Genomic DNA, 72,089 nt, shown 5'->3' with positions numbered 1-72,089 from the left:
CAGGGCCTCCACCCTCCCTGTGATTTTCCCAATCACACGCATTATTTGCTTTTACATTGATTCCTATGGGAAAAATTGATTCTTCTTACAAACTTTTCTACTTAAGAACCTGGTCACAGAATTAATTACGTTTGCAAGTAGAGGTGCCACAGTATTTGTTTAGCAGAGTGATGGCATTCAGGGAAAAACGGTTCTTGTGTCTAGTTGTCATGGTGTACAGTGCTCTATAGCAACATTTTGAGGGTAGGCATTGAAACAATTTATGTACAGAATGTGAGTGGTCCATAAATATTTTCATAGTCGTCTTTTTGACTCGTGCAGTATAAAGGTCCTCAATGGATGGCAGGTTGGCAATAATTGTTTTTTCTGCAGTTCTGATCCTTTGCGATCTGTGTCTATCTATATAATTACGCTAAAACAGTAAATAAATAATGACTATTTCATTGGGAAATATTAGGATAATGGCATTCTGGGAGTATAGAATCTAGATACCTTTTTACTTTTGAATTTAATTGACATTTGCTCTCTACATTCAGGTTTTGTTTTTTGTTTCTAAAAAAAATGATGCCTCCATTGGTTTTGTAATGGACTATTAATAGATTATTATTTCCTTCCATGCTCAGTTGTATTGCTCAATGATAGACAGATTCCATAGGAAAAAAGTGGTCTTTTAAATATTCTGATCTCAATCCACAATGACTTTTAGGTGAAAGCCATCATCTTGTATTGTGCCTTGAAACAGAACCCAGAGTATTTGATGTAATGCAATCTTCCTTAGCCAGAGCAATCTCAGAGGTGTAGTCTTCAGCTCACAGAATGCCTCAGCTACCATTGTCCTAGCTTAATATTATGAGAGTTGAAGTGTACTTTCATGCATCCAAGCAATGTCTTCACTTTAGGAAGCCAATGTCAACATCACCAAACTGAGGCTGAGCCCATCAAAATTCTTTCCACTGGCCAATAAAGATATGTGGCCCCTTCCTTCTGACTTAGTTATTGCCTCTGCTGTATTTATTTTCATGAAAGAAAAGGGTGGTGGTGTTTTTTTTAAAGGCCACTGCTAGCTGCAAATCTGTCCTTATTTATTTATTTATTTATTACTTAGATTTGTATGCCGCCCCTCTCCGAAGACTCGGGGCGGCTCACAACATGTAAAAAACAAATCATAAGCAATCAGACAGATTTAAAATATTTAAATATTTTAAAAAAACCCCATATGCTAACAGTCACACACACAGACATACCATGCATAAATTAAACGTGCCCGGGGGAGATGTTTCAGTTCCCCCATGCCTGCCGACAAAGGTGGGTTTTAAGGAGTTTACGGAAGGCAGGAAGAGTAGGGGCAGTTCTAATCTCCGGGGGGAGTTGGTTCCAGAGGGCCGGGGCCGCCACAGAGAAGGCTCTTCCCCTGGGGCCCGCCAACCGACATTGTTTAGTTGACGGGACCCGGAGAAGGCCCACTCTGTGGGACCTAATCGGTCGCTGGGATTCGTGCGGCAGGAGGCGGTCTCGGAGATATTCTGGTCCGATGCCATGAAGGGCTTTAAAGGTCATAACCAACACTTTGAATTGTGACCGGAAATTGATCGGCAACCAATGCAGACTGCGGAGTGATGGTGAAACATGGGCATACCTGGGGAAGCCCATGACTGCTCTCGCAGCTGCATTTTGCACGATCTGAAGTTTCCGAACACTTTTCAAAGGTAGCCCTTACTGATAAAGGATCTAAGGGTTTTATATCAGCTGTGAGGATATGGTAGATATAAGATCTAGGAGGTGGAGATTGGTAGGAGTTTCTACCTACAGGAAGCTGGTCCTCCTCTAAGCCACAATGGAATTGCAGTGTTGCAATTATTACAATATAAAGTTAGAGAAAGATGAATTGAGCTGCTCTCTACATGGAGCTACCTTTAAAGAGTGTTTGGAAACTCCAGATCGTGCACAATGTGGCCACAAAAGCTATCATGGGGCTCCCTAGCTTCGCCCACATCTCGTCAACACTCCGCGGCCTGCATGGGTTGCCAATTAGTTTCCAGTCACAATTTAAAGTGTTGGTAATGACCTATAAAGCCCTACATGGCATCGGACCAGAATACCTTCGGAATCATCTTCTGCCGCATGAATCCCAGCGACCGATTAGATTGCACAGAGTTGACCTTCTCCAGATCCCATCGACTAAACAATGTCATCTGGCGAGCCCCAGGGAAAGAGCCTTCTCTGTGGTGGCCCTGGCCCTCTGGAATCAGCTCTCCCCAGAGATCAGAACTGCCCCCACCCTCCTCGCCTTTCGTATGTCATCAGGCATGGTGGAATTGAGCCCCTGGGTTTATATTATTTATGTATGGTATGCATTGTATGGTTTTAATAATGGGTTTTTAGATGTTTTTTTAAAATGTATTAGATTTGTTTACATTGTTGTTATTGTTGTGAGCCGCTCTGAGTCTCTGGAGAAGGGCAGCATACAAATCTAATAAATTAAATTAAATTAAATTAAATTAAATTAGTGCTCATAATATGTTCTCAAAGAGACACAGGGTCCATCTATTAACAATATATGGCCCCACCTCAACCCATCTTCATGGATTTACGACCAGCTGGAATTTTTAAGTGCTTTTCATGGGTACCCCATGTATAGTCGGACAAACAATAGTAATCTAATCAAATGGGTCAGCAGAATTAAAACTAGTATTCTGAACCATCCTGTGATTTCTACTTAGCTAATGAGAAAAAAAGATTTCTACTCCTCAAATGCCCCTTTCTTTGACAATATCCTGGAGTGGCTTTGTTTGGGGATAGGAGAGGTTGCTGGTCTGTCGTAGTAATAAAATAAAAATCTGTTTTATCCCTGTTTATCTTAGGAAATCTAATGAGACCTCAGCACATTAAATATGACTACAGAGTAACAGCTGTTTAAAAGTAAGAACTGTCCAACGTCATGATCTATGCACCAACTCCACCACATATGTTAAACAGTTATTGTGTACGACGGAATGAGCTTAATTGTATTTAGCCGTGCTGTAATTTGCAAAAGGATTGTTCAACATGCTGCAAGATGTCAAACTCGTATTTTTAATACGCCGGGCAAGTCATCAAATAGTCAGTGTTCCTTGTTTCATCCTTTTTTGATTAGTAGCCTTGCAGACAGATTTGGAAAGGTATATGGAAACAATGTGGAGTTGAACAAAGAATTCAAAGGAGTGATAATCTGAGAGAAAAGCTGGGAATTGGTTAACTGGGTGTGGAGGGGGAAGGATTGTGACATGGGACGTGGTGTGTTTTAAGAAAAGTATTTGTTGGTCTATATCAGTGTTCCCAGGTTTGACAGCTTGAAGATGTGTGGACTTCAACGCCCAGAATTCCCCAGCCCAGTATGCTCTCGAGTCTGGAATAGAATCTACAATTCTACTTCAATGGAAGGGCATTTCATGGCAAATGTTAAAATGGGCATTTATTTCAAATGATAAGGAACATTTCACACATTGAAAGAAGCTGGTTGCCATTTCATAATTAGTGGCAATCATTCTTAGTTTTTTTAAATAAGATCCATGACATATCTGTTATATTAGCATAGCTTTTTAATGTGAATGGACAGTAAATGTGATACAAGTTTAATACACAACTGAAACCAGTGCTTTTCCTCTTGTGACTGATGGATAAACAATTGGAAAAAAGTTATGAAAAATGTATTTATATATGACAATCATGGCAAAATTATTGCACACATAAAAATGGAAAGATTTGGCAACACATTATATATATATATATATATATATATATATATATATATATATGTCTCACATGTTTAAGCTGAATTTTGAAAATTAAGGGATATATATATATATATATATATACATACATACATACATACATACATACATACATACATATATATATATATATATATATATATATATATATATGTGAATGATGAGGCAGCAGCCATCTCGATCACCGGAACATAGAAACTTTAATAAAATCACTTAGCTTTCGTTAGCGTGCTGCTAACTTCGTCAGAGTATTAAAAATGCCATGGGAGACAATCACCTTTATAAAGCATTATTCAGTCTGCTCATTGCTCGCGTCATAGGGCCACACCCTTCCCTCCCCTCTGCGGCAAGCCTAATTGTGGGCTTGCTCATGCTGGCTAAAGGGGGATCTACCGCTTTTACTCGTGTCTGTTGCCTCTTTCCCTCCCCAAGGGAGGAGGTGGAGTTACGAGGCCTAATTGTGGGATTGCTCATGCTGGCTAAAGGGGGATCTACCGCTTTTACTCGTGTCTGTTGCCTCTTTTCCTCCCCAAGGGACGAGGTGGAGTTACGAGGCAATACTTCGGAGGTATTTGGTATTACTTTTCCCCCCCCATTATCGTTGTTACTTTCCATAGTGGTACATGTCTGCTCTTGCAATTTTTTTGCCCATGCCCTCGTCTTAGGTCTGCACTGTTCTAATACTCCCTTGTCCCCTGTGTTGGAACTGCATTGTGCCCCTCCCCCTCTACCTCCATGTTGCTCCAGAATGTTCCCTTGCTCCCCGTTGGGGGTTGCTCTACCCTCATTTAGCTGGTTTCTATGCCCGGCCTGGGGAATTCTGTTAGGGGCTGCTGCCTCATCATTCACACACGTACCTGGAACTCGCATTTTTAGGACTATTCTTGATATATATATATATATATACCGGTATATATATATATATATATATATATATATATATATATATATATATATATATATACACCAGACTGGTTCACCTGAACCAGTAGCGACCCACTGGTGATGTCACAATAACATCACCAAACTGGATCGGTCAGTGCCAGCTTGTGGGCACTGCCATCTTTTTTTAATTTTTTAATTTATTTTTGAATATTTTGAAATTTTTTCCTGGTTTTTCTTCTTCTGTGCGTGTGCAGAAGCGGAGTTTCTGGCACTGCGCATGTGTCACCATCTTGTTTTCAACTTTTTTTCTTTTAGATTTTCCCCCACTGCGCATGCCCCGCCCACCTGAAGCTCACTCACCCCGCCCAGCCCCTACTTGCAGAATCTAGCTGCCTACTATGCCGCTCTGAGTACCAGTGGGATTAGGCAACATAGAAGTCTAAATAATAAACAAACAAAAATAACTAAATACTTTTGCTCACCACTGCTGGCAAAGTTAAGGCAGAAGGTCATGGGCTGATGGGTGAGCAGGGGAGGGAGAGCTGGCAGAGGGGTGACACCAGCAGCGGGTGGATCGATGTGTGTGGGGAAGGAGGTGGGGAGGGTGGAGTGCGTGGGAGATCGACATAAGTAAATGCAGCTAAGATCTCTGGCATGCTTCCCTGCCAGGCCAGGTGGGGGAAACCCATGGAAAGTGTTGTGTCCAGAGGGCAGTTAGACCTTGTACCCGCCCCATATTCCTTGGGCGGGAAAATACTACAAGGTGATTGGTTGGCTGAGCCTGGCAGCCCGGGGTATATATAGCTGCCAGGCACGGCCATGTTTTGTTGTTGTCTTGTTTCGTTCCGTAAACCGTTACCTTCTGCTCTAATAAAAAGAACTGTTACTTACTCTAAGTATGCAGTCCTTCATTCTTGCAAGGATCTAACAGAAAGTGTTCCGGGACTCCGGGAGGGAGAGCTGGTAGAGGGAGGGGAGAGGCAAGGGAAAGGAGGGAGTTTCACTACATTTTACTCAATCCATGACATTTCCTGGCTCTAACAGTGATGTGAATGCTAGAGAAGAACATTTGAAGGCCTGTGTGATGTTTTAATGTACAGAGGTTATGGTTGAATGTGTGGCAAAAAGTGGACTCTGGGTGTGTCTTTCCAAATGCAGTAAGTGAGGTTGAATGTGTAATTTTAGAAGAGCTCTCTCTCTCTCTCTGTGTGTACATACACATATAGTATATATATATTAGATAATGTATTTTTTGTGTGCCTGGGTAAAATGTATGTATACTACTCAAAAAAAATAAAGGGAACACTCAAATAACACATCCTAGATCTGAATGAATGAAATATACTCACGGAATACTTTTCTTCTGTACAAAATTTAATGTGCACAACAGTATGTGAAATTGATTGTCAATCACTGTTGCTTCCTAAGTGGACAGTTTGATTTCACAGAAGTTTGATTTACTTGGAGTTATATTGTGTTGTTTAAGTGTTCCCTTTATTTTTTTGAGCAGTGTATATATAAGGCATATATACTGTACATAGGATTAAATAGTATATTTTGAATGTTCAGTGGTAGTAAATAGGGGAATTGTATCTCACTGAGGCCTTTGAAATGAGGAGAGGTCAGGCACCCTATCCCTACCCCTTGACATGAGTAATGTCAAGTTGGCCATGCCTACCCCAGTCACATGATCACCTAGCAACGCCTCACCCAATCACATGACCACCAAGCCACTCCCACCCAGTCACATGACAACCAAGCCATGCCCACCATCATGTGACCATCAAGCCACGTCTACAAAATAAGCCATGCCACAGAGTGGCAGTAAACAATTTTGGAACTCACCCTGCTATAAACACACACACACACACACACACACACACACACATACAAAATGGAGGGATGGTTGATCTAGATCAGAGGTCTTCAAACTTGGCAACTTTAAGACTTGTGGACTTCAACTCCCAGAATTCCCAATGCTGGCTGGAGAATTCTGGGAGTTGAAGTCCACAAGTCTTAAAGTTGCCAAGTTTGAAGACCTCTGATCTAGATGATTCAATTTGTTGAGATAGACAAACTGACTAATTTGATTACAGAAAAGGTAGTATCTACAGTTATTGCTAACTGGAAACCTATAAGGGACTTTTTTTTTACTGTTTTTTATAAAACAGTAAAATGAATTTATGATCTATGGTTTTGATGGCTAGATAGGATAGATTATAGGTAGAAGGGAGTCACCTTGAAAAAATAAATCTACAATTAAACTCATAACTGCTCTAAAAAGATTGAAAACTATTTCTTTATATATTTTTTTCTGCTTTTCTATCATTTTTCTTTTCTTTTTTTCTCTTTACACTTTAGCTTTTGTCTATTTCTTCCTTCTTCCTTCTACTCCAGTACATTAATTTTATTTGTTTTTAAAGTTTTCAATAATGTTTATATTAAAAACACAATATATTTTGCATATTAAATTAAAAGATTTATCTATTCACTAGTCTTTCTATGATATCAGCATAAATTAGAACTACCAAGTCTGATTTGTAAAAAATTTGGGTGCCCAATAGGTGGTAACAAGGAGATGCAATCAATTTTCATTCTTTGCTACCTTCTAGTGACTTTATATTTTTTGCAGCCTCGTTTGAACCTATCGAAAAGCCTGTATGTAGATTTTAATTTGGACGCAGCAGTTTTCCAAAAACTTTTCCTTTTCTGTTGAAATTGAGTTCCTATTCCTTGTCTCCCATTCAGCAGAGCACAAACCAGGTTTTAAATAAGTGCGACATTTAAACCAATCTCCTTTTCTAAGGTTTGTAAGGAAGATATTGTAACACAAAAATTGAGATTTCTCTAAATTGAGATTTCTGTAAATATTTCCTTCCTTCCTTCCTCCCTCTCCCCTCCCCTCCCCTCTGCTCTCCCCCCCTTCCTTTTCCATTTCTAACAAATACAACAGCAAGCAAAGAGACTAAAAGGACTACAAAGCTGCACCAGCTAAAAGCTGAATCTTTCACAACTGATAGGTTAATTAAAACCTTGATGCCACCCGCAACCACAGCAATAGCAGTTTGCCCTTTGCTGACATTTTTTTATAGCCTTTTCAAGAAACAACCTTTAAGGATGGTAGGAAAGAGAAATAATGGTTGAGGGGAAGACGGCTGGCCCTTCATCACAGAAAGAGAAGAGGTCTTATATATGTGGCTGCATTCAATTTGCCACATGGAAATAAACCGGTGGCCTAAAAATAAAATTCAATGAGCATTTATTATACTTGAAAGCCACAGGAAAAACAAAATGCAAAGCACTGAGGACAAGACTAGATTGACTACAGAAAGACACTCTTGGAGATAAGTGAAGACAGCTTAACAGTACATGGCTGGAGCCCGTGAACTGAGTGAATGAATGCTGCTTTATTACAATGATCTCATGGAATGAGCTGTCTATATATCAGATTTCCCCAATCTTGAGCTATCCAGATATGTTCTAGGTATTGATCACAAGTCATCCAGAGGATGTTAAGGAGGGGAAGGTTGAGGCATACATGTGGCTAAAACCATAAAGGTGATAATTTAATACGATGTTGGTCTGAGTACAGAATATCTCACCCATGTGGTGAAGGAAACTTCAGAATGGCAATTTTAGGAAACAAATTATTTATGCATGACTTTGAGAACTCCCCCCCCCACAGATCAATAGGCATCTGAGATGGCATTTTTCTTTGCTGTGTTGACCTAGATTTGGAATAAGAGAACTCCTGCTGGCTTTTATCATGTTCCATGGTTTACACACACACACACACTCACACATTCATTACAGAAACTAAAATGGTTGGTTATGACCTATAAAGCCCTACATGGCATTGGGCCAGATTACTTACTGCCGCGTGAATCCCAGCGACCGGTCAGGTCCCACAGAATCGGCCTTCTCCAGGTTCTGTCAGGAGAGCCTTCTCTGTGGTGGGCCCGGCTCTCTGGAATCAACTCCCCCCCAAAGAGCCATACTGCCCCTACCCTCCTTGCCTTCTTCAAGGGTCTCAAGATTCACTTATGTCGCCAGGCCTGGAGTCATTAGATTCCTGCCCCCTGGCCAATGAATGTGTTTAAAGAATGTTGAGCAAATGGAATGATTGCTTTTTTTATTTTGGTTTTTTTTAGATTTTTAATTAATTAATTGGATCCAAGATATTGTATATTGTTTATTATATGTTGTGAGCCACCCCAAGTCCTCGGAGAGGGCAGCATAGAAATCCAATAAATAATAAATAAATATAAATATACTTTGCACTATAGTGGCTAGTTTGGAAAACTGAAGGGATTATTAGAGTGGGCAACACAGAGCCCTTCTGATATTGCTAAACTTCAGTATCCAGGATCTCACTGGCTGAACAGATAGGGGAGTCTGGGAATCTGCTACGTGATGATCTCTCAGGTGAACATCACCTGGAACAAGAAATTTGGTAGTTTTTTTTCTTAGCGAAAGGGTAACTTGAGATATCAGTATCAATTTTTTTTTAAAAATGAAATAAAATTCACTTCCAGGGTTTGTGTTCCTGGTTTCATAGACTCTTAATAATAGCAACTGCTCCTATTGTATGACCTGCAACTTTGCCATTGAAAAGAAATTCTAGCATTCTGTCGATGAAAAATCTCAATCATCCAGGCACAGGTGTCTGAAGGTTGAATTGTGGCAACTGGATAAATTTCGGTAAGTTTGAGAGGTTTCACTGCTTATCCAAGCAGCTTCATCATTCAGAGCAAATCAGTTAGGCAGAGAGTCATTGGAATGTACCAACTTGTGCCACACCAACCTCAGGGGTTTCCTTCCCAAAGTGTCCAGTTGCAATATTTTTAGCATTCTCTTTAGCACAATAGCTTTCCATGTGTGGCGCTTTTGTTGTATCAAAGAATAAGACATTGAAATTTATTTATCTCTCCTTGCTTATTATTCTAAGATATAAATTACTCACAATTTGGATAAATTAGAAACTTGTGTCAATCACTGTTCTGTCTGGGTCACTCCGGCAGCCAATACCAACCCAAAAAGAGAATTCAGACACACCGGTAAAAGGCAAAGGCAGTTTATAAAATTCAAGAAAAACACAGGTAACAGAAAATGTCCTTACAAACAGGAAAACGCTGTATCTTCAAATGTATCCACGAAGGCAAAAGTCCATGCAGCAATACAGGATTCTTGCTGCCAAGACGAGGCTGTAGATAGCAGACCTACACCTCCCATGGGTCTTCCAAACTGCTGGGCCACAAGCCAGGAACAGAGATGCCGAGAACAAAGCAGGACACCATAACTCCAACTGATAACACTCCACATGGCTTCAAGGGCTTGCCTGCCTTTTAAACCCTGCTAAGGAGGACCACACCCAAGCCCAGCTGTTCCTAATTCAGTACTGATAATACTTCTTTAATTGCTCCTCTGTCGCATGTCAATGACGGCTTGAGCTTCATCACCTAATGACTCCAAGCTACTGGCTGGGGAGAGCCCCCCCCCCCGGGGCTCTCATGCTGTTCTCCTTCGTCCCATTCCTGACTTTCCTCTCCCCCATCCGACTGTTCAGCCCCCTCCTCTTCGCTGTCATCCTCCTCCGGGCATGGAGCCAGCAGAGACACAGCCAGTCCCTGAGCAGCCTCAGGCTGAACCACAACAATCACCATCCAGCCTAGTATTGTCTTAGCTGACAACAGCAATGCAACGAAGCTCATCACATCCAAAAATGATGGCCATAACCACCGCCACCGCCCCCTTCATGAAACTGAAACTGAATTGAAAATGGGATTTTTAAAATGATGATTACAGGAATATTCAGTGAGCGAACAATAAAAAGGTGCTTTAAGAAAGATGTCTGGACTGTGTGGGATTAAAAATGATGCTGCGAAGCTGAGCAAAACGGGATGCCAGAACGAAACGAAAATAAATCAGCCTTAGGCTACTCATGCTTTAAAGTGATGGTGCATGTGTGGTCCTCCAGATGTTGTTGAGGACAGCTATCAAAGTCAACATGGAAAATGCAAAAAAAAAAAAGATGGACATGAGACCTTCTGCATTGGCTTTGAAAGAAATTTGACTGCTCTTTGACTCATATGTTCATGTTTCCTTATGGTTTACTTCAGGTTCCAAGTTAACACAATCTGGGGGAAGAATGCAATCTCTCTCTATATATATAAAAGCCAAATACCACTCACTCATCACGAAATCTCCAGAACTGTAAAGCCTACAAACTTGAAACTTGGCATGTATGTTCCTCTTGCCTTCTAGGTGCTCGCTAAGAAGCGGTTTTTCAAAATGAACATCAGATTATTAGTATTTCTTATACAGCATTATATTAACATGCTCTGATGCAAAAGAGTTAGATAGTCTACTCCCTCTCCCCACCTGAAAAGCACACTGTTCCACCTGCCAGTTGCCTTATATTAACATGCTCTGGTGTTACCCCTCGGGTAAACCGGGCTTGGATGTGGCCAGCATGTGACTCATTTGGCCAGTGGGCTGGGAGTTTAGATATTCTACTCCCCCTCCCCACCTGAAAATAAAATACATTTTCAATCTACCAAAGTACATCCACCCATCCATTCTATTCACACCATTCATATCCTACCTTATCATACAACATATATCATAAAAACCATCAAAAAATTAGTATATATCATAAAACTAATTATCCAAACTGTCCCCCAATTAAATATGTTAAACAGAATTGCCCCCACACCAGTAGATAGCCTCTCTCTCCTATGTAGTCTGTTAAAAAGAGAAAAGGACTTTGTTGAATGGGTGCATAATAGTGTAAGTCTGACATATATCATAAGTTCTTCATTAATCGTTGTTTCAAGAGATTCTAAATTCATTTGAGCAGCAAGAGTAAAGAAACTAGAATCACTAATAAGGAAAAATTCTGAGGTGTTAAAAGTGTGCATGATCAATGTTTGTTAAAATGGGTAATGATGGTCAAACAAGCAATGCTCTCCAGTCAACTGCAGCAACAATGTTAGTCAGTGCAAATTCGGGTGTGGGGTGGCGGGGAGGTGAGCCTTTCCACAGTGACAGAAAATTTCTCCAGGGTCTTTTTTCACAGGCAATTCTGTTGGTTTCATTGAAACGTTGACACTCACAAATCTATGCTATTTTTAGTTCTTACATACATGTTAATTGTGAGGTATTGCTTAAAATTTTTCGGTTCTCAACAAGTATTAAAATGGAAAATTAGGCAAAAGCCGGATCCCAAGAAAATGACATGAATTCGAGCTCCATTCCACATGGAAAATTGGGGCGAAGCATGCATGCATTATGGAAATGTGTCTGCTAATGATCTCACTGTTTATTGTTTCCATATGCCTATTTCTAAACAGCATAATTCAAGGAATATGGATAGTTGACCTTTTTGCAGATGGGAATGAAATATAATGGGATACACCTAAAGTTCTAATTTTGTTTATTCTGTTGTTTTAAAATTATTTGCGAGGATCCTATAGAGAGAGAGAAAAAAAGTCAGTTCCTGGGTTCTCCTTTTTCATCTTTGTACAGGTCTATGGAGATTCTTGGTCATCCAGGTCACAGTTGTCCCAAAGGTACTTTTTTCAAGAGGCAACTGGACTTTCTGTTTTTTCTTTGCTTCTCATCCAAGAAGTTTCTTCAGCTCTGAAAAAAACCAGAAATTCCAGCTAAAAAAATTACTTTTGGGACATCTTTATGCATGTTCTAAACCTGGAAGCATGGGTGAAGTTAGGAAGATGAAGAGTTTTATAAATAAGATTGGACTTTCAGTTGTGGAAACATATAAATTGAGAACATACAGGTAGTCCTCAACGTACAACAGTTTGTTTAGTAGCTGTTCAAAGTTACAATGGCATGGGAAAAAGTGATTTATGACAATTTTCACACTTACCATCGTTGTAGCATCCCTATGGCCACATGATCAAAATCTCGACACTTGGCAATTGACTCATATTTATGATGGTTGTAGTGTCACGGGGTCATGTGATCACCTTTTGTGACCTCCTGACAAGCAAAGTTATCGGGGAAACCAGATTCACTTTACAACTGGGTTACTAACTTAACAACTGCAGTCATTCACTTAACAACTGGGGCAAGAAAGGTCATAAAATGGGGCAAAATCCAGTTAACAAATGTCTCGCTTAGTAACAAAAAATTTGAGCTAATTTGGGTCATAAATTGAGGACGATTTGTACTGGTTTGTAGTTCATTGTCATAACCCACTATAACTTTATTAAGATTTTATTAGTTGGGCATCCAGCAATGAATGCTCCCAAATCATCTTCTACTGTATATACACTGCTCAAAAATAATAATAAACGGAACACTTAAACAACACAATATAACTCCAAGTAAATCAAACTTCTGTGAAATCAAACTGTCCACTTAGGAAGCAACACTAATTGACAATCAATTTCACGTGCTGTTGTGCACATTCAACTTTGTACAGAACAAAGCATTCAGTGAGAATGTTTCATTCATTCAGAACTAGGAGGTGTTATTTGAGTGTTCCTTTTATTTTTTGAGCAATATATATAAAAGCCAAATCCACTCACTCATCATGAAATCTCCAGAAACATAAAGCCTACAAACTTGAAATTTGTCACATATGTTCTTCTTTGATTTCTAGGTGTTTGCTAAGAAAGGATTTTCCAAAATGACCATTAGTAATTCTTATACAGCAATTAACAGGTTCTGGTGCTAAGGAGTAGCATTCTACTTCCCCTCCCCACCTGAAAAGAATTATTCTCCAACTGCCAGTGGGCGTGGCCAGCACGTGACTCATCTGGCCTATGGACTGGGAGTTTAGACATGTTACTCCATGCTAAGGAGTTAGACATTCTACTCCCCTGAAAGGGAGAGAAGTGGATATGATAGGAAAGGCTTCTGTGGGGCAAGCCTAAGGGGGAGAAAGGGATAGGAGAGAATCAATGGGGCCAGCCTGATGGAGAGAAGGGTTGAGGACAGGCCTCTGTGGGGCAAGTCTGGGGGAGAGAATTAGAGAGGAGAGATTATTAATCATACATTCAGCAATGAATGTTTCCAAATCCTACATGTGCCATTTTAAAATCTAGCAGGTTCCACATTATGCATCTCTCTCTCCCCCTCCTACTCTCTCTCTCTCTCCATCTGTCTGTATATAAAACTATTTGCAATAACAATTACCTAATAAATTTTTCAGTTATTAAATGCTAGTCATTCCTGGCTTTTGAAGACATTCTTTCAAGAGAAATTACATAAATTTCACGTAATTTATGCCTTTCTCCCATTGGCTTTGAAAGACTGTTGAAATCTCTGGCAGAACATTTTTTTAAAAAATTGTGCCAAAGCATTTTTAGAAAACCTTGTCTCTGTTAAAAGAACCAAATATGACATTTGGTTTCTAAATGTTCCAGAGAATGATTGTCCAGGAAGATAATGCAAGGGTGACTTCAAACAGAATGTAAGACTGGGAAGGCATTGGGTGGTAAAATGCAAGAATGGTGAAGGGACATGAGGAAACAATGAGAAACTCTTCGCAGAATCTGGTTCTAAAGGAGGCAGGGCTCATTTTCAGAAAAAAATCTCTTCTTGTTGTTTACTCATCCTCAGGAGAAACATTAGTGGTTACTATATGCTTAATTACTCTTCCTTTTACAATCCTAACAAATTGTTTTGGCTGAGCCTAAGAAATTTGAAGAACAAACTGCACAATAAAAATAATTAGGATAGATGCAGAGATCAAACTGATAGAAAGCTTTAGGCCCGAGTGTAAAGCTTTCCTCTCAGAACTTGCGGTTTGGACACTGTGACTTCATCTATCATGTCTTTAAAAATAAATGCAGGAATGTATTTATTTGCTTGGCAAGAAGATGGTGCGGTGGTGAGTTTAAATCACTGCATTTCACATGCACTTCAAGACAGAGGAAATGTGTAATTCGCCCTATTTTTTTTTAATGAGCTGTTGGCACCTTGGAAGGTAGATTTCCCCAAGGCTCAGTGCAAAACCCATGCTGGAATATATTCTTAGATCCCACTTTACTCTAGCTCATAGACATCAATCTCCCTGAAGCTAAATGGTCCATGACATGCCTTGGATGCAGATGGCCAAACATTCCAGCCTTGGAATCAGAATTTTGAATTGTAGACAGCGAGAAGATTCTGTATTGGGTATATGAGCCACAATGGCACAGTGGTTAGAGTGCAGTACTTCAGGTTATATCTGCTGGCTGCCGGCTGCCTGCAATTTGATAGTTCAAATCTCTCCAGGCTCAAGGTTGACTCAGCCTTCCATCCTTCCCAGATCAGTAGTTGTTGGGGCAATATGCTGACTCTGTACTGCTTAGAGAGAGCTGTAAAGCACTTAAAAGTAGTATATACGTCTAAGGGCTATTTAGTAGTATATAAGTCTAACGGCTATTTATCCATGCAGAACCAACATTATGGCCTTCAGCCCACATTAGAATTAAAAGCAGCTCACGAACTCAGTAGCTGATTGAACTAACTCGATCGGCTTTCCAGCATTTCTCTTCATAATTATTATGGTTGGGAATGTTGAGAGCTGAAACTGTGCTACACCAAGACCACAAGTTTCCCATTAGTCAACCAGATAAAATTATTTGATCCAGTGAAGGGAAGCTCTTATGTGAAAGGCAACTTGCTGGGTGCATCCTTGCCAGGACGGACTTTCTGACTACATGTCTATCTCCTTTCCTTGTGTTTCACAACACTACTCTTGTCCCATCATACTTACAATGTTCTACTTTCAATGTTCCCCTGTCCTCTGCACATGTAAAAACCTTAGGTGGTGAATTTGAGAAAGTTATTTAAAATTCACCCGTGCATACCCAGAGGCCAATCTGCTGAAGCTGCTCCTATCCTATGCTCATGCCAACTTAATTCTACACAGGTTTATAAAATCTGGACAGCATTGAAACAGGTTGGCCACTCCCAGTAATGTTTTCAGTCTGGATTAGATTAGAATTCTTTATTGGTCAAGTGTGATTGGACATACAAGGAATTTGTCTTTAGTGCATATGCTCTCAGAGCAGATAAAAAGAAAAGATACATTTGTCAAGAATGATAAGGTACAACACTTAATGATAGTCATAAACAATAAACAAATAAACAATCAAATCGTACTAGGAAACAATATAAATCGTAAAGATACAAGCAACAAGTTACAGTCATACAGCCATAAGTAGAAGGAGATGAGTGATAGGAATGATGAGAAGGTTAACAGTAATATTAATGCAGACTTAGTGAATGGTTTGACAATGTTTTGCCTCCTGATAAGACGGAGTGGCTGTGGGTTTTGCTTCCCAAGGACAATCCCACCTGTCCGTCCATCACCCTGGGGGGGAATTATTGACCCCCTCGGAGAGGGTCCGCAACTTGGGCGTCCTCCTCGATCCACAGCTCACATTAGAGAACCATCTTTCAGCTGTGGCGAGGGGGGCGTTTGCCCAGGTTCGCCTGGTGCACCAGTTGCGGCCCTATTTGAACCGGGACTCACTGCTCACAGTCACTCATGCCCTCAGCACCTCGAGGTTCGACTACTGTAATGCTCTCTACATGGGGCTACCTTTGAAAAGTGTTCGGAAACTTCAGATTGTGCAGAATGCAGCTGCGAGAGCAGTCATGGGCTTCCCTAGGTATGCCCATGTCACACCAACACTCCGCAATCTGCATTGGTTGCCGATCAATTTCTGGTCACAATTCAAAGTGTTGGTTATGACCTTTAAAGCCCTTCATGGCATCGGATCAGAATATCTCCGAGACTGCCTTCTGCCGCACGAATCCCAGCGACCGATTAGGTCCCACAGAGTGGGCCTTCTCCGGGTCCCATCAACTAAACAATGTCGGTTGGCCCCGGGAGGGGGGCCTCTCCCCAGCCAGTAGCTTAGAGTCATTAGGTGATGAAGCACAAGCCGTCATTGACATTTATTTATTTATTATTTAGATTTGTATGCTGCCCCTCTCCGCCACAGAGACGTTCAGATCAAAGAAAGGAGCAATTAAAGAAGTATTATCAGCACTGAATTAGGAACAGCTGGGCTTGGGTGTGGTCCTCCTTAGCAGGGTTTAAAAGGCAGGCAAGCCCTTGAAGCCATGTGGAGTGTTATCAGTTGGAGTTACGGTGTCCTGCTTTGTTCTCGGCATCTCTGTTCCTGGCTTGTGGCCCAGCAGTTTGGAAGACCCGTGGGGGGTGTAGGTCTGCTATCTACAGCCTCGTCTTGGCAGCAAGAATCCTGTATTGCTGCATGGACTTTTGCCTTCGTGGATCTATTTGAAGATACAGCGTTTTCCTGTTTGTAAGGACATTTTCTGTTACCTGTGTTTTTCTTGAATTTTATAAACTGCCTTTGCCTTTTACCGGTGTGTCTGGCTTCTCTTTTTGGGTTGGTCTTGGCTTCCGGAGTGACCCAGACAGAACAGGGTGTGGCCAGGATAAAATTGCCTTGAGGCAAGGATGTAGGAATCATCAGTTCCCAGGGGCAAAATATAATCATTATGTAAAAAAAAAAAGGTTGGCTTCAAGGCCCCTTGATTGACATACCAAGCACCCCTTAATTTCAAAAGGCAAGAGGAAGAAACTTTGAAAAGATAATATACCTCTTTACACTAGCAGAAGGCAATCAGCTGTTGTCTATGCCCTAATTCTTGAATACAGAAAACATTTTTAAGTACCTGAACTACATCTGAAAGTTTTCAATCAAACCAAATCGAGAAGTTGTACTAAACCATTAAGTATCTGAGATCTGTGACTTACTGCTGTACCCAGTTAAAAAAATACCAAACAAAAACCTCTGAGCAGTATTCCCAGAACCAATTTTGGCATTAGAAAAATATTCCCATAGCACAAAGCACCTTTTAACTAAAATAAAAGATAAGTTCTCATATACGTTAAGTTGTGTGAGATGTATGTAATATGCTACACAGTGTTCTAAACATTCAGATTCTTGAAAATGGTCTGGAAATATCAATCAGTATAAACTATTACTGGAAGTTACATTCATTTCATTAGCAGTTTAGCTGATCTTTGATGGCTCCCGGATTGTTTCCTGTCTTATTTCAAAAAGCTGGTATTAGGCACGTTTAATTTGGGATCTCAGTAATGCCTTCTCATACATTCCTGTCATATCCCAAGATAAACTTTCAAAGCCCATAAGCATCTTTGTATCCTGAAAAATAGTGAACAGCTTACTGGGAATTATCCTTTTCAATGAAAGCTCTTCAATTCCAAATGATGACCCCAGCGACATACATTTATTTGTTTGTTTGTTTGTCAATCAAGTATAGGATAGTAGTTTATATAAACATAATATAGAAAGTAATGATAAAAGAAGACAACAGGACAGTAGGATAGGGACGGTAGGCACAATGATGTTGTTTGGCGGGCCTTCTCTGTGGCGGCCCCAGCCCTCTGGAATCAACTTCCCCTGGAGATTAGAACATCCCCCACCCTCCTTGTCTTTCGCAAATTTATTTATTTATTTATTCATTTATTCATTCATTCATTCATTCATTCATTCATTCATTCATTCATTTATTTATTGGATTTGTATACCGCCCCTCTCCAGAGACTCGGGGCGGCTTAAGACCCACCTATATCGCCAGGCATGGGGGAACTAAGATATCTCCCCCAGGCTTATTATATTTCATGTTTGATGTGTATGTGCTGTATGGTTTTTAATTGTTGAGGTTTTTATATATTTTATTATTAGATTTGTTCCATTGTTATACTGTTTTTATTACTGTTGTGAGCCGCCCTGAGGCTTCGGAGAGGGGCGGCATACAAATCTAATAAATTGAATTGAATTGAATTATGCACGCCCCTTACAGACCTCTTAGAAAAAGGGAGAGGTCAACTGTAGACAATCTAAGGTTGAAGATTATGAGGTTTATTTATTTTATTGATTGATTGATTTTGTCCAATACACAATGAGGGTTTTAGTGGGTATACATATAGTAAAATACATAATGAAGGTTATAGAGGATATACTCAGTAAAATATATCTAAGAAAGAAGAGAAGAGAAGATATAGGAATAAAACATATCAATGAAAGAATAGAAGAAGAGATATAGGAATAGAAGAAAGGTATAGGAGATATAGGAGAGCAATAGGACAGGGGACGGAAGGCACTCTAGTGCACTTGTACTCACCACTTACTGACCTCTTAGGAATTTGGATAGGTCAACCGTGGATAATCTAAGGGTTTGGGGAAGAAACAACAGAGGCAAATAGTGAATTCCAAGCGTCAATCACTCTATTGCTGAAGCCGTATTTTCTGCAGTCTAGTTTGGAGTGGTTTGTACCCGGCATCAGTCATTTGCTACTAGTGCTAACAGTTATCTATTCTATGGAATCAAGACCAGGATGTCTTTTATTACCCGTGTTTAAGATCAGGAGTACAAAGATGCCACAGCATTCTCATGTCCCCCTTCTGGTCTTCCATGGCCATCTTGTGGTCACTGTGGGAACAGAATTGTAAACTAGATGGTTCCATGAGGGGGGTCTTCTGTTTCTTTAAAAAGCTGTCTCTAGATAGTCCCTTCCAAATAACCCTTTTCAGATCTAACTATTCCTTCAAGCCCCAATGGCCTCTTTTTCTTTTCAAAATGATTCCAATAGATAAAAGGTAAGAGAAAGTTATTATTTCCATGTTTATTCATTGTAGCACTATGTTATGTTGCCAGATATCTGCCAACATAACATTTACTTCAGGAGAAATGGAGTTTGGAACCTGGATAATGAAACACAAGCTAGAACACAGCTGCGATCACGTTACCCGAACTTCCTGGTTTAGCTGAAGCATAAGAAGAAATTGATTGTAGGGTATGTTTTAACAGTTCCAGCATCGTTTGAGCTCTTTGAGTTCAGAACTGTCACACCTTCATTCAAACTTTATAAACAATCTTATTTTCATTAAAAGAAAAAGATGCCGGGAAGGCAAACTTAACCAAATGCTGTTTCTGCTCCACCGGCCATTGGGTAGTTTGTTTGATGTTTCATTTGCTAATGAAATATTTATGAAGATATTTGTTTAGAACTTTAATTGGGACTGAAAATGACTTTCATATGTTTACAGTGATTTACAGCCCATCGTAAATGCCACATGATGCTCTATCATTCTGTGGAGAATAGTCACTATACTGTACATTTCACCATCACAACTGTTACATAACAATAAGCAGAAAGGACAAAAGCAGAAGTTAATCTAAAACAGGCCCTATACATATTTATTTTGTTGGTAATACAGATCCTATCTGAAGTGAAATGTGCTTCCAATCAGGTAAACGTGGACAGTTATCTTAATATTTTCCATATTTAAAGTTTTGGTGAATATACATCGTGATAAAATGCAGTAAGGCATCCAAACCTGTGGGCTGAGGAGGTTAGAGCTTAATTTAAGGTGGGTTTTATTTAGGATGCCATGGAGAGGGGCGGCATACAAATCCAATAGATAGATAGATAGATAGGTAGGTAGGTAGGTAGGTAAGTAAGTAAGTAAGTAAGTAAGAAAGAAAGAAAGAAAGAAAGAAAGAAAGAAAGAAAGAAAGAAAGAAAGAAAGAAAGAAAAAGGCCCAGGTCTCCTTTGCTAGCTGTGCAAATTAAACATTCTCACTCTAGCAATACTACCAAAGTATGTTTGAAGGCAGATCCATAAAAATGAGTAACTGTATGGAATGGGGATCAATTGGATCTCTGTATTTATGACTGAATGACATATGGATCTGATTGAACCCAAAAAAAATCTTATTACCATTATTAACACAGATCTGACCAAATCAACATACTGATTAAAGTTCCAATCCTAGGCATATCAGGGAGAAGGATTATTAAATCCAACACGAACTTTTACAGCGAATACAGATGTTCTTATGATATTTCTTCTTTTTACAGCCATTGTATATAGTAGGTATAAGTTTTTACATTGTCCTATCTTGTATTATATAGGTCAATGATGGCGAGCCTATGGCATGCATGCCACATATCTGCCGGCACATGAGCCATTTCCCTAGCTCATCTCCAGTGCGCATGTTTGTGCCAGCCAGCTAATTTTCACTTTGCATGGAGGCTCTGTGAGGGTGTTTTCAGCCTCTCTGGGGGCCTCGGGGGGGGGGGGGGAGAAGCTCTGGAACCTGGGGAGGGTGAAAAACAGCCAAACCAGGCCCACCAGAAGGCAGGAAATGGGCTGTTTCTAGCCTTCAGAGGGCCTCTGTGGGGGCAGGGGAGGCTGTTTTTGCCCTCCCCAGGAATTGAATGATGGGTGTTGTTATGTATACTCCTGTTCAGTTTGGAGGCTTCTCCCCACCTATTCCAGTTCTCTTTCCTCCCAGGAGATTCCTAGAGAGGCCCCACGGAGGCTTTCCCCTGCCTTTTCCGGATACAGTTTCGGGGGCTCGGGTTTGTGAGTGGAAAATGGTTCTTGAGAAGAGGAAAAAAAATCTTGAACACCCAGTTCTTATCTAGAAAAGTTCATAAGTAGAGGCGTTCTTAGGTAGAGGTACCACTGTACTGCTTTACCATCCTTTCTAAGCAGTTTACAAAGTCAGCCTATTGTCCCCAATAATCTGCGTCCTCATTTCACCCACCTTGGAAGGATGGAAGGCTGAGTCAACCTTGAGCCTGGTGAGAGTTGAACTGCCAAATTGCATGCAGCCGACAGCCAGCAGAAGTAGTCTGCAGTACTGCACTCTAACCACTGCGCCACCACAGCTCATTCTTGAAACCAAACAGTCTTTCCCTGTGTTGTATTGCAGGTGGGAAGAACAGCTAAGCAACCCTGGGGCAAGACGCAAATGCTTTAACTAAACAAAAAAAAATCATTCTTAAACCGGGCTTAATCTTATGATTAACATTACAGAGCCATGTGCTCTTTTCTCTGTTAGAACAAGTATGTATTCTCTCTCTGGGTATTCCCAGCTAGACAACTATTCAGAAATGTGCTTTTTTAAAACTCTTATCTTCCAGCAATATGCATCCCCAAGGTGTTAAAACCTCTTTGTTTTCTAGCAGAATTGCTGTGCTTTGACATTTCACATGTTGGTATTTCCACCCTGGGTTGTTATCTCAAGGAACCTAGGATATTCTCTTGGGTAATCTACATTTGAAAGTATTAACTTAAGAGTCACTCCTGAGGCTGGGTTCATCAAGCAGAGCTTCCCCTACTATTTCTGGAGCCGCCAAGCAATGCATACAACTTTGCAATATCAGTTTCCTCTTCTCACTCTCTCCTCCCCTTCCACTGTTTTTCAATGTCCCATTAATACAGCTGACATCACCCCAGCTGGAATTTTGGCAGGGTGGGAATTGAAATGTTGGTTGCACCTGTATCAAGTGAGTTCTTTGATGGTTGCTGTGTTTTGAGGTTTTTTTCCCCCCTTCCCTGAGCCCCGGCCCTTGAAGTGATTCTGCACAGCTCTGTTCAATTTGTTTTTAAAACAAATTGTGGTTACATTTGCTTTTCAAAGTTGACTTTTTAATGGTGTGTGAGTGCAGTGCTGTTGAAGCTTCCCTTTTTGCAATTGACTTGGACCCAAATTTCAAGCCACCAAAACCAAAACTGCAAGGCCTGACCGAGCTCAGAGGAAATTGATGGGGAAAGATCTGTGACTTAGGGAGAACATTGTTTCTAATGGAAATGAAAGCATTTGGAAATGGAGCCCACAGAGCCAAAGATTTAAATGGATTATGTTTTATATAACAAGAATCTGAAGAAAACAAAATCTCTCAATTCCCCCTTTCCAGAATCTTAAGAGAACTGCAGCAAATACAGAGTTTTCTATTTTATTTTTCTGAAAATGCAGAAAGTTTTCTATTCTATTGTTGCCACCTGCAATCAGCACCCTTCTGGTCCATGTCCCAGAGCTCCTTAGACTGAATGTGAAACTCTATGTTGAGGTTCTGATTTCCACATTTTTCTATTTTTGTTGTTGTTGTTTTTGTTGATCCTGGTATAAGAAAGTATTGATTGTTCTCAGGTGATTAGTGTTGCACTTTTACAAAGTTATCAGAAATACTTTTATGGCATTATGGACAATGAATGGCTAACTCCTACAGACACATTGTCTTACAATTACCCTTTCCCATGGAAAACGTTATTATTGGAATAGAATGGAGTGGAGTGGAGTGGAGTGAAATGGAATGGAATGGAATGGAAAGGAAAAGAAAAGAAAAACGGAAACGGAAACACACTTTATTGGTCAAGTGTGATTGGACACACAAGGAATTTGTCTTTGGTGCATATGTTCTCGGTGTACATAACAAATACATTCATCAAGAATAATAAGATACAACATTTAGTGATAGTCATAGGATACTAAATAAGCAATCAAATCATACTAGGAAACCGAATAAAACAATATAAATTTTAAAGATACAGGCAACAAAGTTATAGTCATAAATGGAAAGAGATAGGTAATAGAAAGGGTGAGACGAATAATAGTAATATAGACTTAGTAAATAGTTTTTGACAGTGTTGTGGGAATTAGTTGTTTAGCAGAGTAATGGCATTTGGAAAAAACTGTCATTGTGTCTAGTTGTTCTGGTGTGCAGTGCCAAATAGTGCCATTTTGAGGATAGAAGTTGAAACAATTTATGTTCAGGATGTGAGGGCTCTGTAGATATTTTCACAGCCCTCTTTTTGACTTGTCTTCAACAGAAGGCAGATTGGTAGCAATTATTATGTTTGGTTGTACAATCTGTCAGATGTTTGGACTGAGTTTGGCATTTATATCCACTTACCAAGTCCTTCCCAAGCACCTAGGATAGGCAAATGTTGTTCCTTGATGGTGTAAAGATATCATCTTAGGATGTAAGCTGTTCCAAGTAAAGCTGCCTTTTGCAACTGTCTGATTGAATGGAGATTTTTGTCAATGCCAATGATTTTTAAGGGATACTCCAGATAGAAACATAGAAACGTAGAAGTCTGACGGCAGAAAAAGACCTCCTGGTCCATCTAGTCTGCCCTTATATTATTTTCTGTATTTTATCTTAGGATGGATATATGTTTATCCCAGGCATGTTTAAATTCAGTTACTGTGGATTTATCTACCACGTCTGCTGGAAGTTTGTTCCAAGGATCTACTACTCTTTCAGTAAAATAATGATGTTTTGGGATTTAAACCCAAAGGCTTCTAATACTACCTCTACTGTCACTGCTAATCTATTCAAGCAAGAACTTTCAAGAGGAAAATGTGGAAAGGAGATGAGAAGTCAGACCATACACATTCACGTAGAGACTGGCAGTTTGGCCTTATCCCAACAAATCAGAACAGTCTTTGGAGAGGGGCGGCATACAAATCTAATAAATAATAATAATAAATAATAATTCCCTATATTTTCATCTGATAAATAAAGATTATCCTTTGGAACCATGTATTTTTTATATAAACCCCCCCCCACTTACAATGGTTTTGAGTCAAATGATTAGAACGTAATCTCGATTAATGATTTCTGTGTCATTTGTTCAACATGGTTTTGCAGTTGGAAGCATGTTACTCCATTTCAGCAAAAGCTGTTTGCATTACTTTGGTTCTGTACAGATTTCTCATTGAATTTCAATATTCTCAAATTACATGAAAAGGTTGTCTCTCTTATGAGAAAAATTGCTTTGAGGACCAATGCATATACCATATTTTTCGCTCCATAAGACGCAGTTTTTTTCCTCCCAAAGTAGGATGAAAAATCAGCCGCGTCTTATGGAGCGAAGATGCAGGCAGGGAGGGGGGGCGCTGGAGCAGAGGGGGGGTGATATACTCATCTGGAGACCGCCGCCTCTGTCGCCGCCTCTCCTCTTCCCAACCCCGAAGAGAGCCGTGCCTTTCGGCCTCCGGAAGTGCTGGGCCGGGGGATGCCTCCACCGCGCAGGTTTAGGAGGCGGAGCGGCACCGGAGGAGCGTTGGCGGCTCCGAGCCTTTGGGAAGGCTACAGGAATCGCTTCAGGAGGCGGGGAGGTCTCGAAGACCCAAAACCCAGCCAGTCGCTCGCAGCCGACCGCCACCTGTGCAAAGTTTGGCTGCGAACTCGGAAGCGCCATCCCGCCGGCTGGCTGGCTAGCTGCTGCCTGGCCCCCTCCCTCCCGGAGGAGGGTCTCCCTCCGCACCACCAGCGGCGCTCCCCCCGCCAGCCAGCCAAGCCCTGCGCCCGCCGGAGCCGGCTCCTTGCTCTCCCCCCGCCGCCCGCCGTGTTTGCAGGAGGTGGGGAGGGTCAGGTGGCCCGCCAAGGCCAGGAGGGATGCCGCTGCCCCCCCTTCCCTCTCTCCGCCCGCCGCTGTGCCTCCTGATGAGCCCCCTCGGCCCCACGCGGCGCCTGAGTTTTGAAACCCCCTCGGCCCTGCGCGGCACCTGTCAGAGGAAGCTGCCCTGTCCTGGCCAGGATCCGGGGGCGGAGGGCCCCGGGGGCGAGGTCGTCGGGGTTTGAGGGGCCCTAAAGCACCTGGCAGATTGCCCAGCGGGTTTCGGATGCCACTCGGGAGCCACGGAGGCCCCTTTCTGCTCAGGGTCTGGGCCGCACGCTCTCCGCCCACAGCAGAAAAACAGAAAAAATAAGGGAGAGAGAAAGAGAAAGAAAGAGAGAGAAAGGAAGAGGAGAGATAGAAAGGGGGAGAAAGAAAGAGGGAGAGATAGAGAAGGAGAGAGAGAAAGAGAGAGATACAACGAGAGTGAGTGAGAGGAGAGATAAGAGAGAGAAAGAAAGAGGGACAGAGAGAAAGAAAGAGAGGGACAGAGAGAAAGAAAGAGAGGGACAGAGAGAAAGAGGGACAGAGAGAAAGAAAGAGAGGGACAGAGAGAAAGAAAGAGGGACAGAGAGAAAGAAAGAAAGAGAAGAACAGAGAGAAAGAAAGAGAGGGACAGAGAAAGGGAGAGGAGAGATAGAAAGGGGGAGAGAGAAAGAGGGAGAGATAGAGAAGGAGAGAGAGAAAGAGAGAGATACAAAGAGAGTGAGTGAGAGAAGGAGAGATAAGAGAGAGAAAGAAAGAGGGACAGAGAGAAAGAAAGAGAGGGACAGAGAGAAAGAAAAAGAGGGACAGAGAGAAAGAAAGAGGGACAGAGAGAAAGAAAGAGAAGAACAGAGAGAAAGAAAGAGAGGGACAGAGAAAGGGAGAGAGAGAAAGAGAAAGAAAGGTAGAGAGAAAAAGGTAGAGATAGAAAGAAAGAGAGAGGGGGGCTTGTTTGTATATTTTCCCAATTCCCCTAGGGCAGTGTTATTGTAATAAATATTTTAGCCTACTTTTTGGCTCAAAATATTTTTTTTCTATTTTCCTCCTCTAAAATCTAGGTGCGTCTTATCAGCAGGTGCGTCTTATAGAGCGAAAAATATGGTAATCAGCAGGTTCCCACACGATACCTTTTATCAGAAATCCTTTTGTTATCAATGGATGGTTTCAAGTCTGAAATCTTGCCTCCATCCTTCCTCCAATTCCTTATGCATAGAAAACCTTTGTAATAGAATACGCCTATTCCTTCCAAATTGAGGTGCTTTTTATTATCTTTTATTACAAATGGCAAGATCTTCAAATATGCAAACATTCCGGTCATCCCATCTCTTTGCAGATTGGGGAAATGCACTTCCAGAAAGCTTGAGGAAGCTATCTGTTCAAGTCCTTGTTGAATTTCTTTGGAATGTTTTTGCCCCAAATTCCTGTTAGTTACCATATCAATTTAACCTTAACAACAATTTCAAGTATTTTTAAGGGTGGGTAAGTGATCCATTGTGTATTGAACCAACTGAAACCCTTGATGGAATGCTCATTTCCAATTCACACAAAAATCCAGAAATACAGAATTGATAATTTTGTTCTGGAATCTGCTAATATCAAATTGTTCAGACATCCTTTTCTCCAGGAAAACCATGTTAACTGTTTGCTTTGGCAGTCATAAAAATAAAGCTAGACAAGATGACATAATTGTTTGGTCAGAGTCATCTGTCCACAGATTGTTCCAACATAACTAAGAACCCTGTGGGAAGTAGACAGAGCTTTCTCCTTTCTTTCTTTCTTTCTTTCTTCCTTCCTTTCTTTCTTTCAATCCTTCCTTCATTTTTTCTTTCATCTTTTATTTCTCTCTTTTTTCCCTTTTCCTTCCTTCCTTTTTCTATCTACTCTACCTACCTACCCACCTACCTACCTACCTAATATCTATTATATATCTAATCTTCCCTTTCTTTCTTCTTTCTTTCCTTCCTTCCTTCCTTCCTATAACTCCACCTGCTACAATTAAAAGAGTTAAATGAGAGCTTCTCTACATTTACAACAGATTATAAATACTACAGATAGACTTTACAATTCTTTTCACTCCCCTCTTTGGAGACTTTCCAAAATTGAGGTTTGACATTTGATATGAAAGTCTGATAAAATCTGAAAGCTGGTAAAAAGGGGAATGGCAATCTAATGTGGCATTTCTCATTCTGAGATTGTTAGCTCTCCTCTAGTCTTTGGAGGGAGAAGTCAACATATTCAGAACCACTAGGGATTTGAGACAGAGACCATGCTCTAAAGTATTTCTCAACAAGTTTTATTTTTTTCATTTGTGCAATAAATAAAACGATCACAACTAATTCAACAATGAGAAGGATTTGGTATACAGGCATTACCCCATTGTAGAAAAATATAGAATTCTTTATTGACCAACTCTGATTAGACACACACAAGGAATTGTCTTTGGTCCATATGCTCTCAGTATATTAAAAAAAGAGATATGTTTGTCAAGAATCATGAGTTGTTAATAATAATAATAATAATAATAATAATAATAATAATAATAATAATAATAATTTATATTTGTATGCCGGCCCTCTCCGAAGACTCGGGGTGGCTCACAACAATAATAATAACAATGTGACAATGTAACAAATCTAATATTAAAAAAGTTACAACACTGAATGATTGTCATAGGGTACAAATAGACAATCAGGAAAAAATGTTAATATAAATCATAAGGATACAAGCAACAAGTTACAGTCATGCAATCATAGGTGGGAGGAGATGGATGATAGGAATGATGAGAAGACTAATAGTAATGCAACCTTAGTGAATGGTTTGACAGTAGTGAGGGAATTATTTAACAGAGTGATGGCGTTCGGGGAAAAGACTATTCTTGTGTCTAGTTGTCTTGGTGTGCAGTGCCCTATAGCGTGTTTTGAGGGTAGGAATTGTAACAATTTATTCCAGGATGCGAAATGATCAGTAAATATTTTCATGGTCCTCTTTTTGACTCGTGCAGTATACAGGTCTTCAACGGAAGGCAGGTTGGTAGCAATTGTTTTTTCTGCTGTTCTGATTATTATCTGGTGTCGGTCTTGTTGGGTTGAAGAACCAAACCAGACAGTTATAGAGGTGCAGATGACAGACTCAATGATTCCTCTGTAGAATTGTATCAGCAGCTTCTTGAACAGTTTGAGCTTTCTGAATTGGCGCAGAAAGAACATTTTTGTTGTGCTTTTTTGATGACGATTTTGTGTTGAGAAATTTGAAGGTATCTACTGCTGATGCTGTGTTGTCTAGTATTGTAAGAGGTGATAGAATTGGGGGGGGGGGGTCAAATGGGAGGGGGGTACAGTGACCTAACAGTATGCACAAATCTCAACTCATAATATTAACATATAATCTGGTGTTATGATTTCTTCATTCCTTACAGTACTAAAGAATACCATAACTATTTGTAGATGTCATTCTATATTTTTATTATTAAGCAACTTGTAGTACCTATCTGAAAAAAAAGTGGCAATAATTCATTAATAATTGGGGGGGGGGGTCATGGGTGATGGGAAGTAACAGGCAATATTGGCTATCAAAGTAACATGAAATGTGGCTTACATTTTCATCAAGTTGAAAGTGAAATAAAGATGGAATATTTGGTGCACCTGTAAAAACACATTTGCTCATAACAATAAGTGCAGCATTCTTCATATTGGGTTCACATTTCCTTCAGTTTTCTTCAAGCAAGAAAAATGATGATAACATGGAGTATTTCCTGAGTTTATTTTGATGGATGGCAGCAAAAGTATCTTTTCCTTATTAAAAAAATACAGATTGGTATGATTTAATAGAGGAGTATAATACACAGATGTCCAGGGCTGTTGGAATTAGGTGTTTATTAATCACACTATTTCTTTTATATGTCTAAAGATATACGCAGGAGCCAAATTTTTATTAGACCTGCATGCTATAGACCAGTATCGGATATCAAGTGCCTTATTTGAATTATGTCCGGAGATCAAAGTAGTTTTTGATTCATGGGTCTATAAACCTCCCACTCCTTATGCTGTTCTTATTCTTCCTTCTTGCTACCGAACCTGCACTGCTGTATCCAGCAAGAGATTTTCTGGAGTCACTGTTGTTGATTCTGAAATCTACTAGCTCTTGAGATTCTAACACCGTATGGACTATTTGAAGTTAGTTTTGCTTCAGTTTTTGGTTCAGGTGAAGTTTTCTTTTCCAGGGCGTTCAGGGATATACAAATACTGCATTCCAAAAATTGTCTTTTTATTTTAAATATATTTTTATTGGTTTTTTTAAATGTTACACACACAAACTGCACATCATACAACATAAAACAGTGCCCTGTGAAGGTGCACCCACCACCTAACAACATACATACCCCACCATCAATTGGAGGGTCTGTACAAACATCTTTAACATTCTTCTAAGCTAAGATCTGTATTTTATTTACATATCAAAGAGTGATTCTAATTTATTCTTTATGGCTAGATCACAAATTCTACTTGTCATATAACCTCTCACCATATCCCATCGTTCCATCAGTTTCTTCAGTTTATTTTCATTGTACATATACAGTGATCCCCCGAGTTTCTCGATCTCGATCTTTGCGAAACGCTATATCGCGATTTTTCCACCCGATGACGTCACTCCCTTCCTTTCTCATCTTTCTTTCTCTCTCTCTTTCTCTATCTTGCTTCTTCCTCTCTCACACTCTCTTCCTCCCTCTCTCATCTCTTTCTTTCCTTCTCTCTCTTTCTCTATCTCTCCCCCTCTTGCTCTCGAGCGGCAAGCGAGCAGCCAGGCGGGCGGGCGAACGGGCAAGCGGAGCGGCCGGGCGGGCGGGCGAACGGGCAAGCGGAGCGGCCGGGCGGGCGGGTGAACGGGCAAGCGGAGCGGCCGGGCGGGTGGGCAAACGGGCAAGCGGAGCGGCCGGGCGGGCGGGTGAACGGGCAAGCGGAGCGGGCGGGCGGGCGAACGGGCAAGCGGAGTGGGCGGGCGGGCGAACGGGCAAGCGGAGCGGGCGGGCGGGCGAACGGGCAAGCGGAGCGGCCGGGCGAACGGGCAAGCGGAGCGGGCGGGCGGGCGGGCAAACGGGCAAGCGAAGCGGCCGGGCGGGCGGGCGAACGGGCAAGTGGAGCGGGCGGGCAGGCGAACGGGCAAGCGGAGCGGCCGGGCAAGCGGGTGAACGGGCAAGTGGAGCGGCCGGGCGGGCGGGCGAACGGGCAAGCGGCAAGCGATCTTGGGGTTTCCCCTTTGCCTGGGCGGCGGGAAGACCCAGGGAAGGTTCCTTCGGCTGCCCAACAGCTGATCTGCTCCGCAGCGCGGCAGCAGCGAGGAGCCGAAGATGGGGTTTCCCCGTTGCCTGGGCAACGGGGAAACCCCATCTTCGGCTCCTCGCTACTACCGCGCTGCGGAGCAGATCAGCTGTTGGGCAGCCGAAGGAACCTTCCCTGGGTCTTCCCCGCCGCCCACACGCAAACTCCACCATCTGCGCATGTGCGGCCATGAAAAAAAAGGGTGCGCATGCGCAGATGGTGTTTTACTTCCGCACCGCTATATCGCGACAAATCGAGTTTCGCGAGGGGTCTTGGAACGGAACCCTCGCGAAACTCGGGGGATCACTGTATATCCTTACCTCCATAATTTCAAAGTGAATGTGGTCCACCATGTACCGATACCAATTTTGTATCATCCATTTTGCTGCTTCTTTCCAACCCAATACATTTACTGCTTGAGCACTTTCCAATGCTGCTACTTTTAATTCTTTTAATTCTCTTAAATATCCTTTTTTACTAGTACTGATATTTCTTTTGTGATTGTCCAGTTAACATCCTGTTCATTTCATCTTGCACTTCTTTCCAAAATTTCTGTACTACTGAACACTCCCAGAACATTCCAAAAATTGTCCAGATCATGGAAAAATGGATGGATGGATCTGAGACAAAACTTGGTTTATTTATTTATTTATTCAATTTTTTAATGCCTCCCTTCTCCTCAGACTCAGGGCAGCTTACAACATGTTAGCAGAGCCAGCATATTCCCCCCACAATCCGGGTCCTCATTTTACCCATCTTGAAAGGATGGAAGGCTGAGTCAACCTTTAGCCTATGATGAGATTTGAACTGCTGACCTGCAGATCTAGCAGTCAGCTTTAGTGGCCTGTGGTACTGCACTCTACCCACTGCGCCACCTCGGCTTGTTTAGTTTGCTTTCATTAAACTAAACCTAATTAAAATTAAAACCTTACAGTAGGCAGGTAGTCCTCGACTTACAGTCACAATTGACCCCAAAATTTACATTGCTAAGCAATATAGTTGTTAGGTGAATTTTACAACGTTTCTTGCCACAGCTTTTAAGGGACTCCCTGCAGTTGTTAAGTTAATAACACGGTTGTTTAAGAGACTCTGGCTTCCACATTGACTTTGCTTGTCAGAAGATCTCAAAACATAGAAACATAGAAACATAGAAGACTGACGGCAGAAAAAGACCTCATGGTCCGTCTAGTCTGCCCTTATACTATTTCCTGTATTTTATCTTAGGATGGATATATGTTTATCCCAGGCATGTTTATATTCAGTTACTGTGGATTTACCAGCCACGTCTGCTGGAAGTTTGTTCCAAGGATCTACTACTCTTTCAGTGAAATAATGATGAATGATTTCAGTGAAAAGATGACTACATAACCCTGGGACACCGCAACAGTTATAAATACAAATCAGCTGTCAAGCATTTGCATTTTGATCACATGGCCAAGTCAAATCCGCTATGTCAATTGGAGAAGGCGACTTTACTTGAAACAGTTTCCATCCTGTGACAATATCTGTAACATCATCAGATCTCCATATCTGCCTATCCCCATGTGTTTGGAAAGGACTTAATAGGTAGACAGAAATGCCCAGCCCAGTCTGAACATCTGGCTGACTGTATGACGACTATCATTGTCATCATCATCATCATCACCACCATCATCGATACAATTCCAGGACAATATCAGAAGGGGGAAATATGACTTTGCCAAGGGAGGGAGAGGGAGACAGAACGAGAGGCAGATCACTAGAATACAAGGCCTCTGAATGTGTCTTTTTTTCCCTTTTCTTCCCTTCCAGAAAGTTCAGGGTTTGTAAGTTCTTAATCATGATTGTCAGACATTTCCTGCTCCATTTCAGCCACCATCGGCCAGCATAGGTAACTCCCTCCTAGCTGCCGAGGGGCAGACCCAGCAGGCTGTGTGATCTGCTGCCCACTGAGCCACCTGCAACTTGTTTTGCTACAGCTGTGGTAGATCTTATACAAAAAAAAAAAACACAACAAAAAAGTGGCCTAAAAAAGAGCTGGCTTCCAGCCAGGGACACTGCTGGGGGATTGTAGCGTAATGCTTTGGGTTGACCTCCTCCAGAGAGCCATCATTCATTCAGTGCAGTGTCATTAGAGGCGACTGAGATTAGAAACAGAAGAAGAGACTTCGGTTTTTGTAACAGAGCGATCACCAAGAAGTTCTGGTCATGAACCCCACAGGTTGTTTGAGACTCAAAGAGATAAATATATGATTTTGCCAGTGGTGGGTTCCTAGCGATGCGATAGAGTGCACCATTCCAGTAGTGGCCTGCCTGTAAGAAAAATTCCAATTTGTACAATTTGCATGTGACTGCTCCGGTGCTGTTTTTGCCGCTCTCTTGCGCAGTGCTATCGCGTTTTTTTTAAAGGCCTTTTTTTTGCTTCCTGCGCATGCATAGAAGCAAAATCTCATGAGGGAATGCTTGCGCACATGAGATATTATTATTATTATTATTATTATTATTATTATTATTATTATTATTATTATTATTATTATAGAACCATCTTTCAGCTGTGGCGAGGGGGAACGTTTGCCCAGGTTCACCTGGTGCACCAGTTGCGGCCCTATTTGGACCGGGAGTCACTGCTCACAGTCACTCATGCCTTAATCACCTCGAGGTTCGACTACTGTAACGTTCTCTACATGGGCTTCCTTTGAAAAGTGTTCAGAAACTTCAGATCGTGCAGAATGCAGCTGCGAGAGCAGTCATGGGCTTCCCCAGGTATGCCCATGTTACACCAACACTCCGCAGTCTGCATTGGTTGCCGATCAATTTCCGGTCACAATTCAAAGTGTTGGTTATGACCTATAAAGCCCTTCATGGCACCGGACCAGGATATCTCCGGGACCGCCTTCTGCTGCACGAATCCCAGCGACCTATTAGGTCCCACAGAGTGGGCCTTCTCCGGGTCCCGTCAACTAAACAATGTCGATTGGCGGGCCCCAGGGGAAGAGCCTTCTCTGTGGCGGCCCCGACTCTCTGGAACCAGCTCTCCCCAGAGATTAGAACTGCCCCTACCCTCCTTGCCTTTCGCAAACTCCTTAAAACCCACCTTTGTTGTCAGGCATGGGGGAACTGAGATATCTCCCCCGGGCCTATATAATTTATGTATGGTATGTCTGTAGGTATGTCTGCTTAATAATGGGTTTTTTAAAAACTATTTTAAATTTTAAATTGTAAATTATTAGATTTGTCAGGAACTGTTTTTATTGTGTTGTGAGCCGCCCCGAGTCTACGGAGAGGGGCGGCATACAAATAATAAATAAATAAATAAATAAATAAATAAATAAATAAATAAATAAATAAATAAATAAATAAATAAATAAATAAATAAATAAATATTAGATTTGTATGATTTTAGTGATATTTTGCTTCCATGCATGTGCAGAAGCAAAATCACATGAGGGGGCGCATACATGGGCATACATGTGCACGCCCAAGAGTGGGCTACCATTCCCGGCCCTACCGGAATGGGCCGGGAGCACGCCTCCACTCCCCCCCTTGCGTGCATGTTGTCGCCATTTGCCCCCCCCCCACCGCATACTTGCCGCACTTGCCTCTCGCTCTTAGGGCAAATAGTCGCAGCCCGGGCAGTGGGGAGAGCCAGGGTGAGAGTCGAGAAAGGGGCAAACGGCGGAGGAAGGCAGTGCTCGTGGCAGGGCAGGGCAGGCGTAGGTTCAGGGAAGCACCAGTGGCACGTGCAGGCGTGTGCACACCTGGCATCGCCACCGGTGCTAGCCTACACACTACATGGCTGCCACCGGAACCGTGTCCCCCGTGATTGAGGCTGGGGCCCACCACTGTGCATGCCCCTGAATCATCAGGACATGCAGGCAGCACACTGGTATGCAGGTAAGAAGAACCTGCCACTGGATTTTACCCTTTTCATTATGGGGCATGCAAGGAGCAAAGGATCTCTCCATCTTTACATCTCTTGGATTGTTAGTCCTCATTGATTGATGGTTGATGGCCAAGATGACCATTGTCCATATGGACCATTGTCTATACTCCATTTTTCAACTTGTCAAAAATAAAAATATTTTAATGTTTATTTAAAGAATCATCTGTTGGGTGGGGAATGTTTTCAATTCCTGGGGAATATTTTCAGTTCCTAATCTACTCTATCAATCATGAATAACTATCCCTGTTTTTTTTTAATTTAAACCAAGCCTGTTTCTACTCTTCAAGTTTGAGTACACTATTGGAAATCTGCTTCTGAATTAAATTCTTCAATGGCAGCCCCCTATAAAATACCTGGCAGTTACCCAATTTGGAGGAAGCAGGTAGCTGTGGCCATGACACTCTTTTTAAGGAATAATTGGAGAACATGGAGTGAATCGAGTCTCAAGACACATAAATCTCCTTGTGGCTTCTAGAAGTGAAGGCCATTTGGTCTCTGGATACAAAACCTGTGCATTAATTAAAGCACCCTCCTCCAAGGTAGTGCCTTCTGGCTAACTTGGTTGTACCAATTCCAGAATTTCCAAAACTATACTAGGAACAGAACTGGGAAGTTATGGTTCCGGTAGAACTGGAAAGTTACAGCTTTGGGAGAAGGTGAATTAAAGGACTGAGATGGTTAAAAGCATTGCTGTGCTTCCCCCTTACAATATTAAAAGCAGGCTCAGCAAGTTTCAGGAAACCATACATTTACCATTTCTTTCTCGATAGATGCTGAGTATCTTCATTAAAATGATAAGTCTGTCTAAAACCAATGGCTGACATGTGACCTTAGAATACTATGCGGTCCTGCCTCAGCCTGTATGAAAAGATTAAATGTCAGGACATTTGATTCCAAAGATTTGATATTTATGAAGGTCAACAAACGCTGGAGTAATGTAAGACAGTCTGCAATTTAAAGTAAGATTTGTGTTCATGGAAATAAAAAAAAAGAATCTTGCACTTGTACAAATACAGTTGCAATGAATTTATTTGATTTAAGGTATGTAGAGGCTCAAGCCACATAATGTTAAAAACTGACATTGTCTTTTCTTTTAAATATGGAGCTACAACTTTAAAACTTGCCAGCATTCACGGGACAGGTATGAAAAAAGGAATGTGATATTTCAGGAGGGAGAATGAGACAACTACATATCTTGGCATTGTATTCGAAATAGGTTTGACTGCCTTCCATATAGAGATGGGCTTACGGTGCTCTGATGAGCTTGTACCTTTTGAAGGGTGTTCATCCCAAAGTGGAGAGCTAAGTGTTTATGTGTTGTGGTTGGCTCTGGCCCAGCTCCTGCCCCAGGGAATGTGGAGGTGGATGCAGGGGAAACTTCAACATGTCACAGGCCTGTGTTATTGCCGACAGAGTCAGTTCAGAGTTTAGTTTCCTCGGACGAAGAAGAAGGTGGGAGTGACTCGGCAGAGGGGGATTGGCACACAGCCCAGGCAGTCAATCTCCCTTATCTTCCATTGATTCGGATGAAGACGTTTTGGATCCACGCAAGCGCAGAATTATGCGTAGAAGAGACCAAGTAAGGATATATTACAGGAGATAAGAGCGGCCACCTGTGTTTGGGTGGGGCTCCAGTAATTAGGGCTGCTGCTATAAATAGCAGCATGTGGGTTTGGCTGTTGTGGAAGAGTATCTGATCGCAGTTTGTCAGGAATCCTGGGTTGCTGGTTTCTGGACTTTGCTTGTTGATTTTTCACGCCTTTGAAAACGAAGCAGAGCAACGTGTGTGTGTCTGAAATTTGTACCCTTGAATTTTCGGGAGGCTCCTACCAGAGAGCCCGCCAGAACATTATGGAGATTCTCAGTCATCCAGATCATGGTTGTCCCAAATGGTATGGGAGTATTAACAGGTTTCCAGAAAAAATGCAGACTAAAGGAGCCATTTGTGCTTCAGTTTGAGAAGCAGACAAACACAGACTAATCCCCAAGAACCTGCACCTGTGTTCAACAGTGCTGTTTGAAAACATCCTGTAGAAAGTACAGCTCCACAATCCTTTCAGTAGTCCCAATAGATTTAGATTTCATTGGATTTGTATGCCACCCCTCTCCAAGAACTCGGAACGGCTCACAGCATGTACAAAAAACAGAAAACAATAATAACAATCCAACTAGCAAACATTAAAACAATCTTTAAAATTCTAATTAAAAAACTATTGATACCATTCATTCGACAATCATAATAAGAACATTAATTGGTCAGGGGGAAGATCTAAAAACCCCAGGCCTGGTGGTAAAGATGAGTTTTTAAACTCTTGCACTATTCAGGTGACCCTGAGGACCATTGAAGGGCTACCAAAACTTTTATTACCACAGTGTGGGTGTGGCTTATGCAGGACGCCCTGCATTTTCTTTCAACATCTTTCAGTGCAAATTGGGTGCTCTGGGGTGGAGCTCCATTTTCGCTACCCCACTGCGTTCACCCCCTCCCATCTGGGCAGTAGCTCACCCCTGCTGAGGACACAGACAAACCCAAAGTTGCCTCAACAACTCTCTAAAAGAATGCAAATGACCAGCTGTCTGCAAGGAATATAAATCCTTCCATTCCCCACCATCCAATCAGAGCTGAAGAAGCTTCTTGGATGAGAAGTGAAGCGTCCTCAAAGAAACCCCCCCCCCAAGAAAGTCCAGTTGCCTCCTGAAAAAGCACTTTTGGGATAGTCATGACCTGGAATGATCGGGTATCTCCATAGACACTCTGATGAGGTTGATAGTTATGTTGGTGGTAGTATAGTGTACAGTGATCCCCCGTTTATTGCGTCCCCAACCATTGCGAACAGGGTACTTCGCTATTTTTCAACCCGGAAGTCAAAAATACCATCTACGCATGCGTGCCGGGCACGCATGCGTAGATGGCAGCGGCTTCCCTGGGTCTTCCCCCTCTTGCTGGCGTCAGCGAGGAGTTTCCCCACCGCCCACGCAAACTCCTCGCTGCCGCTCGCCCGCCCTTCGCCTGCCCACGCCGTTCGCTCCCCCCTCTTGCTGTCGGGAGGGCGAGAAGCCCTCCCCAGCACCCGCTCGCCCGCCCTTCGCCCTGGCGGAGAAATTCCAGCCCCCACCTGGTCCCGCCCGATCCTCCTCCCTGAGGCAGCTCGCCCTCCCATGGCCGCTTCCTCCACCCTCTATTGCAAGCCTCTCTCCTCCCATATTCTGCCCCCCTCCCAGCTTCCAAGCCGCATTCGCCTTCCTCCGCCACCACCAGCATCCAGCTCCCGGCCAAGCAGCCAGGAAAGCCGAGCCGGGCGTGGCTGGGAACATCGGCGCGGGAGGCAGGAGACGGCCGCCGTCACCGCCATACGCGGCTCGGCTTCCCTGGCTGCTGCTCCGGTCGCCCGATCCGTCTCCTGCCTCCCGTGCCGATGTTCCCTGCCAAGCCTGGCTCGGATTCCCTGGCTGCTTGGTCGGGGGGGGGGGGGGGCTCGGCCGAAAGGAGCTGGAGACGCAGAGCTGAACACACCCCTTCATCCCCAAAGGCCGGCCTTTTTGTCTGGGAGGGAAGATGACGTGCCGGTGGCACAGGGGCGAGGGGCGGGAGGCAAATCGCTGCGTCTCCAGCCCCTTTTGGCCGACCCCCCCCCCTCCGGCCAAGCAGCCAGGGAAGCCGAACTGGGCTTGTCGGGGAACATCGGCACGGGAGGCAGCTTCTGCCGGACATGGGCAATGGGCGGGACAGAGAAGCGGGGAGAATCAGGAGGCTCCTTTGGCAGCTGGGGGCTGCCTGGCTTTGTTGTTTTGGCTGCAGCGGGTGCCAGGCAGCCTCCAGCCGCCAAAGGAACCTCCTGATTCTTCCCGCTTCTCTGTCCCGCCCATTGCCCGTGTCCGGCAGAAGCTGCTGCCTTATTGCTCTTTGCCGGCGGGATGCAAAGTGCTGGGGTGGGAGGGTGTCCTGACAGCCCCCCCACCCATATGCTTCGCCTCCCGCCGGGCAAGAGCGCTCGGGTGGCAACTTCTTCTAGATACGGGCGATGTCCACGCTCTCTCTCGGCGCTTTCGAGCCGAGTCCGTGAGCGAGTTCGCTCCCAGACTCGGCTCGAAGGCGGCGAGAGACAGCGCCAGGAACGGGCCTGTCCACGCTCTCTCTCGCCGCTTTCGAGCCGAGTCCGTGAGCGAGTTCGCTCCCGGACTCGGCTCGAAGGCGGCGAGAGACAGCGCCAGGAACGGGCCTGTCCACGCTCTCTCTCGCCGCTTTTGAGCCGAGTCCGTGAGCGAGTTCGCTCCCGGACTCGGCTCGAAGGCGGCGAGAGACAGCGCCAGGAACGGGCCTGTCCACGCTCTCTCTCGCCGCTTTTGAGCCGAGTCCGTGAGCGAGTTCGCTCCCGGACTCGGCTCGAAGGCGGCGAGAGACAGCGCCAGGAACGGGCCTGTCCACGCTCTCTCTCGCCGCTTTTGAGCCGAGTCCGTGAGCGAGTTCGCTCCCGGACTCGGCTCGAAGGCGGCGAGAGACAGCGCCAGGAACGGGCCTGTCCACGCTCTCTCTCGCCGCTTTCGAGCCGAGTCCGTGAGCGAGTTCGCTCCCGGACTCGGCTCGAAGGCGGCGAGAGACAGCGCCAGGAACGGGCCTGTCCACGCTCTCTCTCGCCGCTTTCGAGCCGAGTCCGTGAGCGAGTTCGCTCCCGGACTCGGCTCGAAGGCGGCGAGAGACAGCGCCAGGAACGGGCCTGTCAACGCTCTCTCTCGCCGCTTTCGAGCCGAGTCCGTGAGCGAGTTCGCTCCCGGACTCGGCTCGAAGGCGGCGAGAGAGAGCGCCAGGAACGGGCCTGTCAACGCTCTCTCTCGCCGCTTTCGAGCCGAGTCCGTGAGCGAGTTCGCTCCCGGACTCGGCTCGAAGGCGGCGAGAGAGAGCGCCAGGAACGGGCCTGTCAACGCTCTCTCTCGCCGCTTTCGAGCCGAGTCCGTGAGCGAGTTCGCTCCCGGACTCGGCTCGAAGGCGGCGAGAGAGAGCGCCAGGAACGGGCCTGTCAACGCTCTCTCTCGCCGCTTTCGAGCCGAGTCCGTGAGCGAGTTCGCTCCCGGACTCGGCTCGAAGGCGGCGAGAGAGAGCGCCAGGAACGGGCCTGTCAACGCTCTCTCTCGCCGCTTTCGAGCCGAGTCCGTGAGCGAGTTCGCTCCCGGACTCGGCTCGAAGGCGGCGAGAGAGAGCGCCAGGAACGGGCCTGTCAACGCTCTCTCTCGCCGCTTTCGAGCCGAGTCCGTGAGCGAGTTCGCTCCCGGACTCGGCTCGAAGGCGGCGAGAGAGAGCGCCAGGAACGGGCCTGTCAACGCTCTCTCTCGCCGCTTTCGAGCCGAGTCCGTGAGCGAGTTCGCTCCCGGACTCGGCTCGAAGGCGGCGAGAGACAGCGCCAGGAACGGGCCTGTCAACGCTCTCTCTCGGCGCTTTCGAGCCGAGTCCGTGAGCGAGTTCGCTCCCGGAATCGGCTCGAAAGCGCCGAGAGACAGCGCCCCCCGGACCCCCAACCCGGGTTTGGGGGGCTGCTAGGAAGCCCCCCATGCCGGCGGCAAACAGCCGCGCCGCCCCCAATCTTCGGCTCCTCGCTAGCGCTGTGGGAGTAAAAACACCGTCTGCACATCGCTACTTCGCGAAAACCCGCTCGTTGCGGGGGCTCCTGGAACGGAACCCTCGCAACGAGCGGGGGATCACTGTATAGTGTATTCACCAGTGATGAAATCCACTTACCTTCCCAACCGGTACAGTAGCTTGCATGCTGCATCACACCTGCTTTTCCACCCTCTGCGAATGCACGGACAGCTTTGTGCATGCACAGAGGGGCCTCTCTAGGAATCTCCTGGGAGGAAACAGGGTCAGAAAAGATGAGGAAAAGCCTCCATGGGGCCTCTCTAGGAATCTCCTGGGAGGAAACAGGGCCTCCACCCTCCCTGTGGTTTCCCCAATGGCACACATTATATGTTTTTACATTGATTCCTATGGGGAAAAATTGCTTCTTCTTGCAAACTTTTCTACTTAAGAACCTGGTCACGGAAAAAAAAATAAGTTCGTAAGTAGAGGTACCACTGTACTCTAAAGTGTAGAAGTCAAAGAAGTTCAGAAAATGGAAGACCCTCAACCAGGGGTGGGCTATTAATTTTTCAAAGGGGGCCACATGAGAAAATGGGACTGTTACAGGGGACAGCTGCTGTCCTGCCCAATGCCATTGGTCTGCCCCCAATGCTGTCACTGCCCTACCTCCTGCTGCCCTTTCCCTACTGCCACCTCGCTGTCACCTCACCTCCTGACACCACCAGAAGATAGGCTAGGATTATCCGGATTATCTGGATGTGGCCTGCAGGCAGTGAAATGCGCAGATCTGCCCCAAACAATGGTAGAATGGATTATATTATTTATTTATTTGTTTGTTTGTTTGTTTGTTTGTTTGTCTGTCTGTCTGTCTGTCTGTCTGTCTGTCTGTCTATCTATCTATCTATCTATCTATCTATCTATCTAGTTAGTTAGTTAGTTAGTTAGTTAGTTAGTTAGTTAGTTAGTTAGTTAGTTAGTTAGTTAGTTAGTCCAATACACAATGAGGGTTTTAGTGGGTATATATCTATATACACATAGTAAAATACATGATGAAGGTTATAGAGGAGATAATCATAGTAAAATATATCTAAGAAATAATAGAAAAGAAGATATAGGAATAGAACATATCAATGAAAGAATAGAAGAGATATAGGAATAGAAGAAAGGTATAGGAGATATAGGAGAGCAATAGGACAGGGGACGGAAGGCACTCTAGTGCACTTGTACTCACCCCTTACTGACCTCTTAGGAATCTGGATAGGTCAACCATAGATAATCTAAGGGTAAAGTGTTGGGGATTTGGGGATGACATTATGGAGTCCGGTAATGAGTTCCACGCTCCGACAACTCGGTTACTGAAGTCATATTTTTTACAGTCAAGTTTGGAGCGGTTAATATTAAGTTTAAATCTGTTGTGTGCTCTTGTGTTGTTGTGGTTGAAGCTGAAGTAGTTGCCGACAGGCAGGACTTTGCAGGATATGATCTTGTGGGCAATACTTAGATCTTGTTTAAGGCGTCTTAGTTCTAGGCTTTCTAGGCCCAGGATTGAATTATGACCATTCACTATGCATTACATTCCCATAACAACATTTCCAGATTGCACCTGCCCTACAGAAATGGAGGGAAAGGTTTACTTCAAGTAAAATGAACTTTCAAGAAGAAAAAAATGTGCATTGGCTGACTACATGAAAGACATTCAAGAAGAGGCATTGTTGCAAATTAAAAATTGGAATTTACTGAATGTGCAGGAAACAAACCATGAATATTGAAATAATGTAATAAAAACAAGGAAGGAAAGGAAAAGCATTACATGGTCAATTGGTTGAGGGGGAAGTATGGAAAGATCAAAGCTGGCAATGGCTTACAACTGGACATTTAGAAAAGAAACTCGAAGGCCTGATTTTGACTGCACAAGAGAAAGCTATTTGAGCTAATGCAATCAATGTGAGAATTGAAAAGAAAACCGATCCAGTGCTCCAAAGTGCAAATTGTGCAAAGAAGCAGAAGAATCGGTAGATCGTATACTCAGATAGAAACATAGAAACATAGAAGACTGACGGCAGAAAAAGACCCCATGCTCCATCTAGTCTGCCCTTTTACTATTTCCTGTATTTTATCTTACAATGGATATATGTTTATTGTAAGATAAAATACAGGAAATAGTAAAAGGGCAGACTAGATGGACCATGGGGTCTTTTTCTGCCGTCAGTCTTCTATGTTTCTATGTTTCTATCTGAGTATACGATCTACCGATTCTTCTGCAAGAACATTACACAAACTGTTTATAAAAAAAATTACATAAAACAGTCCAACACGATTCCCTGGAACATCTGTACAAATTATCATCTACTGTAATGAAAAACCGGTGGGAACATAAGAGTTCAGAACATAGTTGAAACTGAGCAGGTGAAAATGTTCATTAATAATTATTGTTTTCCTCCCCAATTTTTCCATTATAAACAGGGTGTATAATCAAATGACCAAAATTCATTCAAATATTTTTGAATAAAGTTATAGCTCTAATCCCTCCCCCATCCACCCATCCTTCTCTTAGTATGTTGCTCCCTTTCCTCTGTCATTTTGAAGCCACAGCATTCCCCAATAGCTGAGCCAAAATGTATCAGATGGGAGTCTTGTTATTCATCCTTATCTTGATGGTGAAAAATTTTACATGCTGTAATTGTCCTTCCTGGAATTTTATTGTCCAAAGAGAACATGCCAATGGCTTAGAGTCCAATTTTTTACAGGTAGCTGGCTGAGACATTCGCTAAGAAAACATTGAGAGTGTTGTAGAATTTGATGTTAGAAGCCCTTGCTCTGTAGATGGAAGTCACGGCTTGAGATAAATGGCAAATATTAATGCTTTTCCCTGTATTTCCTTCCAATATTTCCCCCTCTGCTAGATCTGCTTTTCCATCAACATTTTTTCAAGAGAACAGTATGTGTTTATACTGAATCCAAGAATTCCTTGGAGCGGTCGTGTGACATCCCTAAATAGACTGATATGAAAGGTGCTGAAAGGAGGGGAGGATATAGCAATAGCAATAGCATTTAGATTTATATACAGCTTTATAGCCCTCTCTAAGCAGTTTACAGAGAGACAGCATATTGCCCCCAACAATCCAGATCCTCATTTTATCGACCTTGGAAGGATGAGTCAACCTTGAGCCTACTGAGATTTGATCTGCCAAACTGGTGGCAGCTGGTGATCAGCAGAAGTAGCTTGCAGTACTGCAGTCTAACCACTGCACCACCGAGGCTCATTTTTGATATGAAGAACAACTAATACTACAATACAGGTAGTCCCTCACTTACAACAGTTCATTTAGTGACTGTTCAGAGTTACAATGGCATTGAAACAATGGCATTATGACTGATTTTCACAGTTATGACCTTTGCAGCATCCCCATGATCACATGATCAAAATTCAGATAGTTGGCAACTGGGCTCATATTATGACCATTGCTGTGTCACCTTTTTCCACCTTCTGACAAGCAGTTAATGGGGAAACCAGATTCACTTAACAACTGGGTTACTAACTGATCAACTGCATTGATTCACTTAGCAACTGTGGTAAGAAAGGTCGTAAAATAGGGCAAATGTCACAACAAATATCTCACAGTGATAGAAATTTTGAGCTCAATTGTTTCTCTAAATCGAGGACTACCTGTATCATCCGATTTGCTAAAATGCTGAACTGGAAAGATTTGGTTGTGAAACTAGCATATCAAACAAATAAACAAAAACTCCTTAAACGAATTGCTGCTGCAGCTTGAGGTATACTGAACCGATTATCTGATAGGTATTTATTGATATAGAATCAATGGAAGCAGCCTACTGCTACAGTACAAAGCAACAACAGGGTTGGTGTAAATCATTTTGCTGATGTGAACCATGATGACCATCGCCAACTCCATTTGGTTCCTTCTCTGAGTATGCCCATAGTTTCACTTGTCTTTGTTTTCTACCAGTATGTAAATCTCTCTGTCTTTGTCTGTCGGTCTGTCCATCTGTCTGTCTATTTCTGTCTGTCTGTCTGTCTGTCTGTCTGTCTGTCTGTCTGTCTGTCTGTCTGTCTGTCTGTCTCTGTCTCTCTCTCTCTCTGTGTCTCTGTGTCTCTCTTCCTGTCTCTCTCTCGCTCTTCCTGTCTGTCTCTTTCTGTCTCTCTATCTCTGTCTCATTCTCTCTCTCTGTCTGTCTCTCTCAGTCTCTCTCTCTCTTTCTGTCTCTGTCTCTCTGTCTCTTTGTTTCTGTCTCTTTCTGTCTCTCTCTCTGTCTCTGTCTTGTTCTCTCTCTGTGTGTCTCTGTCTCTCTCTCTTTCTGTCTCTGTCTCTCTGCCTCTTTGTTTCTCTGTCTCTTTCTGTCTCTCTCTCTGTCTCTGTCTTGTTCTCTGTGTGTGTGTCTCTGTCTCTCTCTCTCTTTCTGTCTCTCTCTCTCTCTTTCTGTCTCTGTTTCTCTGTCTCTGTCTCATTCTCTGTCTCTCTCTGTCTGTCTTACTTTTACAACGGCACTGACTTAAGACCGTTTTTCATATTAATGATCATTGCAGCATCCCATGATCAAAATTCATGGCTTGGCAATTGACTCCAATTTTTGACGGTTGCAGTGTCCTCTCCTGGTGGGGTCACATGACCACCTTTTGCAATCTTTCCTCTGCCCTGTTTCCAAGGGCGGGTGTGTGTGTGTTAAATAGAGAAAAGGCAAAGCCAGAAGTGGGTTCCTACTGGTGCGCCCCTGAGCACCGCTCCATAAAATGGAGCAAAACTTGCTTAACAAAATGTCTCATTTAGCAACAGAAAATTTGGGCTCCGTTGGGGTCAAATCAAAGATTACCTGTAATGTAACAATTGCTTGGTCTAACCGGTTTAATAGCCTTCAAAAACAGCCTTATATATAACACTTTAAAATAAGCAAGGAGGTTGGGAACGCTTGGACCCAGGACAAACGTAGTTGTTTGACTAATTTCGTGAAAACCTTCCAATCACTTTATGCTTGACTTTAATGAATTTTGGCTTCATCAGTTTTGGTTCTGGTCATGTCTTTTTCTTTAAAAAATAATTTTTATTGAATAGTTTTAAAATACAAATATACATATGTACTAAACTAACATTAAAAAAACAACACATGACAAGACCTAAGCAGTAAAAAATTAATATTCATTTAGCAGTGTTATGTATTGGTATATCTTCTATGTATCCATAACACTTCTGGTCATATCTATGTCTTGCATATTTACCTTTGCAAAATAAAGGTTTCCTATCTCGGCACTCCAAAGCATGGATTAGCATAGCAAAATTCCTACTGGCAGTAACCACCCAGTTATGTAGGTTGTGTATTTGCAAACAAACCATTCTAGACCCAAGCCAGTTAGAAGATTAGTCAGCAATCTGTTGCCTGATCAGAGGACAGAATAAACAACTCTATTACCAAGATGATATCAGTGAAGGTGGAGTTGCAGAAGTGCTGGATACATTCCCAGATTAACATTCCAATTTATTCCATAAATTGTTTTCAAAATGCATATTTTGAATGCCCATGAGTGCATTCCAAAAAGTCAAGGACCAAGGGAAAATGGCTTTGCCCAGGGACAGGTTCCTCTTACTGGCAGGCCAAAGTCCAAACTCCAAATGATAGCTTATTTCCCAGATGCTACTTGGGACGCTGACACCTACCTTCCTATTGGTACAATAGTTTGCTTCCATGCATGTTCAGAGGGATGATTTTCCTTCTGCCATGCTCAGAGAGCTAAAAACACACCGAAAATTAGGAAAAAAAGATGGCGCCAGGCACGGATCAGCAAAAACGGCACTGGAACCGTCATGCGCAATTGCACAATCAGCGGGCCACTACCGGAGCGGTACACAGGGGTGCACCAGTAGGAACCCACTTCTGGCTTTGCCTGTTCTCTATTTAAAACACCCCCTGCCCTCGGAAACAGGGCAGAGAAAGTATGAGTGGCTTCTGTCTTGTGTATCAGTGACACTGGTCATAGACTTTATTTCTGGTGGTGATGAGCTTACTATTGTTTTATTAGTAAACACATTCCTCGAGTTCTACCAGCTGCTCTTGTAGGCATACAAGTATAATTTAAGTACATTTTTCTAAAGAGATCAAATGAAACATTGAAACGGGTTGGGGATCACCCCTCCTGGTCATTCCTGTTTTAAAAGCTTTGTAGCAAGCACACAAAACGTTCCGTGCAGTTAGCTTAAAAAAAAAATCAACCACCACCAGCTGAAAGGATCTCTAACCTCTGTAGTCATGCTATGATGTGTGGGAGATACAGGGGAGGTAAGACTTTTCCTGCAGGAACCATCTGCAATATTTCAAACAAAGGTAGAGAGCTATTCGTTTGGTAGATATGTGCTTCCCTCCCTCTCCCCCACCACCTTTTTGAGCGAGCTTTCTATGTTTTTCAGAACAATTGCTTTGGCTTTTTTGAGTCAGGAGGATCTTCTCTTCAAGCCTCCATGAAAATTACATCTCCCATACTGTTCGAGTTTTTTTGCCTAGTTCCCCGTTTATTTCAATAGATCTTGGGCAGGAGCACCTGCTCGTACCCAATAGCAGGTTCCTACTGGTACGGATGAGGATGCCGCACTGGTAGTAAAACTGGGTAAAACTAGTAAAACTTCACGTTTCTGGCGTGTGTGCACATACATCCTGTTCTGCCAGGCTCTCTGATAGGAGCCTCCCGAAAATTCAAGGGTACAAATTTCAGACACACACACGTTTGAAAATTCAAAACAATTTTCTTTATCACAAAATTCAAAATAAACAAAGCACTCTTTTTGTATTGCAAAGAGCACTCTTCCCAAAACAACCGGGTAGTCTGTACAAATTCCCTTAAGCAGTCATTAAGTACTTAGCTAGCAGCTGTGAAGAAACTTCGCACCCCTTCTTCTTCCAATGAAGTGAGACACACACACACACACGTTGCTCTGCTTTGGTTTCAAAGGCGTGAAAAAGCAACAAGGTCCAGCAACACAAGATTCCTGACGAACTCCAATCAGATATTCTTCCACAACAGCCAAACCCACATGCTGCTATTTATAGCAGCAGCCCTAATTACTGGAGCCCCACCCAAACACAGGTGGCCTCCCTTATTTCCTGTAATATGTTCTTACTTGGTCTCTTCTACGCATAATTCTGCGCTTGCGTGGGTCCAAAATGTCATCATCTGAATCAATGGAAGATAAGGGAGATTGACTGCCTGGGCTGTGTGCCAAGCCCTCCTCTGCCAAGTCACTCTCACCTTCTTCTTCATCCGAGGAAACTAAACTCTGAACTGATTCTGTCGGCAATAACACAGGCCTCTGACATGTTGAATTTTCCCCTGCAACCACAACACATCCCAGAGAGATTTTGCTTCTGCACATGTGCAGGATGTAAAATCTTGTGAGGGGGCATACACGCACATGAGATTTTGTCAATTTTGCACAGAAGCAAAAAAATCCCTGAAATCTCACAAATATGTGTGTCCCCTTGCGAAATTTTGCTTTCTGCGCATGCACAGAAGCAAAATCTTACTGAGACGCATGCACATGCCCACCAGAGACCCTGCCTGCTCGTACCTCATCCCCTTTAAGGGTTCAAGGACAAATAATTCAATTTATTCAATTCAATTTATTAGACTTGTATGCCACCCTTCTCCGAGGACCCAGAGCAGCTCACAAAATAATTGCCATTGGATGAAAATGCCTCAAATAAGAAGCGGCTAATATATATTTCCACCCTTTTTTTTCCCTGTCGGGCAACAATTGTATAACTGAATGAAATCCAGCAGATTAAAAAGAACTTTAAAAAGCAAAAAACCTACCAGCACGGTAACTTGAGTTCAAAAAGTGCATATGCCAAAAGTGCATAACTCAGTCATGGCCAGCATACTTTTGCAAGTGTTTCATGGTATTAATGACAGGAGGATTGCTTTGGTCCAAGACAGATGTAAAATACTTCATTTAACAAGTATTTACTCCACAATTATCTGCAAGCCTAGAATGTACAAGTTGACATAGTCAAATATCTCAATACCTATTTAAGACATATTCCTGCCTAATTGTTCGAAAATATGCTTTGAGGGAGCTTGAACATTCACAATAAACCATCATGCTTTACACCTCTAGAATGGCTATTTGAATTTATGGTTTCTTTAAAAAAAAAATTCTGCACACCCCTGCTTGGGTGTGTTCTCGTAGAGAACAATAATAGTTCCTCAGTCATATGTGACTCCACAAAAGCAGCAGGAATTAGTTTCAGTTACAATACATAAAACATAAAGTTTACTTTTAAAAAAACCCAATACATAAAACTGATTTACATTTAACATTTAAGATAAGATTTAGTAGATTTGTATGCCACCTCTCTCCGAAGACTCGGGGCAGCTCACAACAACAACAATGCAATACACAAATCCAATATTAGATTGGGTTTAATTTTTTAAATTAAGGCACTGCTGGAATTTAGTGAAATAATTCTTGCACATTATGTAACCTAGCTCAGAATTTACATACTGTTAAAGAAGAAAGCTAACATTTAAAGATGAACTTTATTCTAAAAAGAAACTTACATGTAATAATCATTTGTGGATATGGGACTCTTCAAATGTTAATAGAAGCATGCCTTTTTTGATTTTGGCAAATTAATCTTATAGCAAATTAATTCTATCATAATTCATGAAAATTGATGTTGTACTTTCAATGGGTTGCCAAATAAGGGGGTGCCCTGTATGTAGTCTTTAAAGACTTGAAACTGGCGTTTGATTCTATCCCAGTAGCCACTACAGAATAGAGCTGTATTGGTGAATCTCTACGGCACTGTCTGCTGAAACGGGAGTGTGGGTACACACACACATGGGTCTGCATACCAGAAACTGGAAGAGGAGCCAGTTTTCGTCGCCAGCCACTTAGTCTTCCAACTTCTGGTGCACATGTGTCTATGAAGGCCAGTATTCCAGTGTGTATGTGCACACCGGAAGCCTGGAAGAAGCTTTCAATGAAGTGCTCCACTTGCCCACCACCAAGAAAAAGCCAATGCAGCCCCCCCTTCCTGCCCTTTCTGCCAAGGGAGTGCACCCACTTCCAGGCTGGCATGTCTATTACTCTGGCACAGGGCAGATGTTCCTTTGGTGTGGCCTCTACTCCCATGGCAGTGCTGCTTGTTTTGGTGACGGGAAGGGTGGGGTTTCCCCTTCAGCATCCTGGCTGCAAGTGGCAGGGTGAGAATTGCTGCACAGCCCCGCCAACCCAGGTGAGTAACTGGGGCAGCACTGCTTGTTCTCGGTGGCCACTGCCCCGCTCACCCACTGAGAACAAGCAGTGCTGCCCCCGCTGTTCTATTGGGGTTGCAGGGCTTTGCAGGAGATGCATAGTGGTTCTCACTCTGCCACTTGCAGCCAGGATGCTAGAGGAGAACCCCTGCCCTCCCTTGCCCGCAACTGAGAACCAGCAGCACTATTGCTGCTGCTTTTCTGGGACACCCAAGACAGCCAGGTACTCTGGATTGCAGGCATGCATCAGTGCCATGGGCTGGAGAGATGGAGCCACAAAAGAATTCTTCTTTTCAATTAGAATATTATTTTGACTTAAAGATTTAAGATTTTATCCTTTTTTCTGTATTCAAAATTGACTCCTAGAAAAGAGGGGTAATTGTAACCCCTACTATGTGTTTAAATGTTTGTAAGTTTGTATGTCTTTTTATTGAAAAATTACTAAAGTTTTGGAAAAAAAGAAGAAGTCTTCTTGGGCAAGAAGGGAGGGAAGCCCTGGCCCGCTGGTCCTGGCTGACAGCTCTGCTCCCCTAGGAAGTGACTGCTGGGATCCCGTCTCTGTGTCTTTGGGCATGTAAGCTATCCTTCATGAGTGCATGCTCACCAGAACATAGAAGACCGGGTGGCTAGCATGCATGCACATGCTAGAAACCAGAAGCTCATCTTCCCAGTGTGCACATGTGCACCAGGTGGCTGCTCTTTTGGTTTCTGGCATTCCTACATGCGTGAGAAACAGGAAGAGGAACAGGCGATGGCTCCATGTGCCCGGAAAGATGGCTCTGCATGCCACTTCTGGCATGTCTGCCATAGGTTCTCCATCACGGACCTAGACTATTATTTTCTAGGCTGCTGGGCTTGTCCCAACTTGGCCATTCATAAAAGAAGAGCCTTTCACTATATTTGTAATTAAAAGAATAGCAGATTAGCAAACTGTGTAATTCTCAGCTGGAGAAACAAAATTGACCATTCTGCCTTTTCAAACCTTTTTCATACCTTTTTCATACCGTATCTTTTTTTTTAATGCACGCTGAGAGCATATGCACCAAGACAAATTCCTTGTGTGTCCAATCACACTTGGCCAATAAATTTCTATTCTATTCTATTCTATTCTATTCTATTCCATTCTATTCTATTCTTTGCTGAAGGTTCCTTCCTGACTCTATTAAATGTTTTGGGATTCCAGCATTCAATACACAAACGATCATGATTATAACTAATAAAATTGTGATCTTTTGTTCTTCATTTTAATATCACAGTTTTTTCAGGGACAACACCTTCGTGTACCTTCATATATGGTACCAAACTAAAGTTATTCCTCGACTCACAACAGTTCATTTAGTGACCATTTAAAGTTACAACACCACTGAGAAAAGTGACATGACTGTTTTTCACAGTTATGTCTTTGCCGCAGGGGTGGGTTCTTCTTAGCTTCACTACCGGTTCCGGGTTGTGCCAGAAGTTTGTGTTTGGGCGTTTTTAACCCCGTCGCTCCTGAGTTAAAATCGTCTGTGCATGCAAAGGAGGTTTTGCGCCCAGGGTTATTTTCACATAAATTTGGCTCTGGTGGATGGATTTCAAGCCGGAAGACTGGTTCAAGGGCATGTCTAGCCAGCCATCGCTGCCAGTTCGGCAAGCAGGTGGAAATTCACACTACCAGTTCTAGAGAACTGATGCGAACCCACAGGAACCCACCTCTGCTTTGCAGCATCCCCGTTATAAAAATTCAGACACTTGGCAACTGGCCCATATTTATGATGATTGCAAAGTCCCAGATCATGTGACCACCTTTTGCAGCCTTCTGACAAGCAAAGTCAATGGGGAAGCTAGATTCACTTAACAACTGTGTTACCAACTTAACAACTCCAGTGATTCACTTAATGACTGCGGCACAAAATGTCATAAAATGGGACAAAATTCACTTAATAATTGTTTGGCAACAGAAATTTTGGGCTCAATTGTGATTGTAAATCGAGGTCTATCTGTATAGGAATTTTTGAAGGTAAAAATTAGGAAGTATTATGGACACTGAAAAACTTAGGGTAGCATACTTTAGTCAACTATCATGCAGTCTTATCCACAGCCATAGATTAGATTAGATTAGATTTATTGGATTTATATGCCGCCCCTCTCCGCAAACTCGGGGCGGCTCACAACAACAATAAAACAGTACATAATGACAAATCCAATGCCCACCAATCTAATAACAGTTTAAAATTAATAAATTTATAAAACAATCCCAATGTATATAAAAACAGACACACAGTCAATCAATCAATGGCAAAACAACATGGGCAAGGGGGAGATGTTTAGTTCCCCCATGCCTGACGGCAGAGGTGGGTCTTAAGGAGTTTACGAAAGGCAGGGAGGGTGGGGGCAATCCTAATCTCAGGGGGGAGCTGGTTCCAGAGGGTCGGGGCCCCCACAGAGAAGGCTCTTCCCCTGGGTCCCGCCAGACGGCATTGTTTGGTCGACGGGACCCGGAGAAGGCCGACTCTGTGGGACCTAACCGGTCGCTGGGATTCGTGCGGCAGGAGGCGGTCCCGAAGATATTCTGGTCCGGTGCCATGAAGGGCTTTATAGGTCATAACCAACACTTTGAATTGTGACCGGAAACTGATCGGCAACCAATGCAGACTGCGGAGTGTTGGAGTGATATGGGCATACTTAGAGACGCCCATAATTGCTCTCGCAGCTGCATTCTGCACGATCTGAAGTTTCCGAACACTTTTCAAAGGTAGCCCCATGTAGAGAGCGTTACAGTAGTCGAGCCTCGAGGTGATGAGGGCATGAGTGACCGTGAGCAGTGACTCCCGGTCCAAATAGGGCCGCAACTGTCGCACCAGGCGAACCTGGGCAAACGCCCCCCTCGCCACAGCTGAAAGATGTTTCTCTAATGAGAGCTGTGGATCGAGGAGGACGCCCAAGTTGCGGACCCTCTCTGAGGGGGTCAATAATTCCCCCCCAGGGTAATGGACGGACAGATAGAATTGTCCTTGGGAGGCAAAACCCACAGCCACTCCGTCTTGTCTGGGTTGAGTTTGAGTTTGTTGACACCCATCCAGGCCCCAACAGCCTCCAGGCACCGGCACATCACTTCCACTGCTTCGTTGACTGGACATGGGGTGGAGATGTACAACTGGGTATCATCAGCGTATTGATGATACCTCACCCCATGCCCTTGGATGATCTCACCCAGCGGTTTCATGTAGATATTAAATAGCAGGGGGGAGAGGATCAACCCCTGAGGCACCCCACAAGGGAGAAACCTAGAGGTCGACCTCTGACCCCCCACTAACACCGACTGCGACCGACCAGAGAGGTAGGAGGAGAACCACTGAAGGACAGTGCCTCCCACTCCCAACCCCTCCAGCCGGCGCAGAAGGATACCATGGTCGATGGTATCGAAAGCCGCTGAGAGGTCAAGGAGCACCAGGACAGAGGACAAGCCCCTGTCCCGGGCCCGCCAGAGATCATCCATCAACGCGACCAAAGCAGTTTCCGTGCTGTAGCCGGGCCTGAATCCAGACTGCTGGGGACCTAGATAATCGGCTTCTTCCAAGGACCGCTGGAGTTGGAGTGCCACCACCTTCTCAACAACCTTCCCCATGAAGGGAAGGTTGGAGACTGGACGGTAGTTATTAAGCACGGCTGGGTCCAGGGAGGGCTTCTTGAGGAGGGGGCGCACAAGCGCTTCTTTATAGAGTGATGGAAAAACTCCCCTCCCCAAGGAAGCGTTGGTAATCTCCTGGGCCCAGCTCCGTGTCACCTCCCTGCTGGCCGAAACCAACCAGGAGGGACACGGATCCAGTAAACAGGTGGCGGAACTCACAGCTCCAATGGCCTTGTCCACTTCATCAGGTGTCACCAAGTCAAACTCCTCCCAGACAGATGGACAAAGACGTTTAGCCCCAGTCACCTCGACTGACTCGTTGTCAGTCGACTCTGTTTTACAATTGGAGTCGAGGTCCGCTCGGATCCGAGCGATTTTATCAGCGAAAAACGTGTTAAAATCCTCGGCACTACTCTGCAAGGGCTCCCCAACCCCCCTCTGATTAAGAAGGGAGCGGGTCACCCTAAACAGAGCGGCCGGGCGGGATTCCGCTGACGCAATCAAGGCGGAATGATACGCGCATCTTGCCGCCTTGAGCGCCACTTTGTAAGTCTTAATATGAGCTCTTACAAGTGTTCGGTCGGATTCGGACTTACTCTTCCTCCATCGCTTCTCTAGACGTCTCTTCTGGCGTTTCAACACCCGGAGCTCCTCGTTGAACCATGGAGCTCTACGGGGTCTAGTGCCACGGAGAGGTCGCAACGGCGCAATCCGGTCAAGAGCCTCCACTGCAGCCTTGTTCCAGGCCTCAGCAAGAGACTCTGCCGAACTGTGGACGAGTGTATCTGGAATAACCCCAAGCGCCGTCTGGAAACCTTCTGGATCCATCAGGCGTCTGGGGCGGAACCTCCTAATTGGTTCCGCCTCCCTGCGGGGAAGGATTGGAGCCAGGAAGTTAAGCCGCAGTAGGAAATGATCTGACCACGACACAGGCAACATTTCTAAGCCCCTTAATCTCAGATCATTACTCAGTTGCTCAGAGAGGAATATCATATCGGGTGCGTGTCCACCCTCGTGAGTCGGACCCTGAACTACTTGAGTCAGGTCCATGGCTGTCATGGTGGCCATGAACTCCTGTGCCAGTCCAGAGGAACCGCCGAGTGACGGTAGATTGAAGTCCCCCAGGACGATAAGTCCGGGGAACTCCACCGCCAACCCGGCCACCTCCTCGAGCAGCACAGGCAGGGCTGTTGACACGCAGCTGGGAGGCAGGTACGTGAGTAACAAGCCCACCTGAACCCCTAAGTCCAACTTCACCAGGAGGGACTCGCAACCCGCAACCTCTGGAGCAATGAGCCTACGCAGGCCAAGACTCTCCCTGGCTATAATAGCCACTCCTCCCCCCCTTCCCTGAGGTCGAGGTTGGTGCCAGACCCGAAACCCAGCTGGGCAAATTTCAGAGAGAAGTTAATTTGCAAGTATGGCGAGGGATGATACAAGATTACAAATTCGTAATGAAAGCATACAGTCACAGGATAAATCTGATTTCATCAAATTATAAGTACAGTATGTCCACTGTGGCACTATTGAAGAAAACCAGAGTACTGTAACAATTACAATCATTTTGGTCAATTTTTCTGCAGGCATTGACAGGCCACTTAGCAAGACCAGACATCAATATTGTCATCATCATTTTTCTTCCTCTTTTTTGTCTTCTCTTCCTTCTCTTTCTCCTAACTCAGTTTGTGCTTAGGATAGTTGCTGGTACAAACAAACAAACAAATAATCAGAAGCAGGAACAAAATGCACAACAAATCACCACAGGCCACCATTTAAAAATACTTGTTGAAATTTAACATCAGCAAGAAGTCTGGAGGGCAGTCGGCAAATATTTCTACAGTCCAATGAATGAATTCACAGAGTGCACGTAGATGACAAACTAGCCAAAATTGAAGTAGAGAATCTTTAGATGTCATCAACCTCAGAACCATTAGCAACACTTTGCATGTGAAACTGGTTAGACTAGGAATATAGGCATCTTTGTGTTTACTTTCCTGCCAGTAAATAAAATGCAGTACAACCAGAATAAAACAGTCCCATCTACCCATGTGCATTTTTTTTCTAATTTGAACAGTACCAGGCAAGGTGATTGAAAATCAGCTGCAAGGAGTCTTCTATCTGGTTAAATGCTTAACTGCTTATTTTCCTTTAGTGTTCCACTTCCATTGAATGCCACCTAGTTTAGATCAATAACCGCAGGAACATAGCTGCACTTCGCTGAATAATGACTTGTTTGGAAATGGTTGCAAATAGACAACCTAATTACACGCCATAAAAGAACAGCTGAGTTAGAGTGCTTGGAATGGTCTAAATGCTCAAAATGATACTTCTGAAAGCAGCCAAGTTTTTTTCACCCTGAAAACAAAATAGCATTCTTTATTAAAATCTCAAAAGATTAGCATTTGTTTCATGCCCAGAAAGACACAGAACAGGAAGTCAAATCAACCTATCAGTTCACAGACTTTGCACTTCCACACAAGGCGGTTGGGTATTGGGAGGTCTGTGTGTCAGTTTTCTGCATCCATCTGCAACCTGCAAGTAACCATCAGCCCCTTCGCAGTGTTGGTGTGTGGCGATGCCTACGCGGAGTTGCAGCAACTCTAACTCTAGGTAGTAGTTCCCACTGAAGTCCTAACCTGGCTTGACTCTGCTTAGATTATCTTAATTTATCTTAATGAGAATTGGCCAAGTACTGCCAACTACTATGGGCAAGATTCAGAGACAATTGCTTACCATTATTAATTTACTCACTGAGTAGCCTCTGAGAGGGTGCTAGGTTTACATGCCAGGTCTATGTACCAGATTGCTGAGAGTATATTATGTTTCCCTAATCTTACACAATAGAAAGTCCACGGTAAAAATAAGATTGGTGCAAGATAAGTCAACTGATTTTTATTAATACAGTATGCCAGAACATCCTGAAATAATATCAATGACTTGCAAATAATTCTGCCTTTGCCATTAAGGAAAGTGCAGCACTGTTCAGTAAGATACAGTATTGTCCCAAATGAATGGCAAGATTGGTCTATAAATTTGTGCCGTTATATAGATCAGAGATTATTTTGTCAATAGAATTTTTATTTGCTTTTCTGTGCGGAAAAGGGGAGGGTGACAAATATTAGGGAAAGATGAAAAACAGACTGGAGTCTACTTGAGTCCAAAAATAGTTATATCCACAGAACTTACAAAAACATTCCGAAGTAATGTAGTGTGTTGACCCGTATTCACAATCACAGCAACTCTATCCAACTTTTTGATTTTTTTAAAATAACCCTCTCATTAATCTTCGTTGGAAATAATAGAGATTTTATGAAGAAAGTTCACTAAAGAACTTGGAAAAGGTACAAGACATTTAACAGCTGAACAGTGTATCTTTCAAATAGTCTTTAAAGGTGCGCTTTCAAAATAAAGCCTTTTTGATCTGGTTTTATAGTCAGAATTTGCTTTGGTCTAAAATATCATCCATCCTTTCCAACTAATAAGAAAATCATCCCGCAGTGCAGTACTCCCAAGATATACAGAAGAGCAGCTCCTGCCTCCATTTATATTATTATTATTATTGCATTAATTGTAGGATTGCTCAGTTCCTAGGAGGTATCATGTTTTTACAAACTCATTCTTTTCTTGTCTTCTCTTAAAATGAATTTATGAGATTAAGCTGGCTTGTTTCTGCATAGATCCTTTATGCAAACACTCACTCACTCACACACACATATAGACAAACATACAAGTGCTTTTAAAGATATGGACAATGTTTCTGCCTATTGCTTTAATCTGGATCTCTGTTCTGATAAAGAACTCCTTGTTTGAAGATCCACCCTTCAGTTTTATGAGGATATATTTCAGACATCCCATTTTTAAAGCAAACTTGAAGCCAAGCCAGCTGTACTTGCAAACAAACTTTACAGGCACAATTAATCTGCTTAAAGGTTTTATGAGGGGAAACATAAAAAACTCAAATAAAAGCTAATTGGAAGTATTTAAAAAATGTCTGAGCTAGTAACAGTTCATGATGCTCAACAGTCAATGAATGTTTAGAAAACAAAATGGAACTTAAGAACACATCCTGATTTTAATCCACTAAAATTTCTTACCTCCCATCCTGAATTGTACATATCAAGTTTAGGGAAGTTTTGTGAGGCTGTTAATAGTCTTTTTTGGCACTTGACAGTCTGATTTTCTAAAAAGGACATATAAAAGTTAAAACTTCAATAAATGCTGGCTTTCTACATTCACCGCTTCTGTTTTTGTAACAAATATTAGTTCATGTCCTTCCTCCTTTTTCTCAAAAAGCGAACACAGGTTTCATGATGTTCCATTATTGCGTTGGATGCGGAATAAGCACACAAACCACAGAGTTGGGTTTTATGGGTCACTTTATTTATTTAAATCTGGACCTGCAGAGGAAGTCAATGGGGCAGAACTTTCATTCCAAACATACTTGGGCGACTAAGGGTGAAAGCTCCTTGCTGAACAAGAGAAGGTGGCCCTTGACCTTGGTCTTGAACTTGGTCTTGAACTTGACTTTCCATTGCCCTCTGCCATGCTGAAAGTGTGTGGGAAGGCTCACCCCCATTTGTGGGCTTGCAGTGAGTGAGCCCCAAGGGCATCCCCTCCCCAACACTCAGACGGATTCTGCCCGGAGCTTCTGGTGGGGGGGAGCCCATGACCTTCCCAAAGGTGCCCTAAAGGAGACCACACAGTTGCTGCTAGCCCCTTTTTCCACCCCATACCACCATCCTAGTGACCAAGGGAATTCCTGAGAGCAATGATCGCTAAGCACCCCTAACCTCTCCAGTCTCCTGACACAAGTGTGGAGTAGGCAAAAAACCGTCCATAACCTAAACTACGGCATGGTCACCAAAAATTCCTACTCGGCCCTCGAAGGTGACCAGCAATTACACTGAGACCATGGGGAGGGAGGGCAGGTACCTGCAACGGGGGCCAACAAGCCCAAAAATGGAAAGGCTGGAGACTGGAGAGCAATACAAGAGAATCCCAGGTTACAGGACAGTCTGTCTTGTTCCCTGGGGGAAAATTTCAATGACATTTCATTCCTATGATATTAATTAAGGTGGCTTTTGTGCATTAAAAGCATCAGGTTAAGAAACCCAGAAATAAATATTAGTTCTGTTCCACTAAAAAAACAAGAGGAGGAAAGATGGGTGGGGTGACACTACTGATAGCTCTCTTTTTAGGGTAGGGTTTTGCATATGACTGTCAGTCTGCTTGGTTAATTTTTCCAGCAGTCTCTTGCTCCTTTGGTGCTTTTCAAAATCCAGCTTCAGAATCTTGGTCTGCAATGCCCCCTAACTGCTCAAGGTTCATTGATACAAGCAGTGTAATCAAGTAATAAGTCTTGCTCTAAAACAAAACTATTAACAGAGGATTCTATGCAAGTTTATTATTTTCCCCCCGGTTCATCTGCATTTGTAATAACTGGCCTTGGAAAAATGTTGCGGTCCATGCAGGGAACTTGTCATCAAGCAATGCCATTTCTGTTAGAATCCCTTCCTTCCTTCCTTCCTTCCTTCCTTCCTTCCTTCCTTCCTTCCTTTATTTCTTTCTTTCTTATCTATCGAAGGACTTACATATCCATGATTGTTAGACTTCAGGCCTTTCAAACAGAACGGTGGTTTGATAGTCTTGTCATCTTCTTAGAAATCAATGGGATTTTTAAATAGAGACAAATTATTCCTTTCTCTCCCCCACCTGCTTTTTGCATGGAATTGGGAAGTTGTGAGTTTTGATACTGCAGGATCTTCAATAAGTCAAGGTAGAGCAAGGATTTTAGCATCCCACCCCCCAGGTTGGTGCTTTGAAGATGATGGTAGATTTCTTTTGAACAATTGGGAAGTAGAAGCAGGAGCAGCATGGACATGCCAGATATGATTTAGCTATCTTTGTTGTTGTTGTTAGTTGTGAAGTTGTGTCTGACCCATCACTACCCCATGGACAACCTTTCTTCAGACTTTGCTGTACTCTACCATACCCTGAAGTCCATTAACTCCATCCAGCAACCACATTCTCTGTCATCCCCTTCTTCTTTTGTCCTCAATCATTCCCAGCATTAGGTTATTCTCAAGTGAGTCCTTCCTTCTCATTAGGTGGCCAAAAAATCTATGTGTATATCTTGTCTCATTGAATAGCATTTATATCTGAGCTTGTCAAAAGCATGAGGCTTTTCTACTCAGATCAAATTTCTGTTAAAAAAACCAACCATATACATTTGGAACCAGTTCGGGGGTTTTTAATGACTTACTCTAAAACAGGGAAATTTGTGAAATATTTTATAACGTGGAATGGTCTTATTTAGGGATCCATCCAGCCAAACACTCAGAGAAAGCTTTTCATCTGGCTCCTTTCTCCATCCCAATTCTCCATTTTTCTCTCTCAACCTTAATATTCGATTGAATTAGAGCCAGTGCATGCTCATACAGAATTTCACATAGAAGCTACTTAAAAGATTCAAAATAGGTACTTTGTAACCCAAAATAATAGCACTTCTTTCTTTGAATGATCCTAGAAAGTTTGTATGGTTTAATGAGGGGTTAGGAGAGATGAAGCAGCTGAAAGTCTAAAGAGCTGGTGGAAGAAAATGGAACATGAATTTAACCAGACATGAAGAGGAGAGCAGATTTATATCATGCTAATTGAGAGAAATGAAGCCTTAGTTTTCTATGCAGCTTTCAGAGTTGGTTGTTTGTTTGCTTGTTTATTTTTACAAATAATTAAAGGCAGCAAAAATATCCAATATATTCTTCCTCCTATTTTTCCCCAAATAACAAGGGAGATCATGGCTGGCACAAGCTAGCTTTCATGGCTAAAGCAAGACTTGAATTCACAGTCTGTTGCTTTCTAGACTAGTGCCATTTCCCTCACCCTCGCCCTAGTCTTCTCCCTCACCCTAACCCTCTCCCTAGCCTTCGCCCTAGCCCTTGCCCTCTCCCTAGCCCTCACCCTCACCTTCACCCTCGCCCTAGCCCTCGTCCTAGCCCTCACCCCTCACCATCACCCTAGCCCTTGCCCTCACCCTCACCTTCACCCTCGCCCTCACCCTAGCCCTCGTCCTAGCCCTCACCCTCACCCTCACCCTCACCCTCACCCTTGCCGTAGCCCTCACCCTAGCCTAGCCCTCACTCTCGCTCTCACCCTCACCCTCGCCCTAGTCTTCTCCCTCACCCTAACCCTCTCCCTAGCCTTCGCCCTAGCCCTTGCCCTCTCCCTAGCCCTCACCCTCGCCCTAGCCCTCACCCCTCACCGTCACCCTTGCCCTAGCCCTTGCCCTCGCCCTAGCCTTCACCCTAGCCTAGCCCTCACTCTCGCTCTCGCCCTCGCCCTAGTCTTCTCCCTCACCCTAACCCTCTCCCTAGCCTTTGCCCTAGCCCTTGCCCTCTCCCTAGCCCTCACCCCTCACCCTCACCCTCTCCCTTGTCCTAGCCCTCACCCCTCACCGTCACCCTCGCCCTTGCCCTCGCCCTAGCCTTCACCCTAGCCTCGCCCTATCCCTATCCCTTGCCCTAGCCCTCACCCTAGCCTAGCCCTTACTCTCGCTCTCGCCCTCACCCTTGCCCTAGTCCTCACCCTAGCCCTAGCTCTCTCCCTCTCCCTCGCCCTCACCCCTCACCCTCGCCCTAGACCTCGCCCTATCCCTATCCCTTGCCCTCACCCAAGCCCTCACCCTAGCCTAGCCCTCACTCTCGTCCTCGCCCTCACCCTCGCCCTCACCCTTGCCTTCGCCTGAGCCCTAAACCTAACCCTAAACCTATCCTATTGGGACCTTCTGACAAACAAAGTCAAAGGAGAAACTAGATTCACTTAACAAGCATTTTTACTAATTTAACAACTGCAGCGATTCACTTAACACATATGGCAAGAAAAGTCATAAATGGGGAATATCAGTTAACAAATTTCTCACTTAGCAACATAAATTCTGGCCTCAACTGTGGCCGTACGCTGAGCCCAAAATTTATACAGGTATAAAACCAACCTTGAAACTATTTCTGAACCTGTTTCCTTATTGCCATTGCTATCTTTCCCCAGATTCTATGTGCTTTGACAAGAGTAAGTATTGTGCAGCCTTTCTTGCAATAAAGGGATAAGGGGGCCTCAGCTAAGGATGCCAAAGGTTTCATTACAAAAAACAAAAAAATCCTCAACCAGACATTCAGTGCTAATAGATTGAAACAACCCGGCTAGATGCAGCTGATAAATTAGAATGTAAATATAAACTGTTTGGAGATGTGGACATCCAGGCCAATCTGAAAAGTGTGGTTCATTTCCCAAACCTGTCTCTGGTGTAATCCCCCATAATTTATAGCGTCGCTCTAAACAGCAAGTTCTCCTTTGTGAGGTGCTCATTTGTTTGAAATATTAATCAGTTCCATGAAAGGAGTTGCATTTATGAACCTTTCCTTCTGATAAATGGAGAATTCCGAGGCTGTGTTCTCTTTGCTGTGGTTTTCTCAAAGGATGATAGCTCCACATTCAGGCATTAAAAGGATGAAAAGTTTTCTCAACACCTGCTACTGCAGTTCCAGAACAAAAAGCCAGGACACCATCTGGTTAGGGAATATTTTTGCTGGCACACCTGAAAGGTTTAGGAGAGAGAAAATAACCACTGCAGGGATGCCAGCAGGACTGGACTTGGAATCTTATGAAGAAGAATAAACAGCCTCCGAAGGTCTTCTATTTGAAGTAATTGAAGCAATACTCATTACCAGGTGGGGGTTCTACTTACCAACTGCTACTGGTACGCCCTCCAGGATTGTCATGGGCGTGTGTGCATCCGGCAGGTGCGTGCGCACCCGTCAGCATGATATTGGGCTTCTGCGCATGCTTTGGGTGTTGCAACTCATATTTGATAGCCCTAATTTAATTGTTTGGTTTTCCAGAAAGGAGGGGTTTAATAGGTAGGCAAGGAAATTTTATCCTTCTAAAAGATTCTTTAAATGTTAAGTAAGTAAGTAAGTAAGTAAGTAAGTAAGTAAGTAAGTAAGTAAGTAAGTAAGTAAGTAAGTAAGTAAGTAAGTAAGTAAGTAAGTAAGTAAGTAAGTAAGTGTTCTGTCTGGGTGCCCCCAGACTTCAACACCAACTGGAAAAAACAGCCAGACACGCTGGTAAAAGCAAAGGCACTTTATAGTTTGAAAAATAAACACAGAGAAAAACCTGTTCTTCTCAACAGGCAGGCTATGAGGCTTCACAGCAGAGTCCTGACGGCCAGACAATACAGCAGACTTCTTGCTGGCACACACACCACTGTAGAGAATAAGACCCACGCCTTTCCCCCCAAGGTTTCAGCCTTCAAGGCCACAAGCCAGAATCAGAGATGCCAAAGATCACAGCCAGGTCCCAGGACTCCCAAAGATAATACTCCACAATACAGGAAGGGTGGGTCTGCCTTTTCAGCCTTTCTGGGGAGAACCACACCCAAACCCAGCTGTTGCCTATTTAGGGCTGGAAATACCTGGCTAATTGTCCCTTCGTTGTGCTGCTCTTCTCTGCCTGAGATCGATGATGGCTTGTGCATTTTCATCTAAGGACTCCAGGCTGCTTGCTGGGGAGAGCTCCACCCCATGGGACTTAGGCTGTTCTCCCTCTCCCTCGGCCTGATATTCCTCCTCCCCATCTGCCTGGGCCTCCTCCTCCTCCTCCTGTTCCTCATCCTCCCCCTCTGAGCATGGAGCCGGCAGAGGTTCAGCTGTTCCCTGAGGAGCCTCAGACGGAATCACAACAGTAAGTAAGTAAGTAAGTAAGTAAGTAAGTAAGTAAGTAAGTAAGTAAGTAAGCAAATAAGTAAGTAAGTAAGTAAGCAGTAGGCAGGATGGGGTGGAAATGAAGATGCATGCGCAGCTCCAGCTGATTGGCGGCTGTCACTTCCTGGATTACTGATCTCAAATCAGCTCGGCTCTCCTTTTTCCCCCTGCTGCTGCTGCTGCATCTGTGCTCCTTGCTTTTTTCCTCTTTCCTCCTTCCTGGCCTTGGACGAGTTTCCCTCTCTCCTGCCTGGCTCCCCTCCAGCCTCCCACAGCCATCTCCCACCTGAGTTGCAAGCAGAATGCATGGATGGAAGTGGCACTGGCAGCATTTATGCTTCTGGCAGCACCTGTTCACCTAGTGACCCAGCCTGATGTGGGGGGGACGACTCAGGATGGAGAGTGCAGGAAACATGAAGCAAATTGTCACCTCAGCGAGTGACATTTACAACTGACAAAGTTGTAAGTCGAGGATCTAACAGTTCACTTGAACGATGATGATCATTCAAGCCACTCCCACCTGGTCACATGACTGGCAAGCCACTCTTACCAAGTCACATGGCCATTAAACCACACCCACAAAATAAGCCATACCCACAGCGTGGCAGTAAAAATTTTGGCTGCCCATTACTGGTAAGTAAGTAAGTAAGAAAGTAATTAAGGAAGTAAGGAAGGAAGGAAGGGAGGGAGGGAGGAAGGGAGGAAGGATGGAAGTAAAGAAAGAGAAAGAAAGAGAAAGAAACAAAGAAACAAAGAAGAAAGAAAGACAGAAAGAAAGAAAGAAAAAGAAAGAAAGAATGTAAAAGCACAGAACATTTTTTCCTTCTGGCAAAGTTCTTCTTCCCTTGCAATTAAGAAGAGCTTTAATGTTTATCACAGCACAGGTCCATGTTTTTAAGGCAAAAATTGTGCAACTAGAAAAGTACTACTAGAAAAACTACCTTTTTTACCATTTAGTGTTCACTCTAATGCCTATGTTTGTTTAGCTAATCCCATGCAGAATTTCTCAGCCTTCTGGCCAATCTTAAGAGTGTCTCTAAAGTCCAAATCTTTCTTCTTCTGGAGTCTTAAGTAGATGTAACTTCATGTGAAACCTTTATAAAGAATTTGATTACAGAACATTACTATCATTTCAGTTGGAGTGTGCACTATTAATACCAATCATTTCTCTTAGCTTGATTGAATCTCATGCTAAGAGGAATGTCTGAACATGAGAGTTTGAGAATCTGTTTTATAGCCTTTTCACCTACTGTGAGTATGCATGGGATCCCGGTGGGTAGACATGGAAAAAGGCTGAATGATGGGACTGATAGTATATATTTTAAAAAGTGAAAAAAGGGGCAAAAGGAGAAATATCTGGCTTATAAATTGTCCTTTTATACATTATTCCAGGGTGATTTACTTCTTTAATAAGAAGGGAATGACAAAGAATATATATCCATCCTATATGTTGGCACATGTTCTACTGTTAGCTCTTATTAATTTCAGACCTTGTAAAATTATTTAGTGTATATTCAAATGAATCTGTGGCCTCTGGAAATCCAGGAAGTTTTATTTCTACAGCAGTTTAGCAGTTCTTTCTTAAAAATATAAAATCTCCTTTGAGTCAACCTAATTCATAACCTACAGATGAGACCTTCATCGTCTATAAAATCTGCAAGTATGGCAACAGCCAATAAATGAAATAAAATAACAATGCTTAAAAGTGGTAGATATGTGACCAGCATCTATAGATCAGTGTTTCTCAACCTTGACCATTTGAAGATGTGCGGACCTCAAGCGTTGCTGGCTGGGGAATTCTGGGAGTTGAAGTCCGCACATCTTCAAACGGCCAAAGTTGAGAAACACTGATCTATAGTTTAAGTTATTTTTTCCAGCTCTCTTGAGTATAATTTTTAAAATAAAGGGCTCTTTTTCAGAAATACTACCGTTTCTTTTTTGGAACTTTAGTCTTAGGACTTGGGTGTTTTGGTTCTATTTGTTCAGCAGGATGAACTAATTGCTTGCTCAGGTTTGGGCAAGGATAAACTGCCAATGAGTTCTGGATGCATTTTAAATGTTTGTATTATTACAAATCCTCTCACCAGTCATTAATAGTCCAAAGCTATAGATTATGAATTTTAATTATAGAAATACATTTGACTATATTAGGTAAGTACACAAAGAAGTCATGGTTAGCAGAATCCATTTGACTTGCATGGGAAGGGATGTAATATGGTACAGTCAAGAATTAAGATATTGCTGGTCTTGGTGGGGGCCGTTCCATTTTTGATTGCATTCTTCATTGAAAGGGCTTTGATTTTAATTGGATCATTGTGTGTGCATATGGATTTTCCTGGTGGCTGAACCAGTGAACATAATTAAGAGAAATGATGGGGTTCCACTTTAAGCAAACATCTGTTTTTACTTGAAACAAGATGACTTTGCCATTGCAGAAATATACCAAATTCAGATTTTCATCTTAAATATCTATTTTCTCTGTTCAAACCATATGCTAATATAAATACTATACACACACATATATATATACATACAGTAACTGACAATCCAAATTTTTTAAAAAGAGTTGGTGCTCTGGGCATTATTGAGACCACAAAAATTATTACATTTTATATTTGATCTTTGTAAATCAGTTTCAACAATTGCTGATTTGGACAATTATTTTGATTTACATTCCATGAGCTAAAATTTGTAGAAGACGTAACCAACATTTCTCTTTCTATAAAATAGTTGGCAATCTAGCTTGTTATGATGTCATGGCATTTTGATTTAATGGAAATATTGAGGGAACAGGAGAAAAAGAAATACTGTACTTCCTAAAAACTTTGTTTACTTCATGTTTTGCATTCATTCATACATTGGGAATTGAGGTTTACAGCGGGTCTGTGTCAATTTCCTAAGATCTACCTCTTTGTGTCTGCTGCAATGGGTTGGAGGACTTGTGTTACAAATTTATAATGGTCATCATACATGAAGTGCCACTATAATTAGGCCAAATTGCTGGTTTGTTTTAGAAAATGGTAAAAGACAATAAATGTCAAATTGAAAGGGGTTCTGTGTCAACCGTATTTGCTTAAAAATAAATATGAAAAAAGGAAGAAGGTTGGATTCAAATTTAATAATTCCTTGCAATGGTCAAATAGGACTTAAATTTGTCATGAGATTCTGAATTCAGTGGATGTAGTCAAAGCAAATGAAGATCACATCCAATGAATGGAAGTCAATGTGAATATGAATATGAATGAATACAAATGAATAAATGTAAAATGGTAGTAAACGGTTATTTTGGGGATGTTTTATATTTTTATTACAGTAGTATTTTTTATTAGAAAAGAACATATCTGTCATTTATTATCTTTATATTTGCAAAGCTGGTTTTTCAGTTATATGGACACCCCATTCAGACTGAGAAATCTGGTGTAGAATATCATTACTTCTCATTTATCAACAAAAGGCACCAGAAAATAATTTTCATTGTTGGGACATAATCTAACCTGGTTTTTAATGAGACTTAATAAGGACAAATCTGTTTTTTTAAAACTGGTAGATCTCATACATTACATCACTGAAAAAAAATAAAAATAAAACAAAATAATTGAAAGATTATCAGAAGTCCTTTATTGTATGAAACTAACATTCATTACTTCTGTGTTTTATGAAGAATTGTTTGCACAACTGTTTGTTTGCACAATTCTACACAAATAGTGTACCAGTAGCACAGTATCTGTAAGAGAAGAGCAGGCACAGCCTGGGGGCAGAATCAAGTGAGGACCACGTTTTTTCAGTGTATAAGACGCATCATAGTATAAGATGCACCTTAGTTTGGGGGGAGGAAAACAAGGAAAAATGTCTTCCGCCTCCCAGCAATTTGCCAAACAACAAACAGCAAACAGCACAGATGATACAGTGATCCCCCGATTATCGCGAGGGTTCCGTTCCAAGACCCCTCGCAATAATCGATTTTTCGGGATGTAGTGGTGCGGAAGTAAAAACACCATCTGCGCATGCGCGCCCCTTTTTCCATGGCCGCACATGCGCAGATGGTGTTTTTACTTCTGCACCTGGGAAGACCCAGCAGCTGAGGAGCCGCCTGCCTGCCCGCTTGTCCAGCGCTTTTCAGCTTGTCTGCCGCTTTTCCGCTTGTCCGGCCGCCGCTTTTCTTGACCGCCCGCCGCTTTTCCGCCGCTTGTCCGGCCGCAGCTTGTCCGCCGCTTTTCCGCTTGTCCGGCCGCTGCTTTTCTTGTCTGGCCGCCGCTTGTCCGGCCGCCGCTTGTCCGGCCGCCGCTTGTCCGCCGCTCTGGGAGTTGAAGACCCAGGGAAGGTTCCTTCGGCCGCCCAGCAGCTGATCTGCTCAGCAGCGCAGTAGCAGCGAGGAGCCGAAGATGGGGTTTCCCTGTTGCCCACGCAAAGGGGAAACCCCATCTTCGGCTCCTCGCTGCTACTGCGCTGCCGAGCAGATCAGCTGCTGGGCAGCCGAAGGAACCTTCCCTGGGTGCTGCCCGCCGCTCGAGAGCAAGAGGGGGAGAGATAGAGAAAGAGAGAGAAGGAAAGAAAGAGATGAGAGAGGGAGGAAGAGAGTGTGAGAGAGGAAGAAGCAAGATAGAGAAAGAGAGAGAGAAAGAAAGATGAGAAAGGAAGGGAGTGACGTCATCGGGTGAAAAAATTGCGATATAGCATTTCGCAAAGATCGAGATCGCGAAACTCGGGGGATCACTGTATACACTGTTACATAGAAACATAGAAACATAGAAGACTGACGGCAGAAAAAGACCTCATGGTCCATCTAGTCTGCCCTTATACTATTTTCTGTGTTTTATCTTAGGATGGATCTATGTTTATCCCAGGCATGTTTAAATTCAGTTACTGTGGATTTACCAACCACGTCTGCTGGAAGTTTGTTCCAAGGATCTACTACTCTTTCAGTGAAATAATATTTCCTCACATTGCTTTTGATCTTTCCCCCAACTAACTTCAGATTGTATCCCCTTGTTCTTGTGTTCACTTTCCTATTAAAAACACTTCCCTCCTGAACCTTATTTAACCCTTTAACATATTTTAATGTTTCGATCATGTCCCCCCTTTTCCTTCTGTCCTCCAGACTATACAGATTGAGTTCATGAAGTCTTTCCTGATACGTTTTATGCTTAAGACCTTCCACCATTCTTGTAGCCTGTCTTTGGACCCGTTCAATTTTGTCAATATCTTTTTGTAGGTGAGGTCTCCAGAACTGAACACAGTATTCCAAATGTGGTCTCACTAGCGCTCTATATAAGGGGATCACAATCTCCCTCTTCCTGCTTGTTATACCTCTAGCTATGCAGCCAAGCATCCTACTTGCTTTTCCTACTGCCCGACCACACTGCTCACCCATTTTGAGACTGTCAGAAATCACTACCCCTAAATCCTTCTCTTCTGAAGTTTTTGCTAACACAGAGCTGCCAATGCAATACTCAGATTGAGGATTCCTTTTCCCCAAGTGCATTATTTTACATTTGGAAACATTAAACTGCAGTTTCCATTGCTTTGACCATTTATCTAGTAAAGCTAAATCATTTACCATATTACAGACGCCTCCAGGAATATCAACCCTATTGCACACTTTAGAGTCATCAGCAAATAGGGAAACCTTCCCTACCAAACCTTCCCCTATGTCACTCACAAACATATTAAAAAGAATAGGACCCAGAACAGACCCTTGTGGCACACCGCTTGTAATCTGACTCTGCTCAGAATACTCGCCGTTAACAATAACTCTCTGATGTCTACGCTTCAGCCAGCTGCAAATCCATTGAACTATCCATGGATTAAGTCCAATCTTCACTAATTTATCTATCAGCTCTTTATGTGGAACCGTATCAAAGGCTTTGCTGAAGTCCAGGTAGGCAATATCCATGGCACCACCTTCATCCAACACTTTTGTCACATAGTCAAAGAAATCAATGAGATTAGTCTGACATTATTTGCCTTCAGTAAAGCCATGCTGATTTGGGTCCAATAAGTTATTGTTTTTTAGGTGCTGATTTATCCTCTTTTTGAGTAGAGTCTCCATCATTTTAACTACCACTGATGTCAAACTAACTGGCCTGTAGTTACCAGCTTCTTCTCTACTGCCCTTCTCGTGGATAGGCACAACACTGGCCATTCTCCAATCCTCAGGAACTTCTCCTGTTAACAAGGATTGGTTAAACAAATCAGTCAGGGGGGTAGCAATGACAGATCTGAGTTCTTTAAGAACTCTGGGGTGGATGCCATCTGGACCCATTGCCTTATTTATCTTTAATAGTTCAAGTTCTTCTAAGACATCGGCTTCTAAGATCACTGGAGCTGAATCCGTACAGCTGGAAGCAATGCTATATCCCTCTATAGTATTATTTTGTAAGGTGTCTTTTGAGAAAACTGAACAGAAGTAGCTATTGAAATGGTCAGCGATCTCCTTATTCCCATCTATGCATGTATTATTCCCGGTACTAAGCTTCGTGATGCTGCAGTTTTTCTTTTTCCTATCACTAATATATCTGAAGAAGGTTTTATCCCCCTTCTTTACAGATTTGGCAATTTCTTCCTCTTTTGAGGCTTTAGCAGCATGTTTTATCTGTTTCGCCTCCTTCTGTCTCATTTTATACACCTCTCTATCAGCTATACTTCCAGACTCTTTATACCTCCTATAGGCAGCCTTTTTTTCATTGACTATAGCCCTTACATCATTGCTAAACCATAGCGGTTTCTTCTTCCTTTTACCTTTAGTTATTTGCCTTACATACAGTCCTGTGGCTTTTAAGATGGCCTTTTTCAATACAGTCCACTGGGTGCTCACTCCTGCCATTTTATCCCTCCCCTTTAATTCATTATTTAAATATTCCCCCATTGCCTTAAAATTTGTTTTTCTGAAATCCAATACTTTGGTTGCAGTATAGGATTGCTCACAATCAGTTTTTACATCAAACCACAAACATAGATGGTCACTGCAACCTAAATTTTCTCCAACCTTGATCTCTGAAACCCAATTCCCATTCGTAAAAACTAAATCTAGAATATTCTCCCCTCTAGTTGGTGTCTTAACCAGCTGTGCCAGAGCTGCTCCTGTAAAGGCCTCTACTATATTCTTACTTTTGCATGTAAGGGCACTGGGGATATTCCAGTCAACATCAGGCATGTTGAAATCACCCATAACCACAATATTTCCTTTTACTGCCATTTGGGTAATTTCATCCACCATCTTGTTGTCATGTTCCTCAGATTGCCCTGGAGGCCTATAGATCACCCCAATTCTAATGACAGAATCGTCTTTATTTTGCATGCAAATCCAGAGAGTCTCCAGATCTTTACACGTATTTTGAATTAGTGTTGTTTTTAGACTTTCTTTAACATAAATGGCTACTCCACCTCCCTTTCTCTCTATTCTATCCTTCCTATACAGTGTATATCCTGGTATGGATATTTCCCATTCATTAGAATCCTGTTTGCTGTGTATTTCTGTTCATGGGTGCCTGACCCATAGAAATAGCAAAGAATTGAAGAAATGTATATCCCAGAAAGATTTCTTAAATGTAATCACACTAACTCCCAATTTTTAAACAGATCTACTCCAAACATGACTAAATTATCTTAATACTAAAACAAGACACTGTTACATTTCAGATTATACTTTCACAGATCTTTAAAATTGATGTGGCTTTGTGGAAGTATTCTCTGCTATTTAAAAGAAGATACAATAGCACTGGGCCTCTTCAGATCAAGCATTTATTTTAAAAAGATTCATTTTGTTTGTTAAGTTGTCTAGAACAATAATAAAGCAGCCTTTAAAAATAAGTCTAATAATTTGAACATTCTATAGGCATTTATACTTATTGATTTACCTCCTTGCAGCAAAACCTACCAGTTTCAGCACAGTCTGATTAGCACAAGAAAATAAAATTCTGTCTTTGCCTCTCTCTCCAGCAATTTCCCCCAGTGCAGCTTTAGTTTCATTTTCATTTTAGCACTTGGGTTTGCCGGCAACTTCAATCAATCAACATTGGGAGGTGGATGATCAGTGACTTGTGTTAATCAGGCTCTGATGTTGTTTGCTGCAAGAAGGTAAATTACTGGCAGGCAGAGACTAAAGTGTGTGTGGGGGGGCTAATTTGGTGTATAAGACACACTCAAGTTTTCACCCTCTTTTGGGGGGGGGGAATCTGCATCTTATACTCTGAAAATTACGGTAATTAGCCTAAATACATTCCCACAAGTGATCAAAGTCCAATTCCTCTTGAATTCCTTTCATTCTTATTTGCATCAATTTTATTGCTGATCATTACTTGACTAGATTCTTGTATAGTGGCATGAGCAATAAATCATATTAATTGAAATTTTATAAGAGGTCCGATTTTTGTACCTGACAGTATCCGAATACATCATCTTGCAAACTCTGAAGCTCAGGGAATGTCCTTCCAAATGCCTAATATTGGAGTTTACATCAGGGGTGACATTCAAATTTTTCCCCAACTGGTTCTGTGTGCATGGCTTGGTGGGTGTGGCCAAGCCAAGCTACACCCACAGAATGGACAGAAAAGTTCAGCCAAGTCTTCTAACATTCAACCTGGATGCTTCTTGCCTCCTTCTCATGGTTTGCTCTGTGTGTATGAGCCCAAGAAAGAGGAGAGAAGGATTGAATGGGAGGGGTGGGGCAAGGCAGGGCCAGTCAGTGGTGTGAATTACCGGTTCTTCAAATTGTGCATAATTGCCGCCACCATTTCTATAGAACCTGTCTGAACCTGCTGAATTTCAGCCTCGGTTTACATGTGTTCTGAATATATATAATGGCACTGGTCAACTGTTTCTGATTTCCATTAAAGAGCTGCAAATCTGGTTGGATTGGAGTTATATGCATCGTATTTGATTCAATTTCAATTACCCTTCTAATATTTTATATTTTTCTCCTTATTCTTACATTTAAAATAGAAAAACTCTGAACTGGCAACAATTTGAGGTACGTGTGCACAAAGTAATGAAGTACGGGGTAGACAAAAAAGTAGAAACACTTGACTTTTTTGGGCTATTCTCACATTATGCTAACTCACAAAATAGTTTATTTGGTTTTGCTTTAACATCTAGTGTGAACCCAGACATTGTAGTTTACGTTAAGATATTCATGAACTGGGAGAGCCAGGTTAACAACGTCAGCCAATGAATAGGCATAGCAACTGACTCAGCCAATAGGAGCTAACCATTTCTGAGTCTGTGCAGAGTATCAAAACTGAAAACTTAAGCTTAAGGCTGGGCATGCTTCACTCTCCACTTTGCTCTTGTCCACTCTGTACTCTCAGCCCACTCTGTGCTTATCTGCTCTGCTGAAATGAAACTAACTCTCCTGCTTGTGTTTACATGGAGAATATTACATATTACTATATTTATAAAGAAGTTAATGAATCAGCCTTCTGGAAATTGATTTTTCTGCAACAAACTCTGATAGTTTATAAACCACGATGTTGGGGTATGACATTTCTGAAAGCCGGAATGAACACTAGAGAACAACAAAGAAATAAAGAAATATATAAGTCTGCTTCCATTGATGGGTTATTTGGATTCTTGCATGTTAGTGCTCCTTCACTAAAGCAGAACTGAAAGTATCTTTCCTAGTGCAGAGATCTCCCAAATCCGATTGATTTGTTTGTACCATTAAGCCATTATCAGTTCTTAGCAATTACATAAATAGATTTTCTCCTTGATTATTTGTTCTGAATTTAGTTCTTCAGCTATTCCAGTGATGTATAACTGAGTCCATTCACCTTCCTGCTGGCTGTCTTCCTTCC

The sequence above is a fragment of the Erythrolamprus reginae genome, chromosome 1, assembly GCF_031021105.1.
Source record: "Erythrolamprus reginae isolate rEryReg1 chromosome 1, rEryReg1.hap1, whole genome shotgun sequence".
Lineage (NCBI taxonomy): Eukaryota > Metazoa > Chordata > Lepidosauria > Squamata > Dipsadidae > Erythrolamprus > Erythrolamprus reginae.
The sequence above is the reverse complement of the archived record's forward strand: the minus strand, read 5'-3'. Positions refer to the sequence as shown.